Below are 61,536 nucleotides of genomic sequence, written 5' to 3'. Positions count from 1 at the left end.
TCAATGATGTCCCGACTTCAAGGGCAGACAGAAGGTACAGTCCCAAGGAGAGCAGAAGGCAGTTTTGCCCTAAACAGGTCTCCCTTCCTCCCTGTCCTCCTTGCTTCTGTAGCCACTTTGGAAGTAACAACGGGGTTGGATGGTATTGGATGGTATGAGGTGAAGGGCCCCGAATGCAGAGTCCAGTTTTGAAAGCCTAGGGCTTTAAAGGAGTCACCCCAAGGGTCAATTACAGAGAAAAAGAAATGAACCCTTTTTGAGCAGCCCTGCTTGAGGCTAAAACCTCAGTGAAGAATTCTGGGAAGGAATGCATGGACTCTATTTAAGGTGTAAGATACAATCTCTGACCTGCTAAACACTGACACTAATTGGACTGCCTCACTGATGGTCATAAGAGTTGAGGGAGCTGGGTTACCTTCCTGAGAAAGCCAGTCCACTATATGATTGGGTCATGTGGTAAAGTAGTCAGCCGCTAGCTGATGTCAGGACTCCAGAACCTGAGCAGCGCAGGCAGAGAGAAAGGAGCACAGCCTCTGAGAGGGGGGCATTCTAAGGCACCTGCCTCAGGGCAGCCTTTCTAAAGTGAAGCCTCTCTGGCTCACTGCACTTTCTTTGAACTTTTAGAATAGTTCCCCAAACTGTTCCAGGGAATGTAGGGGTTGATTTTTGTGGCCTCCAAAAGGAAGGAACCTGGAGGCTGTGGTGCCTGTGTGGAATAGTGCTGGCAAGGTCGCACGTTTATTTACGGAAGCCCTTCTCAGAGCCTTCAACATTCCAGTGTGAACTGGGAACCTTCTACCAGACACTTCTGATCTGCCCCTTGCATGAGTGTTTCATGGCAACTTGGAAAACCGGGTACTGAGTCCCACTGCCACATGGTGGAGCATGGGCACGGGGGTGGGGGTAGGAGACGTTCCAACATGTCGATATGGTTGCCTAATGCCGGTGGCCCTGAGGGAGGGTAGTCCCCAGTTTGTACATGATTCCCACAGGGTGGTTTGGCTTATGGGGTATAACCTGCTGTGGTAATGGCTTCACTGGGGCATCCTGCAGCTCACCATGGGCCGCCCCCTTCCCCAGCTCTCTCCTTAAGTTACCAGCATGTCTGAGAAAATAAGGGCTTGTTTGAGAATATGAATCAGGCCCCATAAGGCTGCTGGTCACATGCAGGCACCACATATAGAGCTGCTGAGTAAAGAGAGTGGGGTGTGATCCCAAGCAGTGGGCTAGGGTAAGGGCCAAGGTCCAGAGAGGATTTCTTCCAGCTCCACCTCTTCCACCAGGGGTGACAGGCTGTTGCTGCCTTCCTTCCTTACAGGTGTCAGGGTCATTTCTCCTTGTGCACATAGCTACTATGCCATCTCATACGTTCTGGAATGTGATGGGAGCCCTGGGCTAGGTCTGTTCCTATGCTTCCTCCCTGCAGGGACCCACTGGAGCCTGGGAAGAGCAGGGGTATGCAGGAAGTGTTTGCAGAATGGAGAGGCGGAGACAGGGAGGACATGGTACTTCTCTGACAACAGCGAGAGGTCCTGAGCTACTGGTTCTAAAGACAACAGATGTTTTTAAATTATTTAATTGTGAGGCTGTCATACGAAGTAGGCAGCCAGGGCTGACATCTTGTCCTTTGGCCGCTTGGGGTTAAATTTCCCAGTGGGCCTCCGGCCCCGGCCCCGGCCCCGGCCCTGTCTCCTCCCTGGCCCACCACGGTGCATGGGGTGGCGGGTGGCCGCATGCTTCAGCTCCACCAGCTCCTGAAAGATGGGGTCACAGAAGACACAGCCTGTGTGCTGTGTCTCATTGTCCGGGAGTGGGGACTTGGCCTTGTTGAAGTCCACATCAAGCAGGGCAGCTTCACAGATGCTGCAGGTGTCAGGGGACACTCGCACACGGTGTGCGTTCTCGAAACAGTGTGCTACCACATTGCACTTGTTGCAGGCCACCTTCCACTTGGGGCCCGAAGTGGGGTCCAGCACCAGCACCCCGCTCTCACATTCCACACACTGGCCGATGCCCAGCATGCTCAGTGAGTGCTGGCAGGTGGGGTGTGTGCACTCATTGCAGCCCATGCCTGGTGGGGAGAGGACAACACACCTGTAATGCACACCTGCCTCAACCAAACACATTGCAGCCCCCACCCCTTCAGGGCCTTACTCTCTAAGATCCCTCATGCCTTGTCCCAGCAGAAAATGCCCCTCTCAGTCTTGTTCACACTGGCCCTGGGCTCTGGAGAACCCTGCTGCCACTGTCCCCACTCTCTGCTTACCTTAAACTTCCTTACCCTGAGGGCCCCCCTGCCAAGGGATGACATTTCCCGAAGGCCTTCCTAGCAGTGTTCAGCTAAATCCACAGCGTGCTACAGGCAGCCTCATGTGGCTCTCACACTCCAGGCCACATGGGGCCATTAGCTATGCTGGAAGCTGCTAGAGGGCAGGGATGGGTCTCACAGTCTCCTGTGGCCCAGGTGCTGACTGTGCTTGTTCCATGGGTGAGGGTTGAGTCAGGATATGTGAAATGCGACTCTCCAGGGCTCCACAGACTCCCTGGTGAATGCGGGTGGATGTCTCACTCTTGCTGCACCTTGTTGCTGCCTGTAGTGTAGGGTGATGACACCCCTCAGGGGCTGAGCAGGATGTGAGGACACAACAAATGGGAGAATACTGGGCCTGGGGCCCTTCAGACTCCTGGCTCAGTGCTCTCAGCCCCACTTGGACACATCCCTTGCCAGGTGCTTACATGCCCCCCACTGCATCCTCTCACTCACCCCAGTTGAGGAGAGGGCACAGCATGCTCACTGCCCAGATCCTGAAAGAGCTGACTAATACCATTCACCCAATTAGTGACCCTGACACAGAGGGGCAGGTGGCTGACACCTAAGTACTTGGTGCCCAAGTATACCCCCTACCAGGGTCTCTTATTTCAGTGCCAGTGAGCATGGGATGGGTTAAGGGAGGGTCCAGCAAAGTGCAAGGCAAGAACTGGTACTGAATGGAGACTACCGGTTCCAGAGGTATGGGCCGGCCCAGCTCAGGAAGGAGCAGCCAAGGTCCACGGAGGTAGGACTCACCTTTTTTCATGTCTCGGAAGGGTGGGTGGTTGGAGCAATAGGGGCACAGTGGGTAGCTCTTGCCCCGAGAGCCTGAGGACCACAGGACCAGCTCGAAATCATCCAGTGGGCAGCGGAGCTCCTTGTAGAGCTTAATGGTGCCATTCTGGGGGAGGGTGTAGGTCTCGTCACAGTGGGAACAGTGCAGGCGGCATGGCTTGGCCTGTAGCAATGTGGGGAAAGAGACGTGGGACTGCTGGGGCTGCCCAATCTCCTGCCAGCCTTCATTCCTCTCATAGACAGAGCACATAACACACATAATAGGTAGTATGTACTACAGAATATGCAATGGGAATCATAACATTTAACAGATGACACATAATGTGCAATACATACACATATGTGTACGTAATTGGGAATACCTACATGCATGATTGATGCAGAATGTTGCTACATAATGGGTGGCATGTACTACTTTGATGCACTAGGTAATACATCACATGCAGCTCATTGTGGGGCAAGGACCCCTGGTCATGGATCCCAGGTCATTTGCTACTTGCACGAAGAAAGGCAATTTTAAAATCCCTGCATGTATATTAATCCCCAAGATAGCAAGTATGTGTTCTTAGGAAAATACAGACAATGTAATGTATTAAGTGATCTATCTAATAGCTTATGTGTTCCTGGGGCCATGGGGAACTATGGATGTCTGTTGATAAGGCTGCTTTAGGTCTCTTAATCAGTCTTGTGTGACAACCGGGACAAAGAGTATTATGCTATATGACTGAAAAGAGAATAAAGGCTTATGAAGGAGGCAACTCTGGCATGGCAGGCCAGAAGGGGCAGTCAGAGTCCTTCATAACCCCCACTTACCTGGATGTATTTCATGAACCGGTGGCACTTTCCACAGCGGGAGAGGGGCTTGCCTGTGGCTGCCAGGGGTGAAAAAGACACCTCCATCAATTCGTCCATGCCTGAAAGCAAGCAGTGCAGGAGAGTCACATCCCCCTAGTGTCTGGGAGCTCACCTCTTTGACAAACAGCGGTTATTGGGAGGGCTGAGGGGGAGGCCACCATGCAGTCAAGGATCTGTAGGTGAATATACCCCTGGTGCCCCCTCAGTGGGGTGTCTATGCCAGTAAAAGAAAGGCAGAACAGCGGCCCTATTTGTCGAAGAGCCACGTGCTTGGTCCTGAGTTTGGTGTGAACACACCCACTGTTTAATCCTGCCAAAGTCCCAGTGACTCCATCACTTCCCCATCCTAGAGATAGAAGTGGGGAGCCCAGAGCCCAGATCTGGTAGCTGGTCTCATGTGCCAAGTGGTGGTGGTCCTGAGCCGGGTCTTCTGGCAAAGGAGCAGAGTAGAGACCTTACCAGCAATGGAGTCCACAAAGTAGTGGAATTTCCTCTTGAAGACATCCAGGGTATGGCCTAAGACTTGGTAGTAGTCAGCCTTGCCCTGGGCGATCAGGTTCAGTTGCTTCTCAACAGCGCTTCGGATGGTGGGGAGCACCAGCTCTGCATCTGTGAGTGGGAGATGCCACTGTGAGAGCACATGCTGGAGGGGCCTTGGCAGCCCCTACCAGCTCCAGTTAGAATTGATCAGTACCACATTGGCTGTCAGGCCCCCGGGCCCTTCCTGCTCCAGTGGCTAGGGATAGCCTAACTCTAGGATAGTCACAGATATGCAACTGGCAGTCCCTGAGTCATACCTATACTCTGCCATCTCCCAGGGGCCCGTTGAGGAAACAGAGCAGATGGTGCTATAAGGGCCTTAGGTACCCATGGAAACTGGTCTGCATGGAAGAGTCACTTGCCTTTCCCTGTGGGTCCCTGTCCATTCAGCCATCAACCACAACTAAATGCCTCAGGTAGGTCGTGGAGATGACCAGTGCAGCACCCTGGGGATGGAAGTTGGGGGCTCACCACAGAGCTGAGACTTTCGGAGGAGGCACTGGGCTGATGGAGGCAGTCTTGGCCAGCCAGACTCACCAATCTTATAGTAGCCATGCACCAAGACGATGCCAAGGTTGGTGGGCTTAAGCCGTCGTCCACTCTCCACGGTGACATAGTTGCGCTGGCAGATGTTGTTGATGTGCACTGGGATGCTGGCATCTGTCCCTGAAATGCACAGCAAGACCCTGGTGTCCCTGTCTGCCCCATCAGACTTCAGGTTCCATCTTCCACTTCACCTCTCATGAGGTCCCTTGTCTCAGCCCCTGTCCCTACTCCTCCCCGTCAGCACTATGCCAGGCACCACAGGGAGTGCCTTCCTGTACTGGCTATGAACCCAAGGACCACCTCCCAGTGCCAGATTTACAGATGAGAAGAGAGGCTCAGAGGCTAAGGAACTCTGCCAAGGTCACAGAGCTCATTCTGTGTATGTCTCACATCTGGTAACATGTGGCCCATGACCTTGGCCTTTCCTGCTTTGATCCTGGGGCAGCCACCCCTTCCAGAACCAGGGCCTCAGCCTGCTAAATGTGGAGCTCACACACTGCCAAATTGTTTGGTTTCACCCACTTTTTTGTCTCCAGGTCCCTCATGATCAGTTCCCAGGGCAGGTTTCGAGTTCTGGGACAAATTTCCCCAGTGCTTTCCCCAAGTACCTGGCACTGCCAGATGCTGCCTTTACCATTTCCCTGTGCAAAAAGGCTCACTCAGAGGCCAGGGATATCACATGCTCACAGGATGAGACTGAGATTGGGCACTGAATGTCATGTGGTGGGCTCCAAGCAGTGTTATGCCTGCTGCTGCCTATGCCTGCTAGACCCCCTGTGGCTCTGCAGCGCTTGGCAGCATACTCCCTGCAGCCACAGTTCCTTTTTATACAGGTTGCTTGTGTTGACCTGTATAGTGGTCAGGTTGATCCTTGACCACTGTCTTGTTCCACTGTTAAAAATTTATTTTGGTCACAGGATCCAGGCTGCTGTATGGTACAAATGTCTCATCAAAGGAAGGGAGAGTGGATGCTGGGGGGGAAGTGTCTGTACTCCATATTAGGCTGACAACTGCTTGGCAGAACCCAAGCAGGCCCCTGGAAGATGCAAGGCCAGGTCTCCCACTGAGGACACCACTGTAACCAGGACCCAAATTCAGGTGAGATGGTCCCTGACAGTCACCTGCAGGACCGCTACAGATAAAGAGCCCAGTGCAGTGTCCTAGATTGTCTCAGGCCCTCCAGAGGAATAGGGGATGGTGCCATCCAGTGATACAGCACATCAAGAAAGGGGCAGTACCCATCAGGTGAGCATTGCCTGGGGAGAAAGACCAGCGTGAGGCTGGCCCCAGTAGCTCATGTGAGGACACCATCATGGGCACTTAGACTGGGGATTGGGTGAAATCACTTCACCTGTGAGGTGTCTTCCGTGTCCAGGTTTCTAAGCCAACAATTTGCCCATTTCACTTGGAAACTGGTTATTATATGAGGGCTTCCCGATCCTGGGTCGGATACCTCTGCTCTCCTCACAGAGAAGTAGTGCAGTGAGAACTGGGCTTCCCTATTGCCCAACTCTAGGACAAACTGTGCTGGCTGTGTGGACTCAGGAGGATTTGGATTTGACTTTTGTATTTTTCCTGTGAAGATATGATTTTGCATCCCAGACCAGCACTTAGCCTTGTGGGTGCTAATGCGCACAAGGCATTTCTCGGCTATACAAACATAGTCAGGTCTGATGTGCTTAGCAGCTGCTGCACTGCTCAGCTCAGCTGGCCATACGACGGGCCCCGGTTACCAGGTGCTGGGTGTGGAAGGGTCACTGGGCAGCTCTGGAAGTGCTGCCTCTTGGGGCCCAGGCAGATGCTTACCGATGCCATGCTTCTCCATGAGTGTGATGAGCTCTGCCTCAGTCAGGTAGTCAGGGGGGCTTGTCTGCTTCTCCAGCATCTTCACCTCACTCACTGTGAAGGTATCACCCTTCTGGCAGGTGGGCAGGCTCTCCTCTAAGGGCACACTCTGCCAGGGCATGATCTCCGTGAAGCCTAGAGAGACCAAGTGTCACCTGAGAGCCTTAGCCTCCCATCTCCAGGTCTGACAAAGAATGTTCTATCGGAGGTGAGTAGAGGAGCCAACCTGGGGGCTATGCTCCTACCTGGTGAAATGACAGTCTTCCCTGTGCAGGTGAAGCGCTCAGGCCCGATCCTGAAGGAAATGGAGCTCTGCAGGTACTTGCAGTCATAGCTGACTGTGGCAATGAAGTGTCTGGTGATGTACTCATAGAGCCGCCATGCCTCGCTCCCTGCAATAGGCACAGAAGTAAGTGGGTCACTGGCTAGGGGCTCTGGCTCTGCGGACCCTCTAGCACTCACAGGATTTCAGAATTGGCCCTGTCCAGAGCCTGAGAATGGAGGAGGGAAATGCTCAGGAAGGGAGAGCTAGTCTTTAATGCCTTGGTGCCTTTACAACCATAGCTTCCACCTCCTGCCCCTTCTTCCAGGTGGGACTGGTCTTCAGTGCCTGGCCTGACCTGTTCCTGTCCCTGGACAGGGACAAGCCACTGTCCCTTCAAACCTGGGTAGCTCCTGTCTCCACCTGCACAACTCTTCCTTCCTTGGCCTTCTCCCAGCACACAAATCACCAACACTGCCTTGCTAAGGTGAGAAGCAGGAGATGTGGCCCATGGTTCTGTCTGGGTCCCATCCTGTTTCATTTGAGGTCACCTGCCCACCCATCTCACCCACTCACCTCCTGCCTGGCCTCCTCTGTTCCAGGGCCTCCCCTAAAGCCTACATCCTTGCACTCAGGCACACCATTTCACCCCTGTCCCATTCCCATGGGCACAGATAACAACTGTCAGGTAACTCCCCTTATCACAGACAAGAGCAAATGGGGACATGCGAGGGGCCCCACATTGTCACAGGTGCCTTGTTGCTGTAACTTCTAGTCCTTCCCTCCCCAGAGCTTGAAGAGTGAGTGTGTGTTTGAATGTGTGAGTGTCTGTCTGTTGTGGGGTAGTACCCAATACCTAATTCAGCCTCTGTGGCAGACCTCATGGGGGTTATGGGTGGGTGGTCACCAGCATCATGGCCTTTCCGTGGGCGGTTGATACCTTCTGCTAACAACCTCTTCACCTGAGGGAGAGAAAATAAAGCAGAGTGTGAGTCTGGTCACAGTGTCCTCCCACCTGGAGAGAGCTGCTGCCAATCCTGGGTTTGACCAAAGTGTCCAGGCTGCATCCTGAGGCCTTGGCGACAAGTGTGTGTGGGGGCAGGGCCTGGCTTCACTCACTGTGTCGGTCCAGTAGGGGTGATTGGCCTGCAGCCGCAGAGTTCCCTTTAGATCAAAGTTCTCGGGGTAGTGGGTGGTCTCAGTCCGCGGATAGCTGATGTAGCCCTGTGTGTATAACCGCTCAGCAGTCTGCATTGCGTGCTGCGGCCCCATGCCTACGAGAGACAGAAGGCTCAGCTGGCCCACAGTGCCGAGGATGGCCAGGTAACTACCACAAACCTGGGCACTCAGGTATTCCCCAAGGTGGCAGTCTCCTGGAATGTGAGGGTTGCTCTGAGCAGGCACAGCCTGGGCATGGATGGGTGCCTATGCCCACATAACCTTATCCAAGGCCAATGCCTTAAACTTGTGAGTGTGCACACAGAGCAGCAATGCTCCAGTGTTATCCTCATGATGTTGTGGCCCAGTTGACTAAATGTGATTAGCAGAGAGCCTCTCTCTCACAATCCAGCCCCAAAGTATGACTGCACCTGGGGGTCTGGGATTTGTCCCTCTACAGCAGAATTGGCACACCCCTTTGGTCTAAGTGCTTTGGGTGTTCTTGTGTTCACAGCATTCTGGGACCACTGAAAAAGGGCCCATCTTCCTGGCCAGAGATGCTCAGCAGTCAGTAAATGGTATCACTGCCCTCCAAGGGACCCTGACAGTGTTGCCCTCAGAGGACAATGCCCATGGTTTCTTGAGACCACCGAAGGGCCACCAGTGCCTCAGGCCAACAGCTGTCAGACCAACACAACCCCCTTTTTGCTACTACAGAAACAAGACTCAGGGTTTGACTTTGGTCACACCTGTGCCCAGCAGGAGAGACAGACTCCTAGTGCAGACCTCCTGCACTTGGCCAGGGCTCTCCCCTGTACAGGGGTTGCTCTGGGGCTCTCATGTCAGAATTCCCTTTTGGGTAGCGGCAATCGCTACATCATCTAATCCTTACAACAACCCATAGAGATGGTACTATGGCTGCCTAATCTTCTCACAAGGAAATTGACACTAGAATACAAGTGAGGAAGGGGGAGAGTTGGTATGACTCTGGAGCTGGACTCCACAGCCCAGTATGTCTGAAGGGACTCTGTTGAGCCAGAGATATGTGAGGGCCCACTCAGGAGCCTCACACTTCCTCAGTCTATAGTGGCTTTTGGACATTTAGTAATATGAAACTGTCTGCATTTACCCCACATAAATTCACAGAAGCTGGTGAGTATTAACAATAATCCAATAATCTTCTCTCCTGTTTGTTTATTCTTGTTTCCATTCTGAAATTTAACAGAAGTGAAATCTGTATGAGGCTTAGATTCCCTCTAGACCTTGAATGACACTACAGTATGTGGCACACAGGAGGCCTCCTTGGGGTGCAGGGGTTAAAGTCGCAGCACTACGAAGCTATCACCAGCCACTGTGGCATGAGTTCTAACCCTGGCCAGGGAGCTACCCACATGGCGCAGACCTCTCCTGACTTGCCTGCTGCTCCCCTTGGCAGTGTATTACAGTACATCTGCCTGTTCTGCTCCCTACTCTGTCTCTGGTGAATCCTCTCACCAACACCTCTAGCCTACACCCCAGTTCTATTATGCATAAATAAATAAAAATTAATCTTAAAAAAAAAAAGAATGGGGTATGAAGTGTGGAGGGGGCACGTGTGACACAGGTGGGAGTGTTGGCATTGCCTTGCATTCCCAGGCACTTGCTGCACTGGAGCTGAACAGGGTCACCATGCATCTGCCCCAGGAAGTCTTTTGGGAGCTGTAGAGAAAAGTCTCTATATACCCAGAGAAGAGCTGGCAACACGTAGCATCTCTACAGTGTTCAGGGCCAGGGGCCTCTGCTTGGCCTTTTCTTTCTTGCTTGTGGACTCCACCTAGAAAACAGAACAAATACAGTGATTTGGCCAGAGTTAGGGGTTGGGGGTGGATACCCTACTACAATTAACATGTATGAGCAACAAGGTCTGATTTCATTATTTGGTCTCCCTTCTACTCAGATTCCCTCTTCCCAACAGCCTTGACTTGATTAAATATTCATCAGGTCCAGAAAGGAAAGATGAAATTCTTTTCTTGAGAATTTTCTAGGAAAGAAGTAACCTGAGGAATGGGGAATAATCAGGAGAAAGAGTTGCAAATTCCAAATTCTATAGGAACTGGTATCAGGCAGGCCACAGGGATGGCAGGGGGAGGGGGAGATGTCATGGAGCACATGCCCATCTCAGGGGCAGCTACTAATCCCTGGCTGGGCCTGAGTGTTGCCTTCATGGCCTGATATTATTGCTACATGTTTACATTGGCAAGAGGAGCTAGAAATCAGGAATTTTGTGTAAAATGTCATAATCTGTAACTATTTTGAAACTTTTGTAAACACTATACAGGTTAAATACAATACTGTTGAGTTACTGCTTTCAACCTCTGGACTAAAGAATTGACAGGAGATGACTCTGGCCTGGGGCAAACACAATCCAAATAACTGAACTATGATGCCTTCCTTGGCTCTGCCAATGCTGTGTAGACCTTGTCAGGGCAGTGCCTTCTGGATTTCTGACAGACAAATGTATGTGGGAAAGGGGTAGCACTGAGGCCCAATTGTATATGTGTATACCAGCAGAGGCTGGAGTCACTGGGGGTAAGAACTGGAGATGGTGGTGATGGCATCTCTCTAGGGCTGTGTTAGAAGGTAAAAGCATGGAGCAGCTATAGAAAGTCTGGAAGCCTGAGTCTACTACGTGGGTGGGCAAGAGGGCACCCAAGGAGGGCTGGAGAAGAACAAGAGAAGGTGGTTGAAGGAGGTCAAGCAAGTCCTCCCTCAATGACACTGGAAGCTCTCATAGCTGCAGGGCATTTGCTGTGCTGGCCATGGACCTACCTCCACCCCATGCAGCCAATCCCTGCAGCAAATCCCTGGTATCACCCTCTTCCTAACGGCCAAGCAGCATGTCCTTCAAATTCACAAAAACCCCAAGTAAGAAATAACAGCATTATAAAGAGCAGGAGGTTGGGATCCCAGATCCACCCTGTGCTGTGTGGCCTTCAGCAGTTTCACTGACGTGCATGGAGGTAACTGCTAGAGTTGCCAGCTTTAGATATCACAGAAAAAGGGACATCTGTGAAATGGAGTCCTGCCAAAAGGAGATAGTGCCAACTCACATGGACAGGGGAGAGTGGAAGGCACAGGTCATGGGCATGGGACAGTGCCTAATACAGAGCTGCATGCAGCAAACTCTGGTTGTACATGCATGAGTAACAATTCTTCTTTCCAAAAGACATTTATGTTTCAGAAAGAGGGAAAAAGCCAGGACCTATTCTCTCAGCCAGAAGCTTCTGAGCCTAATCCCACACAAGGCAAATGTGATAGAGATGGATGAAGCAGGCACACCTGGGCTTCCTTCTCCGACTTTGTCATGTTTAAAAACATCTGTGCAATCTCCCGGTCAAACACTCGTACTCGTTCCCAGTCCAAAAGGAGAGATCTATCTTTATCAGCATTAACCTGGACAAAGAAGGATGAAAGGAGAACACAGAAGAAAAAGCATCTAAGTGAGTTCATTGCCAGGGAAGAGAATTAGGGCAGATGAAGATGGTCCTTCATCTGGGGCTTGCTGGGAGCAAATGGTCCTAGCTCTAAAGTCTTCAAGTCTTCAGATATGCAGATACGCAGGTGCAAGGTATGCAAGCTAAGCCCTTCCTGCTAAGATCAGGCAGACAGTCTCACAAGGGGATCTAAAGCTCATGTATCCTTAAAGAGTTAGATTCTCTCTCTCTCTCACCTCATCTGCACTCACCTCCCTAAACCTGGCCAGTATTAGGTGAGGTCCCACTCAGGTGACCTCTGTCTTGTGTTGACTAAAGCAGCGCTGTATTGTGTTCGAAATCTTTGAGAAACTCCCATGGAGGTTTTTTGGAGAAGAGTTCTAAAAGTTCTTTAAAGCATTTTAAAAAGTTTGAGTCAGTGGTCTATGATCCTTACTCCAGTCCTTAGACTTGACCACTGCAGCTGGCAGCCCCTGCCAAAGCTAAGTTCACCCCATTTATCCAAATTCAATGCATCTAGGCCTAGCCTTACCCTGTGTGTCTGTGAGGGCTGGGCCTGTTCCTGGGCACCCTGCACACTACTCCCTGGCCTCTCTCCTCTGGTAACCTTCCACATTTGTGTCCTGGACCTTGGGGGATTGTAGCCTTTGATAATGATAATGGAAGACTCTCAGAATCTACACCCCAAGCCTAGATAGACCCCATGTGAATAGAGAAGGGAACTCGAACCTTAGCCTGCAGCACCCAGTAGGTCTCTGGTTTGAAGGACTGGATTTTATCATGCCTCTCCACACAGAATCCCAGGGTAGGGGTTTGACATGGCCCAAAGGAGATGAGAGAGCTGTCTAAATTGCCATATTTTCCCTGGAAGTACTTAGTTTGAAACCTGTAAGGAGGAGTGGGGGAAGAGAAAGATATTGCAGTCAAGTACTCATGCAAGACATCATCATTAACCGCCTGTGTGTGGCCTGCTCAGTGCTAGGTGGTTGGCACAGGGAGGAGGCCCAATGTGGCTGCTCCCTGCTCAGAAGACAGGGTAAGAGGACATGCTTAGCACAGGAGGCCAGGAGGATGCACATGGGTGGAGAGGAGGAATTGTGAGTGCAGGCATGACAGAAAGCTAGAAGAGCAGTGGTTCCTATCCACCCTCTCCACTCTCTCCTCAAGACCTGCAGTGTGGCCAAACACTGCTTGCCTCTGTAGTCTATTTCAGCTGAATAGACAGTTTTCTTCAGGGTTTTTAAAATGCTAACAATCGCCTGTTGCAGATCAGGCCCAGGGGATCGTTAAGGGCAGGAGCTCTGGCCAAAAGGAGTACCTGGTGAAGGCACAGCCAATGCGTAGGTCCAGCTCCTGCCGGGCGTCCACTGACATTGCTTCATTGCGGTTGGGCTCGCCTAGGCGGGCCATAGCGTTGCAGATGTCCGTGTCTGTGATGGAGCTGAATCTGGCCCGGAATACTGTCTTCTCACCACTGTGAGCCTGATTCATGACAGGCTTTACGGCATCCAGAACCTGGAGAAGGTGGCCTGCTGTAACAAACCCCCTTCCCAGGGTTCTGCCTCCAGCCCCACACCCCAACTGTGAGGCCTGGCTCCTTTACAGGGCTGAGCCTTGCTATGCTCGCTATATGTGTGAGCCCCCCAACCCCCTTCCTGGAAACCTCAGTCTCTCCACAATATTACTGCCACATGGCTTCCTCTCTTTCCACCTACAAACATGTTCAAACATCCCTCTTCTTGTGACAAACCCTGCACCCCCCTGCCCTCTTTCTTCCCATTGTCTGCTTCCACCCCCACCATGCTATTGCTGAGGATGCAAAGGGACTCCGTCCAAATCCACCCAATTTGACCCATTTCTCTTCCTTCTAGAGGAAGAAGGACTAGGAAGGGTAGGTGGGACTTTTAAGACACAAGAAAAGACAGGGAAGGAAAAAAGATTGAGGAGGAAAAGAGCACAGGTGATCCCAGCTTGTGGAATTTTGGGTGACTCCGGACTAAAGCACAGTGGGGGTCCTAAAGCTGAGACTGACTAAGTCTTAGGCCACATGGCGGGTGTGGGAATCACCTCTGGAGCCTGGCCAGGCAGCTTCTTTATAGGGAAGAAGTGGCTTCATTTCTGAGGGGAGAAAGTCCTGGGAACTGCCACCATTCTCCACCCCCATATACAAATGCCCCTTGGGAAGGTGCAGCCCTGGGAGGGAAGGCCAGGAGAGGGGAGGGCCAAGGGAGGGGTGTCTGAGAAGGAACGGCGCATGATTCAGTTTGCTGAGAATGCTCTTCTGGAGTATGGGGTGTGTAAGCTTCCTTGTCATGCCGAAAGCATTTTTGTGAGCCCTGTGATATCCCAGGCCCCAGGTGAGAAGTGGAGGTCCAGAGGCAGGAGTGCAGCAGAAGGACATGCAACCAATACAGGCAGAGGAGCTACCACCTGCTTCCTCACAGGCTGGCTCCTGGGGAGGGGTGGCAAAGATGGAGGTGGGACGGCATGTTGGGCGGGGAGAGATCAAAAGAATGATTAGAAAGGAGCATAGAAGGATCCCAGGTGTCGACTGGCACTGACTGAAGGTCTCTGTGAGGTGCCGAGTGGGCCTGGATGCTGAAAACCAACCCTCTCTTCAGGGTAGCCCCATTCAGAAACTTGTATCCATCTAGAAAATTCTGCCCTTTATGTGTTTGCTCACATAAAATACCCTTAGCAAGTGAAATCACATTCCATCACCCTTAGTAGAGCCCATGCATTTCCAAAACAAAGGAGGGAGGGAGGTCATTGTAGCTGATTCCCTACTTTGGCCCCAGGAATGGCATGACTGTGAACAGGAGCTCAGGACCAGGGTGGGAAGGCCCCAGGTGAGGCCACAGCGGGCTCCAGCCTCACCTCAAAGCAGATGTTCTCCCCTTCTTTGTCGCAGTCCAGCCACAGCACAATGTAGTCGCAGCCTTTGCCCTCCACCTGTCACACACACACACACACACACAATGACCCGTACCTGCCCCAGCCTGCCCACCCACGGCACCCCCGCCTAGCACAGAGAGTGGAGCCCGGGGCTTGAGACCTTTGCAGGAGGACGGGTACCCGGAGCAGAGGCCCAGGCTGAGTAGAGGAGCCAGCTTTTAGCTTAGTTAACCACTGAGAAAGAATTTAGTTCAGCACTGTTTTTTTGGTTAAAGAAAAAGAAAAAGAAAGGTATAAATATAAATACAATATGACCTTAACTCCAAAAACTTCATAGGAAAAGGGCTGAACTGAAATAACCCCAAATATTAACAGTGGTTGTCTTGGGTAGTAGAATTATAAATGTTTCTTCTTTCTACTTTTTAAATCTCACAATATGTATGCATTTGTCTTAAAATTAGAAAAACAACTACCACCAACTAAATGATTTTTAAAAGCAGAATTTCTGATTTCTAGGACTGAGCAACAGGATGCTCATATGGGCCAGCTGTGTTATAGGAAGAGAAGCCCTGAAAGGTGCTGTGGGGGCCAGCAGGGGGTGCTCACAGAAAGGGCTACAAGGCCTGCCCAAGCCTATTTCTCTCCTAGATGGGGTGAAGGACTCAGGTCACAGATTGTGGAGCAAGACAGTCAGAGGCCTCCTACGTGATAGGGAGCCAGGAAGAAGTCTCCCTTCCAGGGCACCCTCGCCCACCTCACACACCTGTAGGAACTTCACCATGTTCAGCTTGGGGTTAGCTTCCTTCTTCTCCGTTGGTGCTTGGCTGAATAGCTCTGCAGGATCCACCTTATCCCACTTGTTGTACTTTCCTACAAACCACAGGTACAATGGCATCTGAATCAGACATCATGGCTCATGGGGGTTGTTATAACACCAGAGCAACAACAGCAGTGGTTTTCACTTGCCAATTAGAAAGAGGCTCAGAGGAAGATTTGCCCAAGGCAACCCCGACAGCTGGCGGCAGAACCAGGCCTTCCCTCTTCCAGGCTGCTGAGTTGATACCATATCTTGGCTATCCAGGGGATTCACCACAGGGTAGGGTAGATGCTCCAACCTCATTTCTGGAATGTTCTTGGTGGTTGGAAGCATCACTTCTGGGCTGGATCACTTTGCCAGAGCACTGAGGCATACCACTCATGCTTTGTCTTCTCTTTCAGACTAGATTGCTGTAACCGTTGATACTTCCGTTCCCAGTCAAAGCACATGGCTGATGCCCAGCTGTTCTGCCAGCACATTCACCTACTTTTCTACTCTGGTCTCAGCGCTTCTATGCTCAGACTTTTGCTTCCTTGTAGACCCCGTTTCATAGAGCCAGGGAGGATGGGATCAGATAGAGCCAAGTTCACATCCCTGGGGCTCGACACTTGCTGACTGGTGGTAAAGCTCAGGGTCTGAATGCTCAGCCACAAAGCTCAGTTGATATCACTGTCATCAAGAAGCATCAAGAACTATACTGAGGCTTTGCTGTGTGCCCTGCCCTGTGCTAAGCATTCAACCTTGACCAAATCCTCAAACAATCCTGGAAGCAGATAACACTGTTGCAAGATATAACATATGTGAGGAAAAGAAACCCATGGAAGCCTAGTCTTAGCTCACGAGCCAGAGGAGTATGGGTCAGAGCCCAAGTTGGACTCTCATCAATCAGATGCCAGCCACCAAGTCTTGGTGGGTTATGAACCCTGGCCCTTCCAAGGTGATGGATAATGCTCTGAGGATGACAGCCAGCAAGAGACTGCTAGATAACAGCACACTCAGCAGCAGCACAGTCATCTCCCAACACCTGCATGGGCCAGCTCCCTGAGGGAGGTACCACTGCTTCCAGGCTGCACATCTAGGTAGGTATACACAACATGCAGTGACTAAGTCATTGGGACGAGGATATTGGGGTTACACACCCAGGGATCTCAGATGACTAGTCCACGATCTGCTGGCCTCAGGACTCATGAGTTTTGGACAAACTTTACTTTTTTAAAATTTTTTTTTTTTTTTTAAGAGGCATGTTTTTATTTATTTATTTATTTGTTTGTTTGTTTTTTGTTTATACATGCACTGGGTACAGTCAGAAGCATGGGAGGGTGAGAGAATTCACCAGAGCCAGAGCGGGGAGCAGAGCAGGCAGAAGGACCGAAACACACTGCTGAGGGGAGCAGCGGGTGGCAGGAGAGGTCTGCGCGCCATGTGGGACCCTCCTCTGGTGGCCGGGGAGCAGCCGGGGATCGAACCGGCACTGCAGAGGCCACGGGCAGCTTCGCAACCCAACGCTCAACCGCTGCGCCAGCGGGGAGGCCCCTGGACAAACTTTTCTATTTGGAAACTTCCCCTGGTTCTAATTGGACTCTGGGCAATAATGTGTAATGGGATATAAACCAGATAGGGGGCAGGTCAGCTTACCCTGGAAATCCAAAGTCATCACATGACCACAGACGGATGACATCTTGAAGCGGACTGTCTGGCCAGCGAAGGTTCCAGTGTACTCGTGCACTGAGCATGTTCCATTAAGCCCTTTGTGTGAGGACATGCTCCCTGGGGAGAAGTATAAAGCAGTGGCTGCTCCAGGGAGCTGCAGCTGCTGCGGAGGTTCCAGGTCTTAACACTGCCTCTTAGAGGGCTAGAGTCCCCTTCCCAGAGCAGTCAGTGATAACATTCCTCAGGCTACTGCAAGTAACTTGGTACCAAGAACTCTAATATATTCAGGGAATACACCATCAGTGACCACATCAGCAGCGTGCTAGCAATGCAGAGTTCCAGGTTACCAGGGGCTAGGGTAGAAACGCCTATTCTCTGCATCTCTGCTTCACTTTTTCAAACTTTACTCAACGCACTGCAGGGAACTCTTAATTATTGAATCCCACAGTGTCTTCTGTCACTCCCTAACAACGGCCCCTCAACCAACTTTTCTCAGCTTCTGAGGACCAGGCACCACTTTTTGGGTTCTCTCTCCTCTTTCAGAGACACTAACCTGTGGTGTAGGATCTCTTCTTCCCTCAGCTGCCGCACCAAGGGGAGTTGAAGGTGGGGTGTCTGTCTTTTTAACTAGCATCCAAACATTCTTCCTAACTGGAGGGAATTCAGAGATAGGAGGGGAAGTCACCCCAGTGGCCAGAGTTGGGGTGAGGAGCAGATATTCCCCTTTCCTGTGGCCTACTGTCTCAAGAGGGCCCTGTCAAACCTTGGTGTAATGTCTACTCTCAAGCGACAGGTGCATGTCCTGCAACTGCAGCAGTCAGGGGTCCAGAGGCCAGGAGGGAAGTATGTGACGGTCCCTGTGACATGGTCTTACTAGACTACATTGGGGTGGGGTCCTGGCTGTATCTGCTTTCTTCCAGTGAATTCTCATTCTGTGTAAGTCTGTTGCTTGAGACCAGTACCACTAACCAGCATGGCACTCTTGCAGTGGCCTGCTGGCACCTCCTGCCATATGCTGTGAACAGTGTCTGTACCTTTTGGGAGCCCTAGCCCTAAAAGCTGGCAATAAATGCATCCCTTGGTAACAAACACCGAGGTGATTCATTAATGCTTGCTGTCCTGAACTGAATCTACTCCAGTGGGCTGGAGGCACACTTCAGAAAAAGAAATGACCTATGAAATGGAAATGACCAAACTTACAGATCAAAGCCATAGAGAAGGCTCAGGGTTGGTGTTCCCTACCTCGAGAGAGGATTTTGGCAATGGACTGGGCCAAGGATGGCTTTTCTGCAACCATGAACACAGTCTTCATCTTGTTTGAAAGCTGTCAGAACTTCTGGTCCTTAACACTCCAGTCTCATGGCAATGGCAATGAAGAAGCTGAGAAGCTGCTCTTCCACAACTCCTCACTGTGGTCAATACCACTCTGAAAGAGAGGAAAAGACACTCAGAAAATAACACTGTTTCCAAGGACCCTATACCATTAACAAGGAAACTCACCCTAAAAAAACAAAACAAACCAATCCCAAGAAGAAAAAGAAATATTAGGGAAACTTGAAGTTTGATGCCACCCAATATACAAACTATTGCTCAGGGCAACAGAACTGGCTCAGTGACAGCCTTGGGATTTTGAGCTGAGTAGCATATGACCTCAAGTCAATTTTGATCCCAAATTCATACTATGAAGACTTTGGCCCTGGACTGATGGGCCAGATGTCTGGCCTCTTCCTGTGCTGCAATTCTGTTTACCCCCTGGGCCCAAGAATGGCACCTCCACCATGGCTAAGCATCCAGGGGTGTTTCACAAAAAGCATATGCCCAGGTTCTTCTAACCCACAACAAGGCCTGACCACTGGCCAGAGGCTGCAGACTCCAGCAGAACCCAAAAGGTCCTTCATACAAGCTCCAGCACACCTTCCTGCCTGCCTCACCCACTGCCTCTCTCACTTTGCAGGCCATGCAAATTAGACACCTCATCTCAGAAAAACACAGATTCAAGCCTGTTCCCTTTGCTTGGAATGTTCTGCCAAGTCTGGAGACTATAGTTTGACAGTTCAAAGGCTCAGCTCAAGCACTCTTCCTTAAAAAATTCCCCAATGGTCCTGGGCAGGATGAATTACTTCCTCCTGCCCTAGGTCCCTTCCAACCTACTGCACTTCATACAACAGCTCTTACTGCCTCTTCTCCCCATCAGCACATGATGGCTTGCCATCCTAATCATTGTCAGGTATTGCAACAACTACTCTGTGCCTAATCCAGGACAATTATAATATCTTCTGGCCAAGTAAAAGAAACATAGTAAAGGAAATATCTGAAATCTTCTTTTTGTTCATTATAAATGTGGCACTGAAGTTGATAAATATAACACTGTGTTAAAAAAGACATGTATTAAGACAACTGGATAAACTTCTGGGGGGGGTGTGAGGGGGAAGGGTAATAAAGTTAGACTCCTACTCTATAACTTCAAAACTGATTCCAAATTCTATAAGATTTTTTTAAAGATTTATTTATTTATGCATACAAGAGCTGGGATACAGGCCAGAGGTGTGGGGGGTGAGAGGATTCACTAGAGACAGAGTAGGGAGCAGAACAGGCAGATTGACTGAAATATACTGCTGGGGGGAGCAGGAGGCAAGACAGGAGAGGACTGCTGGGCCCTGTGGGTAGCTTCCTGCCCGGGGATTGAACTCGTGCTGCAATGGCTGCAGATAGCTTCAGTGTGCTGTGCTTAACCTCTTGTGCTACCAGGGAAGCCCCTTCTATAAGCTTTAAATTTAAAAAAAAAAAAAAAAAAGAAACCAGTAAAATAATCAAGGAGATCATGAACTTTAGTATGGAAAAAACTAAGTATCTCAAAATTCAGAAGCGTATCTCTTGAAATTTTAAAAGCATTTGGTTTCCTTTTCTGTAAACTATTTGTATTTTTTACCCATTTTCCCCAACTGATTGCTGTTTTCTTATTTTTAGAGTTGCTTATATAATGGGAATATATCAGCATTACATGATACAAAATGATATCCAACAATGCCAACCAAAACAAATTAGAGCTGGAAGGAGACTGTGCTTATCTCACCAGCAGACGGTGGGACAGGTCTGAGCATCTGCGTGGGTGAGGGTGTGGGAACAAGATAACTCAAATGCAGGTGGGAAAATTTTATTAGCGTAATCTCTATGTGGAGTAACTTGATGACATCTCTTAAATTGGAGATGCACATCTCCAGCAATCCCACTTCTAGAAATAAATTCAGTCTACTCACAGGTGTTTATTAGGCACCTACTGCATAGCCTATGCGCCACATGGGACCAAGCTGAGCAGGTAGGGGAGGCCTGGAGCAGGAGTGAGTCATGAGGCTCCTGGTGGAAGAGCAACAGGCCCAGGGCAAGACTGAGGTATAGGAAAAAGCTGAGGGGGGAAAGGATCTGGGTCCTGGGTTTGCTCTGAGGAAGCTGGAAGGTAGTACAGGAGCAGGTTGATCTGACTGCTAAAGAGAGCTCATGGCTGTGATGCAGAAGGGAGTGAGCGGGCCCCAGGTGGCAAGAGCAGAGGTGGTAGTGGCCACAGTGAGTTGGACAGATGCTGCAGGCAGAGCTGACAACAGTGGGCTGGGAGCAAGTGCGGCAAGTCAAGAAAGACTCCAACATTTTTAGCTTAGGCAAGTAAAAGGTGAGATCCTCATCTGTGGAGATGGGAAATATGGAGGAAGAAGCAGACTGGGGTGGGGAAGCAGGAGCAGCATATCAAGCACGTTAAATGTAAGTTGCCCATTAGCCAGTCCAGGAGGTCATGGCATGTGGGAGTATGTAGAGCAAGAAAGGAGCCTGGAGGTCAGGGGAAGAGGTGAGTGAGGAAAAGTGGGTCCTGAAAGTAAGAAAAAAGGCACTGCAGGGGAAGCCATCTCTGTGTTAAAGGCCACAGGCAGTCCAGGCAAAGTGACAGGTGAGACCTGATCACAGGGTCCCTGTTGCCTTTGATAGGAGTTGTTTGGTGCTGTGACTGTCGCAAGCCTGGGAAAAGGGAGGAGGATGGTGTGTTTTTCCACTGTTTTAAGATGGAAGATAAGCGAGCATGTTTGGACATGACTGAGAATTGTCCAGCAGAGAGGGAGGGTTCTCTGTGGGATAAGGAGGAGCAAGGGACACTCTTCTCTCAGAGGTAGCTGACAGTGAGGACAGGAAGTAGTGCTGGGGACAAGGCCACAGCAGGGGAGAGTGGAATTTAGGGGGAATGGGATCTGCCAGGTGAGTGTAATATGAAGGAAAGGGAGAGGGTGAGAGATGGGAGGAATAATTCTCTAAAGAAGAGGTGAGGACATGGGGCGGGTCCACAAAGACACACCCCAGTGATTGGAGGCAAAGGACTCAACCGTCAGAGGGTGAGGCACTTGATGGGCTCAGTCAGTGAAGCAGGGCCTGAAGGCAGAGGGCGAGGAGGCCACGGAAGTGATAGTGGGTGCTGGCAAGGCTGTCCACATGGACAAGTTTCAGAAAGACAGGATATGGTAGCCCCTGTGATGAACTACTCTGCTGAGGAATTCTCTGCAGAATTATCATTTATAACAAATAATGAGAAACAATCTAGTGTAAGTCAATAGGGAGTTGGTTAAATTAAAGTGTAGTATGTTCTACAATGGAACACCACAGGGCAGCTAGAAGAGAACGTATCTGTTCGGTAAGTACTATATAATATACATCAGATAGTCAAGAGAAATGAAGCAAGCTGGGTGTGACAGTGTGTACAGTGCTACCATGTCCCTACAGCCATCTGGGGGTGGGGTGGGCTTGAACCTGCTCACCCTATGTCCTTTTGCACCTTTAAATTTAGTGCTGCGGGCCCATGTGACTGGTCAAGAAGATTTCAATACAAAGAGAAAATGAAGTAAAACCAGGAAAGTAAAGAACTGGCCTCTGCAGCGCTGGTTCGATCCCCGGCTGCCAGGGAGGGTCCCACATGCGCGCAGACATCTCCTGCCGCCCGCAGACATCTCTTGCTGCCCGCTGCTCCCCTCAGCAGTCTACTTCAGTCCTTCTGCCTGTTCTGCTCCCCAAACTGGCTCTGGTGAATTCTCTCACCTCCCGCACTTCTGACTGTACCCAGTGCTTGCATAAGTAAATAAATAAATCTTTAAAAAAAAAGAAGGGTTGGAAAGGGCATCATTTGAATGATGATGACAGCGAAACCACTGTCACTGCAGGGGCTTCTGTTACTCCTCACTCTGTCCAGAAGTAGCCCAAGGTCTGTCAGGTTGTCAATCCAGTTTCTTGCTACACAGAAGACACTGTATGATCACAATGACGTCAGTAATCTTTCTGAGAAAGCGGCCCTGAATAAAACAGATTTTGTTCCTCAAAATATCTGGACATTTCTCCCAAATACACAACCATTCCAGAGAAAAAAAGTCAAGGCTGCCTGTGAACGATGGCTCCAACAGTCTGCAGATGAGCTCACCGATCAGATGACTGCTCCAACACACTGTCTCCACTCATGTCCCTCCAAACGCCACCTCTCCCCCAGTGCACCATGGCTGTTCCAGCACTCGGGCCTCCACCTCAGTCACGCTCCTCCAGAAGTCTACTTGCTCTGATCCCTGCCCTCCTCCTGAAAATTGCCTGGCATCACTGGTCTATCCCTGTGACGGCTTATGTCCGTAGTTCATTATATCTATGACACCCAGCACTGTTTGCTCAATGAATGAATGAATGAATAATCAAAGCCACTTTTGTGCAGCCTCTACTCTCTGTTCTGGGGAATTTTCAAGTTAGAGGTCCAGAAGTGAGATTTCATGAAACTAAGGGCCCTCCCATCCCCACCCAGAGTTCTTAGGGGCCAAAAGGGAAAACCAGCAGCTAAGGGACACTGCTCTTTGAGGGCTTTCAAAATTAGGGAAAGGTTTTACCCTAAAATGTTTCCTCAGATTTTCTCACTTGTATATCACAAAGTAGTCTGCAATTACAGTGTTCTAAGTATCATTACATATTGAGGGGAAAATAATTTCTTATGAGGATATGGAATCATGAAGTCCTGGGAAGGGGATTGTGGTGTTCATCTGAGACAACCATCTCAAGGAAGAAAAACAAACTAAGACTCAGAGAAACTGATCTTTCAAAGGTAATCTGGGAAGTTCATTGAGTTGGGATGAAACTTTTTTTTTTTTTAATGGTGCTGGATTCTACTCCTTAAAAGATTTCTGCAGTCCTAGATGATTAATTTTCTGTGATTCTTTTTGGAGGCTCCCTATTTTTCCATTAAGACACATCTCCAGGGCCTCCCCAGTAGTGCAGCAGTTGAGCGCTGGGTTGCGAAGCTGCTCGCAGTCTCTGCAGGGCCGGTTCGATCCCCGGCTGCTCCCCGGCTGCTCCCCGGCTTCTCCCCGGCCACTGGAGGAGGGTCCTGCATGGTGCGCAGACCTCTCCTGTCGCTGGCTGCTCCCCTCAGCAGTGTACTTCGGTCCTTCTGCCTGCTCTGCTCCCTGCTCTGGCTCGGGTGAATTCTCTCACCCTCCCACGCTTCTGACTGTACCCAGTGCTTGTATAAATAAATAAATAAATAAAATGAATGAATAAATAAATAAATCTTAAAAAAAAAAAGACACATCTCCAAGTCCAAAATGGAAGCCAAACAGAACAAAAGCTGAAAATAGTGGTTTGCCAACTTCATTTGTATACGATCTTAGCACTTTTGCCTTACCAACACTAGTCACATAAGTTTTGGCATTTTAAAGAAGCCTTTACACACACACAGGTAGAAACTAATAGCCTGTAATGAATGGCCAGAACTAGGTTCTTTCTGATAACCTACATGGTATATCAAGTTTCATCCTGTTGTCTGCCAAGCTCTGAGCACAGTATGTCCTCTTATTTCAAAGAGTATTATCAAGTGCTGAGGAGGGTTAACAGCAAAGATCCCAAATTGGGACTGTAATTTGGAGGTATGAAAGTGAAAGGGAGAAGCAGATTAGTCTGTTATTACCACGTCATCTCTCACTAGTAACACCACTAATGGTTCTGTGTCCTTTGGGAGACAATGTAAAAGCCCTTTCCTGTCAGAGTCTTAAAACAAGTGGAATTAGCTTGGGAATGGAGGCTTAGCAGTGGTCCAAGCAGCACTGAGAGCACTAGAATTTCTCACCTTATAACTTTACCAAACACCTACAAGACTTGGGAGGAAAAAAGTATCCCCTCCTCTGTACTAGGGATGCTATAGCTATAAATGCTACTTTCTTCAATCTTGCCAACAACCCTAACCCTATAAAGCCAGTTGCAATTTTGTTGAAACTGATTCAGAACAATTCAGAATAGTGTCAGGTGAACTTTGCCAGTGCTCTAGAGACCCCCAGGGCTCACTGATGTTTCTGTCTTCATTGAGTTGACTTCTCAGCTCTTGTTCCCAAAGGCGGGAGAAATTATTGTCTCGAGATTCTACCTAATTAGCTTATAAAAGTACCCTCTCTCACATACGTCAACAACGGAAACAACTCCAGGCGCAGTCTGGACGCTCCTCAAGACTGTGCCGAGGCCGGGGGCGGCGAGTGGAACCTGCCTCGCGGTTCCACCCTGGACCCGACCACCGCGCGGGTCCCTGAAGCTCAGTTTCCCTTCCTGGGACACGAGATTCGGACAACAGACTCCACCTCAAGGAACTGCTGGAGGTTTCAATGAAGAAGAGTATCAACTGTAACCTCCACGAACCCGGCTAAGCGCCAGTCCTTCATCACCTCCCTGAACCCCCATCCCATAGGTAGGGATTCCACCCCGCCATAAAGAGGCAGGGAGATGCAATGAGCCCGGCCTGGGACCTTCTCCCAAGCCGTGGGGCTGGTCCCCCTCGGTACCCGGCCTGCATTCGGGAAACACACCCGAAAAAGATCCACGATTCCCTCACCCTTAGCTGCCCGGAGCAGCTCCCGCCGCTCACCCGTAGCCCCACCGCGACTTCAGCTTCAGACAGTTCCAGCTCCCCGGGCACCGACAGGCACCTCCTACTTCCGGGTCCGGCGGCCGCTCGGAGCTTTCTTGTCGACCCTCCGGCGCCCGCACGTCTGCGTCCGCGGGTTCCGTGGCTCGCGCGTTCCGGGGGCACAGCCCCTGAGTTGGCACTTGTACGCCCGGCTCTGCAGTGGTTCCCCCAAACCCATCACCAAGAACCCTGCTTCCTGCTGTCCTCAGGGAGTGCCCAAACCTCTAACCACTACCCTGAGCTCTCCCTGCCACCGGTCGCATACCAATTCCTCCTTACGGTAATTATCAGAACGATTGTGAAAATTGGATGATAAACATGTTTTTCATGAAACACACGAAAAACACAGTTAATAATACTAAAAAATCAAATATATGTGTATAGCATGCTTATTTTAATTTAAGGAATGAATTAAACTGTAAAGTATATCTGGAAGGGGCCTCCCTGGTGGCGCAAGGGGTTAAACACCGCACTATGAAGCAATCCACAGCCTTTGCAGCATGAGTTCGATCCCCGGCAGGCCAGGGAGCAACCCACATGGCGAGGCAGACCTCTCCTGTCTCACCCGCTGCTCCTCTCAGCAGCGTATTTCAGTCAATCTGCCTGTTCTGCTCCCCACTCTATCTCTGGTGAATCCTCTCACTCCCCGCATCTCTAGCCTGTACCCCACCTCTTGTATGCATAAATAAATAAATCTTTAAAAAATATATCTGGAAGATGAATAGGAAAATACAAGTCTTTTCTTGTTTTAGAGCATTAGAAATATCGAAGCAAAAGTAATTTTCATTGCCATATTTTAAATATTTTTAAAGTAGTAGCATACACACATTTCCTCTGCTACCTGTAGATACTTTTCCTACCATGCCTTTATTGAAATATTAGCCCTTGTAGGTGCACTGGGAGAAGACAATTTCTATAGTCAAATTAAGGTTGAGAAACGCCCAAAATTAAGAGTCACAATGAGATTTCATTTTCAAAACAGAACTCCAGATTCCAAACCCATTTCGAGGCAGGTTCTTCATTGCCTAAGGGCAAGCAACTCCATTTTCCTAGTTGCTCAAACATACTGCCTTGAAGGCATTCTAGGTTCCTTTCCTTCACTCATTACCCATCTGCAAACCCTACCATCACTGGCTTCAAAATACATTCCAGGTGCAATCAATCACTCCTCTCTGCCTCTACTGGCCCCATCGTCATCCAAGCCCCATCTCCCTCCTGGTCATGTGGCCCCCACCCACCACTCTACACACAGCCCGCAGTTACAGTGGCCGCCAGTAAGGTTGGAGCTGAGTTTGGGACCAGTCCGCAGTCCCAACCAAAGTCCCTCAGTTCATTTAATTTAGCACCAGGGTTCATTCTGCAGAGCAAGAGGAAGTACCCAGGCCTGGATTCAGCAGAGGGTGCTGAGTGATCAGCTCTGGAGGCCTGGGGTTGGAGAGGGCTGTGGAGGTGAGGTCTCAGCATTCTATAACAGAGCAATTACAATTGTGCTTTGCTCTCCTCCCATTCTAGAAATTTTTTTATTATTAACACATTTAATTCTATTATAACACTAGGTATTAGAAATTATAATTTTACCCTTATTTTAAAAAATATTTATTTATGCATATAAGAACCAGGGTATAAACCAGAGGTGTGGGGGGGTGAGAGGATTCACCAGAGAAAGTGGGGAGCAGAACAGCCAGATCTACTGACATACACTGCTGAGGGGAGTAGTGGGTGAGACAGGAGAGGTCTGCTGCACCATGCGGGTAGCTCCCTGGCCTGCCAGGGATCAAACTCATGCTGCAGTGGCTGGCAGTACCTTGATAGCACAGTGTCTTTAACCCCTGCGCCACCAGGAAGGCCCAATATTACCCTTATTTTATGCAAAAGGAAATAGGTCACACAGATGTAAATGGTAAAGCCAGATTTCAAAATGAGGCAGCCTAGTTCCAGAAGTCAAGTCCTCAACCACTTGCTATGGGGCTTCTCATTTTTTTCTTATTCTCTTTATCTTTCCAGGATCTGGGGCCTGGTCTGTACTGCTTCAGCCAGCCCCTGTGTTGGAGACCCTGGAAGACATGGCCACCATATACACAAGGAAGCCGCAATAGCATTGGGGAATAAGCTACAAACTGGTACTAGTGTCTGTTGGGTCAGGTCCTGGTATTCCCCAGAGTCCTTATCTACAAGGATAACAATGAGAGGAACTGAGACCAGGAGTACTTGGGTAATGGGAAAGGCTGAAACACAGGACAGTGATTTTAAACAACATAGGAACAGAAGGAACAAAACAGCTCCCAGGAAAATAGAAGTATTTTTACTGAAATGTTACTGAGCTAGCCACCACCTGGAGTAAGATCTGGTTACAGGACAATTAGGGAACAGAAAAACAACCACCAGTAAACTTCCCGACCACCTAATCAATAGTCTGGCACATCGGACAACAGGAATAGACAGGGCTGGAATAAAATGGACAGCCTCCCTTGGATCCCTCCTGCTGTCAGGAGTTCTTTTCTTTTGCTTCAATAAATCCACACTTGCTTGTGCTCACGTTTGCTGTGGCGGCTGTTATTCTTCAACTGGTGTACACAACTGGGCCAATGAGCATCCACTCTCCTAACAACAATTGGCCCTCAAGGGTCTTGATTCAGTTTTCTGACTCCAAGTGACCATATGGTCTTCCTGTCCCTTGCTGTGTTCCAGGCTGGGAAGGAAGCTAGTTATTTTGTCATTCCTATGACACCACAAGCCTATATGGCTCAGAGCTTCATGGGATATGAGACACCATTTTCCTGGTTCCTCTAGCACACTGGTGATGTTGTCTACTGGGTAAACTTTTCTCTTGGTTGCCACCATGATGGTTTTTTAAATCACTTCTGCCAATTTTTTTTTTTTGTATTCCCATGTTATCTATGTCAGCACCATGTGCATCTCTGCTTTCATGGCTGACTATAGCACATTGATAGCAGTTTGTCTCTAGCTTTTTTTTTTTTTAAAGATTTATTTATTTATGCATACAAGAGCTGGGGTATAGGCCAGAGATGTGGGGGTGAGAGGATTCATTAGAGACAGAGTGGAGAACAGAACAGGCAGACTGACTGAAATACCCTGCTGAGGGGAGCAGCGGGAGAGACAGAAGAGGTCTGCTTTGCCATGTGGGTAGCTCTCTGGCCGGCTAGGGACTGAGCTCGTGCTGCAAAGGCTGTGGATTTCTTCATAGTGCGGTGCTTAACCCCTTGTGCACCAAGGAGGCCCCTGTCTCTAGTTTTTAATACTTGGAAGTCAGTTTGGCTGGACCTAAAATCATTGACTCACATTTTCTTCCTTTGAATATCTTAAATATGTCACTCCTTTTTATTTTGGTATAAAATGTAGCTGTCAAAAAGTCTGATAATTTGATTTTCTTTCCTTGTAAGTAATATTTTTGGACCCAAATACCTATAGTGTGTGTGTTTAAAATTTAGTAATTTTTCTAGAATACATTTTGATGTGTTGTGGTAAGTTTTCTCATGTGCATAGTTTCCCTCTGAATATTTGGTTTCAAAGTTTTCCTAATTTCAGGAAAGTGTGCTTGATTTGGACTATTTGTAGTACTGAAGCATGGTGACCTATACATTAAACCTGCTTCTTGTTAGCCCTTGTATCCAAGTTTCCTTTGTGCCATATAACAGTACTCCCTTGTTTTGGTTTTCCTTTTCAGGATCTTCTATTATATATGTGTTGTATCTTTGTTGTTGTTTTGCCTATCTTCTAAACTTGTAGTTTTTTCTCAAATCTGTTTTTGAAGCACATGTGGAGCAAGGCCCCACGCCCACCAGTGATTTGAAACTGAGGAGAGTTGGGCGGGATCCCTCAACAGGGGGAACATTGGGCACCAGGAGTGAACACAGTCCCTGCACCATTGTTGCAAGGCGGGGAGTTGCAAGACTTCTCTCTGGAACTGAGAGAGAGAGGGGGCTCTGCAAACAAAGCCAGGGACCCCACGATTCCCCTTTGTTACTGAGCAAATACAGAGGTAGGCGATCTTCAGGGACAGCGCCCATTAATATATCTATAGCATCACTGCTGTTGGGGAGTTTTGGCAGAAGAGTGCTGCACTCGGTCTGGCCACTGGTCCCCAAATCCCAGAAGGAGCGGCTCAAAGAGATACCCACCAGTACCAGCAACACAGTATTCCCATGCATAGAACAAATTAGAAAAAACAAACAGGGAGAAGAAAAAAACACAAATAACCAAGCAAGCACTCAGGGGAAGGACACACCACAAAAAGAAAATCAGCAACCAGAACTCAACAACAATGACATAGAAGAACTTCTTTGCCTGACAAATAGAGAATTTAAATCATCATGATTAAAAAACATAAAGAAGATAAAAAGGAAAAGAATGATATGAGACAAATAATTAATGAACTGAAGAATGAAATTGAGTCCCTAAAGAAGGAAATGAAAGAAACACAGGAGATTAAAAGATTAAAAGGAGGAACTAAAAAACTTTGGGAAAATCAATGAAAACAGAATCAATGAAATGGAAGAATGAATCAATACTTTTGAATATACAGAAATAAAAAGAACCAATAAAGAAAAGGAAAGAGAATGAAGAAACACTTCAAGAATTATCTGACTCCATGAGGAAAGGAAATATAAGAGTTATAGGAATCCCAGAAGGTGAGGAGAGAGACCAAGGAACCAAGAAACTATTAAAGGAGATACTTGAAGAGAACTCCCAAACATGAAGAAGGAGATAAAAATAGACATACAAGAAGCAAGAAGAACATCAAATTACCACAATGAAAGGAAAACTACAGCAAGACACATAATAGTAAAGTTTTCAAGAGTCCAAGATGAGATAAAAATAATGAAGCTGACAAGGGGGAAGAAACAGATAACCTATAAAGGAAAACCAATCAGGCTGACATCAGGTTTCTCAGATTTTCTGAAGAAATACTATAGGCAAGAAAAGAATAGAGTGACATATTTAACAAACTCCAAGAAAACAAATGCCAACCAAGAATACTATACCCTGCAAAGCTCTATTTCCTCTATGAAGAAAAAATAAGGACCTCCTCAGATAAACAGAAACTCCAGAAATTCATTACAACTAAACCCCCACTCCAAAAATCCACAAGTCCTAAAGCCAAAACCAACAGAGGAATGAATAAGAAGAACTGAATAAGGCAAGGAATAAAATCACAAAAAAGACAAACAAAATGGCAAATACAGACACCAGCATGTCAATATTAACTCTAAATGTAAAGGACCTGGAACATGTGGCAGCCAGAATATAGGCCAGGTTCCAACTTATGAAGACAACAGAAGACACAACAGGAGATACTCACCAGAGCTGCTGAGATGTGCACAGCACCAGATAATCGACACTCAAAATAGAAGCTGCAGTGGCCAAATGACCCGACAAATGGCCACACTCATGCAGCTCAGCAAGGCACCCCACTTCACCTTCCCACTCAGGCTTTAACAGCAGGAAAACTGAAAACAGTTTCAGTCTCTTGGCTACTTGCAAAGCCTCCAAACTTTTCCTCTCTGAGGTTGGCTTCTGGAAGTCTCTTCACATTTTTCAGAGGTACACAACAGCCTTTTGGAAGATCATCATGGTGGGGGGAGAAATCATTAACCTTGGAATTGCTGAAGAACCGAAAATTCAATAATCCTGAATGCTGAATGTTCAAATGCTAAATCCCAAACAAGGAATGCAGGGGGCTGCTTCTGCAGTCCCTTATATTTCTTATCAGAATCTCCACCCAAAATGTGATACTTTGTTTGCATTTTCCGTGGGGCTATCTATCCTCACCAGCACCACCCCTCCACGGGGTGCCACCTATAAGTCTTTGGCTTCAGTCACTGGTTACACAATAAATTTCGTGAGTTCAAACTTTTTTTTTCCAACTTCAAAGTCTGCCTTTTAATTTTTATTTGTTTTAATTTTTACTTTTATTTTATTTTTATTGGTCTGTTTATGAGTTTAAACTTCTTAAATTCCATAGATGAAGACACTGAGACAATAAGAGATCATACATGTCGCACCCCGCTTGCCTTACCCTGCTGTTAGGTTTGTTCCTCACCTTGAACTGTGAAGAAACTTCAACCATCTCACAAGTGACCTTCTGCAGCAGGACAGTCTTACAGTCTTGGGAAAATTTGATACAGGTTCTTCTGGAAGCAGGCAATTCCAGTATCTTGGTAAATAGCAATGCTGGCTAAGGCAAAGAGAAAGTGACTGGGCAGGAGAGGGAGGGAAGGAAGCCCCAGGTAACAGCAGCCTATGGGGATCACCGGTGCTTGACGCAGTGTTGAAAAGACACATCACCAGAAAGGACTGGCGGGAGGTAAAGAATTTCACCTCTAGTAACAACACATTAATCAGCTGTGAGTATCTGTGGGCATGGCCCCAGTCAGAGATGGGCAAATTGCATGGGCTGTTGTCTCTAGTCAAGATTTGGGGAAGCATTTGAATTTCCAGCGTAGCACAATTGTGCGCCAAGCCCCGAGTCTGTTTCTATCCTTCCACCAGCACTTTTCTGCTGCTCAGCCCAGAGGATTTGCTCCCATTCAGGTCTGTGCTCAAATGGCCAGGCAGCCAGGCAGGACAGGTTGTCACCCACATCTAACCTCTCTGCCCAAACAGATCATGCTTGAGACTGTCTCAAATAGTACCTTTAGAATCACCAGACCAAACCCCACTCCCTCAGCCTGTAATCATGCCACTCATTGAAAGTCTGTATATTCCCAGGGAGGAACTTGATGTTTGCTGTTGTTTCTAATACCCATCACCTGATAGGCTCTTGAATAAATGGATAATGTGAAAAGCAACACCACTGGTAGGTTTTAGGAGATGAGGCAAGGTTTCTGAGATGGCTCTCCACCTGTGAAGAGATCCTGGAACACAGGACTACTGCTCTTGTGTCCCAAGCAGGATCCCTCTCTTGGCACATGAGGAATCTGCTGGGTTAAAGGCAGCTGAGGATAAGGGAACAGGATGCAGCCCCTTGGCCTGGGCAGATGAAGCACAAACACACAGGTCACTCTCCACTGCAAGTGGCTTCCTTACTATCCATCTTTGGCTCCAGGGGTTGCATGGGTGGTGGCAGAATGCCTATGAAGGAACTTCAGCGAGGGACGTGCAAACGGAAAGTAACAAGCAGGTCAGCAGAATAGACTGAAGGTTCATTCCTTCCCAGCTAAGCAGGGGCTAGACTGTGTAGCCCACCATCTGCCCTATAATCTCTCCCACGGGGACCTGTGTGTCAATTCGATCCAGGTCTTTCCTCCTGTGCACCTCCTGTGCACGTCAAAGTCAATCATGAACTCCCATCTCTTCGAGTCCCCATCTGCATCAACTTAGATTACATTCTGCCCGCATGATGCTAGGGCCTGCACACCTCTGACCTCATGTCAAGACCCCAGCCTCAGCCGATTCCAGGCAAGAGCAGGAAGTTCAGCCAGAGCACCTGCCATGTCTTTTTCAGGATCCCTGTCTCTAGATCTCTTTCCAGATTCCAGGCTCAGCTCAATGTCTCCTATAATTTAGCGCCACCTCCTGTGACCAGCCTGAAGAGCTGGTTCTTGGTTCCTCTCTGACTCTGCCCTGCTGTAAGACTCCCTGAGAGGTTGTATCCCTGTTCTCAGTGGAAGCTGTCTTGGTTCTTCTGAGTACCCATCTGAGGATAGTGGCATCTGGTACCCAGCAGACACACCATGAAGGGTAACTCACTGGATGTTTCTGGATTGAGTGCCAAGTATGCGTGTGCTTTATTCCAGCTCCCAACAATGCCCTGGGCTGCTGTGTGACTCCTAGTGTACAGGGGAGGAACTGATGTTGGGGCAGTCAGCTAAGGCCCAATTTCATTCTATGCAGAAACAAAAGACAAGAGAGAGAAACAGAATGAATAGTTGAAAGAGTGAGCTGAGTAAGGAGTTCCAAGGAGGGAAGCACCTCCTGTGTCTTTTCATCCCTAGTACCTCCACTGCTACCCAAACACTAACAGTACAGCCTCTGTGTATGTACTCAATGGTCACCGGAACCAGGTCACAGGTTTAAACAGCTTTAAAGCAGAAGAGAAAAAGACACGAGGCAGTTTCCATGGAAGTTTCCTTTATGTTCCTTTCCAATAACAGGGGCCTAACAGGAAGTCTGGGGCCCCAGCTATGCCCTCTCTGACCACAGTTTTCTGGGCCTTTTGCCTGGCCCTCAGTCGAGCTGCACCAGCCTCACAGGCAAGGGTGAGGGCAGTGGGGGGCTCCATTGCATGTCAGCCCGCTGCACAGCCTGTAGCACTTTCTGTAGCTCAGCCTGTACCTGGCACAACTTCCCTTTGTTGACAGGGCCCCAGGAGAGGCCTTGCAGGTACACACAGCACTCAACAGGGATTGGGTAGAGAACTCGCTTCAGTTCCATTAGCCCTGTTGTGTGTTCCAGCAGGGTCATCAGCCCGGCCCTGGAGACAGGATTGTCGGAGAGGCCCAGGGAGCTGAGGTGGGAGCAGCGGCACAGGGCCGGCAGAATGGCACTGAGATGGCCGTCCTTCAGCCGGCAGTGGTTCAGGTCCAGGTGCTGCAGTGTCCCCGAGACCTCCTGCAAGAGGGTCTCTAAGGGCCCAGGGACCACATGGGACAGGTTGTTGCCACTCAGATCCAGCTTCTTCAGGCAAGTGGCATGAGGGCTCTGGGACAAGTAGGTGATGTCTGTGTCCAGAAGAGTACAGGAGCGGATCTCCAGGGTCTGCAGGGGTGACTGCAAGCAGCTGAGGAGAGAAGGCACACCTCTCAGGGAGGACTCAGGCACGCTGCCCGGGACCACTGTCTGCCACCAGGAGGCTAGTCCCACGGCCAGCTCCTCATTGGCTCTGTGGCTCTGTCCTCTGGCTCAAAACACCCGCCTACTAGGTCCTCTCCTAAGCCCTCCAGCTCCAAGTTTCTCTTTGTTGGAATGTAGACCCACACTATCCATGCCTGATAGGACTGCTGAAAGGAGCTCTTTGGAAAGAGCTTATTTGATGATAAGGAATTCATAGGATGAGCCTGTTATTACTTGGGTTTGGGTTTGGATTTGGGTAAGTTGGGCCCAGTGTGCACAATGCCCCCACTGAGAAATTTCTAGGGGGCGTGCAGAGATGAAAATATTCCCTCTCACAGTGTTCTGTGGAGCCCTCCTCTCTGAGGCAATACTAGCTCCAGGAAAGATCTGATATGTGTTGTCTCTGGCTCTTTACCCAGGCCCAGTCTAGCACTAGCCCTCAGCAATGGCACAAAGACTGCTGAGTAGATAAATGCAGGCATGTTTCCCCATCAGTTCTCTGGCTTCCAAAGCAGAGCCCAGCCATCAGCGCACTGAGGCACAGGTCTCCACACTGTTGCACCCATGACTCCAGGAGTGGGTAAGAATGGGCCCCACTTCCTGTCTTGCTCCCTGTTCTGATTTTTCTTAGTGGCATATGGGAATTCTTTGGATAACCCTGCCAACCAATTCACCTGAGCACTTGATGTAGATTGCCTGAGAGGTAGGAGTAGGATAGGTGGAGCTTCTGGAGGTGGGCCAACTTGCTGAGCTGGGAGAGGAAGTAGCTGGAGGACTGCTCACCATCTGGGGAGAAGGCCCAGTGGTAGTAGGCCAGCTTGAGGCTCTGCAGGTTGCACATCCTTCCCAGCTGAGTGGCAAACAGGCTCTGCTCTGATAGTGCCCGAAACCAGTCAAACACCTCCAGTTCCTGGATGAAATTCAGGTCCAGAGTTTTCAGGATTCCTATCAGGCTGTTAAAAGGCATTTCTTCGATATGCAACTTCCTACAGCAGAGATGCAGGGACCCACAGCTCCGTTCCACTCTATTCAGGAGGCCAGAAAGGAACGTATCTAATTTGAAGGGACCTCGTAAGAAAAGATCAATATGTAATTTCACTGGCTCCCATGGCTGCCTTAGGCCTTTTTTTGCGTTCTCTGTTGGCTTGGGCCTGGCTGTGGCCTGGGGGATCTCTGCCTTGACAGTCGATGGTAACCAAAAAGGGAACTTGGCCAAGGCCTCTGAGGCACCTTTCCCCTGGACTTGCTCAAAATCCAGAGTCAAATCCAACACCCTCAGTTCTGACTTCCTGTGGGGATGAAAGGAGTGTGATGAGATGCTGGAGCCTGGGAGCCCAACAGAACCTGTGATAGGAGCAGCAGCAGTAGCCCTCGGTTACTGGGGAACCTGATCCTTGGCCCGCAGTTGCAGCCCCAGCCCACTCATCATCCCCTCCCTAGCAATCTTTTCCCTTCTTGCTGGGGCATCTTTCCCTCCCCATTCCTCACCACAGCCCCGAGAAGGAAAAAGCCCTAATGCCCTTCAGTTGTATCATCAATTACTTCACCCAGAACCCAGAGATTCCCTACTCAGAGCCTCAGATGATTTTAATGCTCTCTCTCCATCCCAGCTTTCTCTCCCTCTGACTCTTCCAATGCCTTGGTCCCAGCATCCTCCTTACCTGGGACAAGTCCTATTGGCAGGGAGGGCCTCCAGCCCATCCAGCACTGCTTGCAAGCTGTCTTGGTTGGGCCACCGCACTATCAGGGAGCCCAGACGGAGAAAAGGGAAAGGCCAGGCCTGCACCAGCTCCTTCAGGGCCTTCTTGTGACCCTTGGAAAATGCAGCAGTGAGCAATGGTGGGAAGAGGTCGACAGTGAACTCTTCCAAGGCAGGCATAGCCTCCCTGCTCAGCAGGCTGTGGGCTGCAAGTTCCAAGAGCTTGGGTATGGTTGAATTGTTCATCTCCACAAACCTGGTGCAAAACAAGGTGGAAATTCTCAGAATAGCTGCTGCTCAGCATCCCACTCAGTCATCATGGAGGACCCAAGTCTTTCACATCTACCAAAGGACCAAACATTAACCAGTGAACCAAGAACTCCATCCTTCGTTCATGACCCACAGCTCACAGTTCAGGTCCTCCAAGCCTGAGTCTCAGACACCCCTCCTCTCCGGCACTGGTGACATGGGGCCCAGAAACTTGGGGTATTGAATTTATTTCTTGCTAGGCCCCATATTGCCATCACCATCAGGATCACTGGCGTACTTATTAAGGACATTGACCTGAAATCCTATATTGTTTCTGCATGTGGATTCTGATCACCACCACTTCCATTTTCCCATGCCATTAGTACCTCTTGCCTCAACTGCTGCAATGGCTGTGGAACTCATCTCCCTGCTTCTGCCTTTTACCACTACGGTCTCAATCATAACAGGTCACTCCTCTGCACAAAACAACCCAGTGACTTTGATTTTACTTTGAATAGACCATACATTATGGCAGCTCTGCTAAAGTCAAGCCTCTTGGCACCTCTGGGCCTGCCTCCTGTCATTCTCCCCAGTATTCACCCTGCACAGCAACCCACACTGGCCTCTGTGTGCTCTTCAAACCCAAGCAACCTCCTGCCTCAGAGCACTTGCGCTCACTGTTCCCTTGCCTGGAAGTGTTGTCCCAGATACCCACATAGCTAGCTCTCTCACATCATTCAATTCTCTGCTCCAATTTCACCTTGTCTGAGAGGTCTTCCAGACCACCTGGGCAGGATAACAGTCCTATCCCACAATTTTGTCTCTGTTTATCCTAATCTCCTTTACAGAATTTATACTTCTCTCATCCACACACAGGCATGGTTGCACCCTGTCTGCCTCTCCTCTGCTAAACCGTAATCTTCACGAACAAAGAGTTGTGTCTACTTTTTTCACCACTATGGTCCGAGTGACATAGAATAGGCAATTAAGCATTCAAGGCATATATTAAGTGCATTTCAAGAGCAAGTTTGCATACCACAAGTTTACTCTAATTCCACTCGTTGGGCCTAAGGTGCTGTGGGATGGAAATTTTCGTTCTCCATTCTAACAAAGCATCACGTTCATTTCAGGGCAGTAATGGATTTGGACAATGGCCAATTTCCTCCTTCCTTCTGACCCAATGAAATTCAGGAAAGTGCAGCCCTATTCCATCCCCCTACCAATCCATCTGGGCTACTGAGCAGGACTTTGTGCTGAGATGAAGATGTTTAGAACCCATGCTGTCTGCTGTAGAAGATACCAGCATATGTGGCTACTGAACACTTGAAATGCAGCTAGTGTGGTTGAGGAACTGAGTTTTAAATTTTATTTAATTTCAATTTGTTTAAATGTGTACAGCTACATGTGTCTGGATACCACATTTTTTGGATAGCACAAGTGTAGAATCTATCATCTCAAGTCAGAGATAAGAAGCATTCATTCACAATCTCACCAAGCAATGAACTCTATTCCTATAATGCTTTTATGATATGGCAATAAACATGGGGAAGGACAACATGAGAAAAAGCAATAATTAATGATCAATCTCACTTGTGAAGCTAGATGCAAAAGACCTAATTAGGGAAATGCTAGCTGATCAAATCTACAAATATCCTTCAAAAAATATGCTTAAGTATGGAACAAGGATTGCAAAACTGGTTAGGCTTATTAATTATTAATGCAATTGTGCCAAAAGATTTTGGAAAATCAAATAAGGTACAGAAGGAAAACTTTGGAACCTGATATGGTGGTGTTTTATAAAAGTTGCTTTTGAAGTAAGAAACAAAACAGAGATGGTGTAGTTGCTTTCTACGTTCTCCACACCCAATGTCCATACACACTTTTAACTCAACTAGTACAACTGACCCAGGGCTCACGCTGCTGCCCCCTCCCCGGGGAATGCCTGGCATCCTTGGAGCCAAGGCCACACCTCCCATGCATTGCTCCCTATCACTGTTGCTTTCCATTTTAAATGGGTCTCTTGTATACAAAGTATAGATGGCTAAAACTTTTTACATACTTTGTCATTCTGTGCCTCTTAATTACTTGGTGAGTTCAGGTCATGCGCATTTAGGGTGATTACTGACACATGCTACTTATTATTTTGGTTTCTGAGTGTTTTGTATTTCGGTTGTTTCTTTTTCCATCTGTTTCTCACCTTCTAGAATACCCATTGTCTCTTCTTTTTGTGGAAGGCTTTCCCTAATGATTCTATCAATTTGTTTCTTCGTCTGTGAGCCTTTATTCTGGACTTTTGTTTAATGGTTACCATAGGGGTTTTGCCTGACCTACTACGCTTTAATAAGTATTTAATGAGCTAGTGTGTTTGCTCTCCAATATACAGGTTCTGCCCATGTCTTCCTTCCCTTTTCTGTTGACTGACAATAATATTCTTGCTCATGCTTCTGGTTTTGTATTCCTATTGTCATTTGATGAAGGGTTTTCTGTTTCATTTTTTTCTTGTAGAACTTTTTTCAACATTTCTTGTAGGGCAGGTCTGATGGTTATAAATTTGATTAGCTTCTGTTTGTCTGGAAAGCCTTTATTTCACCTTCGTACCGGAAAGATAATTTTGCAGGATAACTTTCCCCTTGGTGGCCATTCTTGTCTTTTTGGATTGTGAACACTTCTCTCCACTCTTTTTGCGTGAAGAACATCTGGGGAGAAATCCAAGGAAAGCCTAATTTGATTGCCTTTGTAAATTCCTTTTTTCCTTGTTTCCTGTAGAATTTTTTTCTTTTTTTTTCTTTTAATATTTTATTTTATATAATTCTTACATCATTTTTCATCTTTGTACAATGTATGCATTTTCATTTTGGTTATATTCCCCATACAATTGCACCCCCCCCTTATTTTGACTCTAGTTCTTCCTCTCCCCGCCCTTCCTTAATCCCCCACCCGCCTCGTAGTGTGTCTCTGGTTTATAGTTGCTTGCTGATTTTTATTATTACTTTGCATTGATTAGTCTTTTTCCTGGTCTCTTATTTAGGTTTTCTAAATTCCTGCTATGAGTGAGACCATCCGGTATTTTTCTTTTTCTTTCTGACTTATGTAGCTGAGAATGATCCTTCTAGCTCCATCCATGTTGCTGCAAACTGCATGTGTTTATCTTTTTTGATTGCTGAGTAGTATTCCATGGTGTATATGTACCACATCTTCTTGATCCAGTCATCTATTTTGGGGCATTTGGGTTGTTTCCAAAGCTTAGCTATTGTAAATAGTGCTGCTATAAACATAGGGGTGCAGGTGCTCTTTGGAATTGATGTTTCTGTGTCATTTGGGTAAATACCTAGGAGTGGAATTGCTGGATCATATGGAAGCTCTATCTTTAGTAGGTCCAGAAATCTCCACACAGCTCTCCATAGTGGTTGGACCAGTTTGCACTCCCACCAACAGTGCAGGAGAGTTCCTTTTTCTCCACAACCTCGCCAACATTTGTTGTTGCTAGTTTTTTTAATATGTGCCATTCTCACTGGTGTAAGATGGTATCTCATGGTAGTTTTGATTTGCATTTCCCTGATTACAAGTGATGTTGAACATTTTTTCATATGCCTGTTGGCCATTTGCATTTCCTCTTCAGAGAAGTTTCTTTTTAGCTCTTCTGCCCATTTTTTGACTGGATTATTTTCTTTGTTTTTGCTGAGTCTCATCAGCTCTTTGTAGATTTTTGTGATCAGTCCTTTATCATTAGTGTTGTGTGCAAAAATGTTCTCCCAGTCGGTGGGGTTTCTCTTTGTTTTTGTTATTGTCTCTGAATACCCATTGTCCTTATGTTTCCTTTTCTGGATAACTCTGATATTTCTCATAGAGTTTACTTATTTTTCCTATGCCTTATTTCTCTCTTTCTAATTGGGTGATTTTTACATTTGAGTCTTTTGAAATTCTTTCTTTTGCCAGTTTAATTCTATTTAAAGCACTTTCTACATTTGTCTTCATTTCACTCAGTCTCTCTTTGTGTTCTTTTAATATTTTCAGTCTCTCTGGCTAAGCACTCTCTTTGTTCATAGAGCTCCTGTCTAAGATCTTGCAACTGCCTATCTGCCTAACTTTCCACTAGTTCATTTAACTTTTTTTTTAGATTTATTTATTTATACCTACAAGAACCAGGGGACAGGCCAGATGTACGGGAAGGTGAGAGAATTTACCAGAGACAGAATGGGGAACAGAACAGGCAGGCTGACTGAAATACACTGCTGAAGGGAGCAGCGGGTGAGACAGGAGAGGTCTGCCACACCATGTGGGTATCTCCATGGCCGGCCGGGATCGAACCCACATTGCAGAGGCTGCGGACAGCTTCACAGCACTGTGCTCAACAGCCTGTGCCAACAGAGAGGTCCTCATTTAACATTTTTAATATTGTTGTTTTGAAGTCTTTGATAGGTCCTCTACTTCTGTGTCTTTATATTTGTCCCAGTAGTTTTGTTCTCATTTTGCTTTTCTACCTTGTGTTCAGATGTTTCTTGTTTCGTAAGGATGTGTGTTGTCTTATTTGATTTTTTTTTAAAGTATTATTTGTTGTTTATCTGAATTTTTTTTTAATTTTTTTTAAAGATTTATTTATTTATTTATTATTTATTATTTTTTTTTATACAAGCACTGGGTACAGTCAGAAGCGCGGGAGGGTGAGAGAATTCACCAGAGCCAGAGCGGGGAGCAGAGCAGGCAGAAGGACCGAAGTACACTGCTGAGGGGAGCAGCGGGCGGCAGGAGAGGTCTGCGCGCCATATGGGACCCTCCTCCGGTGGTCGGGGAGCAGCCGGGGATCGAACCGGCGCTGCAGAGGCCGCGGGCAGCTTCGCAACCCAGCGCTCAACCGCTGCGCCACCGGGAAGGCCCTTATTTGATTTTTTTATGGTTGGGGTGCTTTATGTTGTTTTGTTTGTTTCTCTTCTCAGTTTATCCTGGCGTGAGGTGGAGGCAAGAGGAGAGTCTGGGATGTAAATACTCCAATGACATTTGAGGAGTAAAGTTGGTCCCCTCTGCTCCTCTCCTTTCTCGTCACAGCAAGCTCGGTCCAGTGCTTTCATTGTCTCAATCTCCTGTCCCTCCTTCCTGCCAAGGACAGTGCTATATGAAGCCTGAGTCCTGGTGAGGGGAGTGAGCTCTGGCCCACTGGATCATCAAGCAGGAGGTGCCCCAGTGGGGCACGTGTACTGTTCCCCAGTTATGGCTATAAACAGTGGCCATCCGTCACTGTAACGCCACTTTTGACTGAGGCTGCAAGCTTTGTGAGTCACTTGATACTTTCAAAGAATTATCAAATTATCTCACCAGACCTGGTCTCTGCAATTGGGCCTGCAATGGAGCCCAGCCTGGCTCAGTCTGATGTCTCTTTGATCTCTTCTGAGAGGAGGTGAGGGGAGAGCTTTCCCTGCCAGGATCAGTCACGGCATTCACAATGTCCTAGGTTGGGCCCTTGCCTGCATGTGTGTGAGCCAAGTTACTCCAGAGAAATTCACTGTGCCTCTGGAATGCCCCATCATGCCTTGGATAGCTGACCTCCAGCCTGTTCCCCCAGCCGGGGTATCTGTTCTCTGAGTCATGCTCCTCTTTGCTTCCTCCCATTCCTTGCCCTCAGTAGCTACCAACCTTAGATGGAGTTCTCCAGGGGAAACTCCCAGGACTTTATCAAGGAACTTCTGAGTCTTTCTTTGAGCAAATATAACTTTTTAAAATAGTATTTTTTTTAGTTGTTGCACACTAGAAGGTTCTCAACAATAAATCCAACAAAAATTTTTTGTGGCGTCCTTAAAAGATTTCAAAAATTTGGATCATATCAATGACACAATTAAGGCTATAACATGACAACCACTGATGCTGACTTTTATATTCCTATGATAACTAAAACAACCTTAACAAACAAATCATAAAACAATAAATGTACACTATTAGAGAAAGAATTAAAATTAAAATCTCTTCTAACCCAGTATAATCTCCACAAAATGGAGACAAGAATCAAACAATTCTATTACTGAATAAGCATTAAATGGGGCCATGTGCCTATATATCATAAGAACACACTTGAGAACACCACAACAGAAAGAAACTACATCCTTTTATATAGTCAAGCAGAGATAATCCGTTATATACACACTAGTTGTCTTTGTCCAAAGGAAAAAGAAATAAAGCATCTATATTTTTAGAGAAATAGGCACTTAAAACCTGGAGCCAAATGCTGGGACCAAACTCCCACAAAGACAGGGAGACAGAACTTCATTCTCCTCTGTGTTGAAATGATATTGGCTCCAGAAAGATATTCCCAAGATGCAAAACTGGCAAGAGTTTTATTTGACTTTTTTTTTTTAATTTTATAGAGGCATGTTTATTTATTTATTTGTTTGTTTGTTTTGTTTATACATGCACTGGGTACAGTCAGAAGCGCGGGAGGGTGAGAGAATTCATCAGAGCCAGAGCAGAGAGCAGAGCAGGCAGAAGGACCAAAGTACACTGCTGAGGGGAGCCGCGGGCGGCAGGAGAGGTCTGCGCAGATTGTGGGACCCTCCTCTGGTGGCCGGGGAGCAGCCGGGGATCGAACTGGCGCTGCAGAGGCCGCGGGCAGCTTTGCAACCCAGCGCTCAACTGCTGCGCCACCGGGGAGGCCCGAGTTTTATTTGACTTTTACAAAGATTTATATCCATGTAAAAGAGAGGGAGGATTTAGGATCGTAAATGTTCTAAAGGAAATGCTGAAAGATAATGGAGGGGAAAGAGAAGTTCTTTCTCCCTTTTGATACCAGGGATACATCAAAATTCTTGAGATTAAAGAAAGCTATATTTTAGTCAGAGGTAAATTCATAGCCAAATTCTTTCATTACTAAATAAGACTGAACAGATAAACTATAATTCACTTAATAAGAACAAAGTCAACCACAAAGAAAGTAGAAGGGCATAATTCTGAATATTTGAAGACAAAATTAATTAGAGGGCAGAAAAATTGTAGGACCAGAAATGAATCCAAAATTTGTTTTAAAGAGGAAAGGTAGAGGGCCTCCCCGGTGGCGCAGCGGTTGAGCGCTGGGTTGCGAAGCTGCCCGCAGCCTCTGCAGCGCCGGTTAGATCCCCTGCTGCTCCCCGGCCACCGGAGGAGGGTCCGGCATGGCGCGCAGACCTCTCCTGCGGCCCCGCTGCTCCCCTCAGCAGTGTACTTAGGTCCTTCTGCCTGCTCTGCTCCCTGCTATGGCTCTGGTGAATTCTCTCACCCTCCCGCACTTCTGACTGTACCCAGTGCATGTATGAATACAAACAAATAAATAAAAAAATAAATAAATAAAGAGGAAAGGTAGATAAGGCTCTGGCAGAGAGTAAAGAAAAAAACATAATTAATCAAAATAGAAGAAAGCTAATCAAAATCGAGTGATTAGAAGGTGATTATAATTATGGACACAGACTATAATATTACATGAAACTGAGTGAGAGGGGTAGGTAGGGAGAGATAGAGAGACAAAAAATACAGGAGCAGCACCATGGGTATATCTGATGATTGAATTAGGAATAAACATGTTAAAAAGAGGTAATATGTCCAGAATGGAGTCACTTGTGCTATGTGACCTGCCAGCATACCAAGATTTAATACCTAATCTAATTTGGGTTCTAGCCTTTCCCAGAAGTGTAATCTTTAATCAGGCAATCTAGAATTACCTAGAGAGCACTAGTGAGGTAATCCATCTAATAAGCCCCTCACATCCCCCAGAGGAAGGTGACTTTAACTGAAACAATCTTCTCCTTTTTCTTGACCCTCTTCTGCCTACAGAAACCTTTCACTTTGTACAGCTCCCTAGAGCTCCTTTTTACTTGCTAGACAGGCTGTCTGAATCAGGAATCATCGAATAAAGTCAATTAGACCTTTAAATTTACTCAGATGAATTTTTTTAACACATAAATAACATTGGGAAATGTGGCTAATGAAGTTAGACAAATAACAAAGGGGTTCTCTATAGCAATAAAAAGAAACAAGAAATTATGTATATAGTATAGGAAAATAATGTATTTCAGTGGAAAGCTATGCATCTTCTACACAACCTTCTGGGTTGTCAGATTCTAGCCCTGTTCACTGTCTTTGAGGTTTTGGCAACTCTTTGTAGGTTGAGGGTAATTGATAGGTACTTACATTCCATCTGGTTGGGTAGTGCTTTTCCCATAACCCCCACCTGACAAAACCAGTTTGTCTCAATTTACAACTCATCTCCAACAGCCCTTTCATGTCATATAACTGCTGCTTTCACTCTTCTATTTAATTGGCTCTAACATCTAACTAGTACTTCATGATACATGAGTAAAATGAATAATTTAATGTGTGTTCATTTTTATATTTGTATCAGAGTCATAATTTACCAATTTCTGAAAATTTTCATTTGAGAATAGAAAGCCAAAACATATAAGATAGAGAAAGCTAACAATTAATAGGAGTATTTTGACTGTTGTGATAGACAGGAGCATCAGAGTAACCAGCAATAACTAGTAATAAATGTATTATGGCAGAAAGAACTCATTCCCATGAAAGAAACATTCTCTCACCTTGTATTGATCATCAAGGGATGATATTAATGATAAATATGTGGAAACAGTATTAAGAATAGCAAAATAGTCTACGGCCATACCACCCTGAACACGCCTGATCTCGTCTGATCTCGGAAGCTAAGAATAGAAAAATATTGATGTGATGGGATAACTGATAAAAGGAAGATATCTAAGTAGATAAAAGAAGAGCAAATATTGGAAAGATATAAATTCTTTATTGTTATTATAATTAGGACATTTTTGATAACCTCGCTAGTGAAAACTTTAGAAGAAAAAGACAAAAGAGCTAGAAACCCCACCGACTGGGAGAACATTTTTGCACACAACACTAATGATAAAGGACTGATCACAAAAATCTGCAAAGAGCTGCAGAGACTTAACAAAAACAAAGAAAATAATCCAGTCAAAAAATGGGCAGAAGAGCTAAAAAGAAACTTCTCTGAAGAGGAAATGCAAATGGCCAACAGGCATATGAAAAAATGTTCAACATCACTTGTAATCAGGGTAATGCAAATCAAAACTACAATGAGATACCATCTTACACCAGTGAGAATGGCACATATTAAAAAAACTAGCAACAACAAATGTTGGCGAGGGTGTGGAGAAAAAGGAACTCTTCTGCACTGTTGGTGGGAGTGCAAACTGGTCCAACCACTATGGAGAGCTGTGTGGAGATTTCTGGACCTACTAAAGATAGAGCTTCCATATGATCCAGCAATTCCACTCCTAGGTATTTACCCAAATGACACAGAAACATCAATTCCAAAGAGCACCTGCACCCCTATGTTTATAGCAGCCCTTTACAATAGCTAAGCTTTGGAAACAACCCAAATGCCCCAAAATAGATGACTGGATCAAGAAGATGTGGTACATATACACCATGGAATATTACTCAGCATTCAAAAAAGATAAACACATGCAATTTGCCACAACATGGATGGCGCTGGAAGGGATTATGCTCAGTGAAATAAGCCAGAAAGAAAAGGAAAAATACCGGATGGTCTCACTCATAACAGGAATCTAGAAAACTTAAATAAGGGACCAGGAAAATGAATAACTATAAGAAAGTGAAAATCAAAATCAACAAAAAACTATGAACCAGAGACACTCTATGGGGAGTGGGGGGTGGGGAGGGGAGGGATTGGGGTCAAAATAAGGGGATTGCAATTGTATGGGGAATATAAAAATAAAATTTATTTAAAAAAAATAAAAGTAACAGAAAGTTCAAAAAAAAAAAAAAAAGACAAAAGAGCTAAGGGAGGAATACTGAATAGATACTAATTTTACCAGATGTTTTACATAAAGCAATATAATACTGACCCAAGAAGAGAAATCACTTAATGGAAACAAATAAAGGAAGCTCTTCCAGAAACTCATTGTATTGTTAAAGGCTCTGAAAAGCCCCCACAAGCCAGGCCCCATCTGGTCACAAGTCGGAGCCCAGAGGGCGATTTATTTTTTTTTTTATTTTTTTTTTTTAAAGATTTATTTATTTATTTATTTATTTATTTATTTTTTATTTTTTTTTTTTACTTTTATTTATTTATATTTTAAAATAAATTTTATTTTATATTCCCCATACAATCACAACCCCTTATTTTGACCCCAATCCCTCCCCTCCCACCCCACCCCCCATAGAGTATCTCTGTTCATAGTTTGTTGATTTTGATTTTCATTTTATTTTCATTTACTTTCTTATATTAATTTTCCTGGTCCCTTATTTAAGTTTTCTAGATTCCTGCTATGAGTGAGACCATCCGGTATTTTTTTTCTTTTTGCTTTTTTGGCTAACATGATCGCTTCCAGCGCGCATCCATCCAGCGCATTGCAAATTGCATGTGTTTATCTTTTTTGAATGCTGAGTAATATTCATGGTATATAGTACCTCATCTTCTTGATCAGTCATCTATTTTTGGGCATTTGGGTTGTTTTCCAAAGCTTAGCTTATAAACAGTGCTGCTATAAACATAGGGGTGCAGGTGTTCTTTGGAATTGATGTTTCTGTGTCCTTTGGGTAAATACCTAGGAGTGGAATTGCTGGATCATATGGAAGCTCTATGTTTAGTAGGTCCAGAAATCTCCATACAGCTTTCCACAGTGGTTGGACCAGTTTGCACTCCCACCAACAGTGCAGAAGAGTTCCTTTTTCTCCACACCCCCAGAGGGCGATTTAAAGCCCAGTTTGTGATCCAGCCATGGCCAGAGCAGTCTGTGGGACCACAAGACCCACCTCTGGAATTAAACAAATACAGAAGGAGGAGATTCTCTGTGACAGTGACCACTAACATATTCGTAGTACCACTGCCCTTCTGGATTTCTGGCATAACATTTTTTGACTCGATTGGACTACCAACCAGTTTCTGACATCCCAGAAAGAGCACACCAAAAAGATGCCGGCCAGTACCAGTGATACAGTATTCCAATGCACAGGACAAATTAGAAAACAAGCAGCAGGAAGAAGAAAAACTACAAGCAACCAAGAAAGTAAAAGACACACCACAAAAAGAAAATCACCCACCAACTGCAACAACAGTGAGTTGGAAGAACTTCTGAACCTTCCAAATAGAGAATTTAAAATTGCCATGATTAAAAAACTGAAAGAAGTCATTAAGGAAAACAATGATAAGGGAAAAATAATCAACAATCAGAAGAATGAAATTGAGTCCCTAAAGAGGGAAGTGAAAGAAATGCAGGAGATCAAAGGATTAACGGAGGAGCTAAAGAACTTTGGGAAAAGCAGTGAAAGCAGAATAGATGAAATGGAAGAACGAATAAGCACTCTCGAAGACACAGAAATAAAAAGAATCAAAACAGAAAAGGAAAGAGAAGCACGAAGGAAAAAGAATGAAGAAAGACTTCGGAAACTATCTGACTCCATAAGGAAAGGAATTATAAGAGTTATAGGAATCCCAGAAGGAGAGGAGAGAGACATAGGAACAGAGAAAATATTCAAGGAAATAATTGAAGAGAACTTCCCAAACATGAAGAAGGAGCTGAAAATAGACATACAAGAAGCAAGAAAGAACATCAAACTTCCATGAGGAAAGGAAAAATACAGCAAGACACATAAGAGTAAAGCTCCCAAGAATCCAAGGCAAGGAAAAAATAATGAAGCTGACAAGAGGGAAGAAACAAATAACATACAAAGGAAAACCAATCAGGCTGACATCAGACTTCTCCAAAGAAACACTATGGGAAAGGAGAGAGTGGAGGGACGTAGTCAACAAACTCCAAGACAACAAATGCCAACCAAGAATACTCTATCCCGCAAAGCTTTCCTTCCTCTATGAAGAAAGAATAAGGACCTTCCCAGACAAACAGAAACTCCGGAATTTCGTAACAACTAAACCCCCACTACAAGGAGTCCTAAAGCCAGAACCAACAGAGGGATGAATAAGAACAAAAGAAGACAAAAAAAAATTAAAATAAATAAATAAAACCAGAGAAAAGACAAACACAATGGCCAATACAGATGCTAACATATCAATATTAACTCTAAATGTAAACAGACTAAAATCTTCAATAAAAAGACACAGAGTTGCAGGCTGGATTAAGAAGCAAAACCCAAAATTTTGCTGTCTCCAGGAAACACATTTAGCTACAAAAGATAAAAATAGGCTCAAAGTTAAAGGTTGGAAAACAATCCTACAAGCAAATAGACCAAAAAGGAAGGCAGGAACAGCTATATTTATATCAGATAAAACAGATTTCAAACTCAAAAACGTAAAAAGAGACCGAGATGGTCACTACATTATGATCAAGGGGACAATACTTCAAGAAGAAATAACACTCATTAACATATACTCACCAAAATAGAGCACCAAAATATATCAGACAACTATTATCATCTCTGAAAACAGACATTAGAGAAAACACATATGTAGTAGGAGACTTCAACACACCACTATCAACAATGGATAGGTCAACGAGACAAAAAATAAGTAAGGACACTAAAGCTTTAAATAAGGATCTAGAGCAATGGGTTTAACAGACATCTACGGAACACTAAACCCCAAAAAATCTAAGTACACATTTTTCTCAAGTGCACACGGATCATTCTCCAGGATCTATCACATACTCAAGACAAACATCAACAGGTAAACCAAGAGTGAAATCATACCAACCATCTTCTCTGACCATGAAAGCATCAAACTAGAAATAAACCATAAAAAGAAGGCAAGGAACCTTCCTACCTCATAGAGATTGAAACCCACACTACTGGAAGACCACTGGACTAATGTGGAGATCAAAGAAGAAATTAAAAAATACTTTGAGTTGAATGACAAGGAGGACAACAATTTCCTAAATGTATGAGATGCAGCAAAAACAGTAATAAGAGGAAAATATATAACAATACAGGCTCACATCAAGAAACAAGAAAGAACTCAAAGAAACAACCTAATCTCATAGCTCAAAGAACTAGAAAAAGAACAACAAAAAACACTAAAGCCAGTAGAAGAAAAGGAATAATAAAAATCAAAGCATAAATGAATGAAATCAAAACTAAAAAAAAATCCAAAAGATCAATGAAACCAAAAGTTGGTTCTTTGAAAAAATAAATAAAATAGATAAACCCCTAGCCAGACTCACAAAGGAAAAACAGGAGAAAGCACAAATAAATAGAATCACAAATGAAAGAGGAGGAATCACAACAGACACAGCAGAAACCAAAAGAATAATCAGAAACTACTATGAACAGTTATATGCAAACAAGCTCAACAATCTAGAAGAGGCGGACAAATTCCTACAACTCTACAATCACCCAAAGCTAGATAAAGAAGAAATAGAACACCTAAACAGACCAATTACAAGCAGTGAAATTGAAATGGTAATCAAAACCCTCCCCAAAACAGGTCCATATGAATTCTACCAGACATTCAGAAACAAATTAGTGGGCCTCCCCGGTGGCACAGCGGTTGAGGGCTGGGTTGTGAAGCTGCCCGCAGCCTCTGCAGTGCTGGTTCGATCCCCGGCTGCTCCCCGGCCACCGGAGGAGGGTCCCGCATGGCACACAGACCTCTCCTGCCGTCCACTGCTCCCCTCAGCAATGTACTTCGGTCCTTCTGCCTGCTCTGCTCCCCGCTCTGGCTCTGGTGAATTCTCTCACACTCCAGCACTTCTGACTATACCCAGTGTTTGTATAAATACATAAATAAATCTTTAAAAAAAAAAGAAACAAATTAGTGCCTATTCATAAACTCTTTCAAAAAATTGAGAAGGAAGGGATAATACCAAATACATTCTATGAAGTCAACATTACACTAATACCAAAACCAAACAAGGACAACACACAAAAAGAAAACTACAGGTCAATCTCTCTAATAAACACTGATGCAAAAATCCTCAATAAAATTTTAGGTATTAGAATTCAACAATGTATCCATAAGATAATTCACCACGATCATGTAGGATTTATTCCAGGGACACAAGGATGGTTCAACATCTGAAAATCAATCAACGTTATCCAACACATCAACAAAAAGAAATATAAAAACCATATGATAATATCAATAGATGCTGAGAAAGCTTTCGACAAAGTACAACACCCATTTATGATAAAGGCCCTTGAAATTCTTGGGATACAAGGAACATACCTCAACATCATAAAGGCCATATATGACAAGCCCATAGCCAGTATCATTCTCAATGGTGAAAAGTTGAAAGCATTTCCATTAAGATCTGGAACAAGACAAGGATGTCCACTCTCATCACTGCTTTTCAATATAACACTGGAAGTCCTAGCCAGAGCAATAAGACAAGAGAAAGACATACAAGGAATCCAAATAGGGAAAGAAGAAGTCAAACTATCACTATTCTCAGATGATATGATAATATACATAGAGAGCCCCAAAAACTCCACAGAAAAACTAATTAAGCTAATCAATCAGTTTAGTAAAGTGGCAGGATAAAAAATCAACACACAAAAATCAGTAGCCTTCCTATACACAATCAATCTGAAGAAAAAAATCAAGAAAACCAGCCCTTTTATTATTGAAACAAAAAAAAAAATCAAATACTTGGGAATAAACCTAACAAAAGAGGTAAGGGACCTATACAAAGAAAACTATAAAACACTGTTAAAAGAAATAGAAGAAGACACAAAGAAATGGAAAGACATCCCCTGCTAATGGATTGGAAGAATTAACATTATCAAAATGGCCATCCTACCAAAAGCAATTTACAGATTCAATGCTATTCCAATAAAAATTTCAATGACATTCTTCAAAGTAATAAAACAAATATTGATGAAATTCATATGGAGCCACCAAAAACCCCGAATAGCCAAAGCTCTCCTGAAAAAAAGAGAAAGGAATGGAGGCATCACTATCCTAGATTTCAAACTATACTACAAAGCCATAATAATCAATACTGCATGGTATTGGAACAAGAACAGAGACATGGACCAATGGAATTGAATAGAAAATATGTAAATAAACCCACAGATTTACAGTCAACTAATCTTTGACAAAGGAGCAAACAATATGCAATGGAGCAAAGAAAGTTTGTTCAATAAATTGTGTTGGGAAAATTAGGTTGCTACATGCAAAAGAAAGAAGCTGACTACTACCTCAAACCATGCACAAAAACCAACTCAAAATGGATTAAAGAACTAGACATAAGACCTGAAACCATAAAATATATAGAAGGAAATTTAGGTGAAACACTACATGACATACACCTCAGCAAAATCTTTAAAGACTCATCACCCAAAGCAGTGATAGTGAAGGCAAAGATAAATAGCTGGGACTACATCAAATTAAAGAGCTTCTGTACAGCAAAAGAGACAGTAACTAAAACAAAGGGACACCCCACTAGCTGGGAGAAAATTTTTACACACAACACTAATGATAAAGGACTGATCACAAAAATCTACAAAGAGCTGATGAGACTCAGCAAAAACAAAGAAAATAATCCAGTCAAAAAATGGGCAGAAGAGCTAAAAAGAAACTTCTCCAAAGAGGAAAGGCAAATGGCCAAAGGGCATATGAAAAAATATTCAGTATCACTTGTAATCAGGGAAATGCAAATCAAAACTACAATGAGATACCATCTTACACCAGTGAGAATGGCACATAGTAAAAAAACTAGCTACAACAAATGTTGGCGAGGATGTGAAGAAAAAGGAACTCTCCTGCACTACTGGTGGGAGTGCAAACTGTCCAACCACTATGGAAAGCTGTGTGGAGATTCCTTAACCTGCTAAAGATGGAGCTTCCATATGATCCGGCAATTCCACTCCTAGGTATTTACCCAAAGGACACAGAATCATTAATTCAAAAGGGCACCTGCACCCCTATGTTTATAGCAGCACTATTTACAATAGCTAAGCTATGGAAACAACCCAAATGCCCCAAAATAGATGACTGGATCAAGAAGATGTGGTATATATATACAATGGAATATTACTCAGCAATCAAAAAAGATAAATTCATGCAATTTGCAGCAATGTGGATGGAGTTGGAAGGATCATGCTCAGCAAAATAAGCCAGAAAGAAAAAGAAAAATACCAGATGGTCTCACTCACAGCAGGAATTTAGAAAACCTAACTAAGGAATCAAGAAAAAGACTAATTATAATAAAGTCAAAATCAAAATCAACAAGCAACTATAAACCAGAGACACACTATGGGGGGGAGGGGAAGGAGGGATTAGGGTCAAAATAAGGGGGGGTCAGAATTGTATGGGGAATATAACCAAGATGAAAATGCAAACACTGTGTGAAAATGAAAAATGTTGTAAAAAATATATAAAATTAAATTAAATTAAAAAAAATAAGATCAGGAATTTAGAAATGAATGTGCAAAAGGGGGTAAAACTGGCTTCCAGGGAGAAAGGAAGTCAATTCAACAGGACAAAATTTACATGTTGGAGACAAGACTTACTTTTTTTTTTTTTTAAGATTTATTTATGCATACAAGCACTGGGGTATAGGCCAGAGGTGTGGGGGGGTGAAAGGATTCACCAGAGACAGAGTAGGGAACAGAACAGGTAGAATGACTGAAATACACTACTGAGGGGAGCAGCAGGGTGAGACAGGAGAGGTCTGCTGAGCCATATGGGTAGCTCCCTGGCCAGGGATCGAACTCATGCTGCAGTGGCTGCGGATAGCTTCACAGGTTGCGTCTTAACCCCTTACACCACCAGGGAGGCCCGACAAGACTTATTTTTATTGCTATTGTAGATCAAAAACAAAGAAGATCAAAAACAATGAAAGACTTGGCTGGAAAAGAAGATCTAAACAACGCATAGTTCCCCACTGAAGTACAGTTTTTCTGTCTGTCAAAGCACTAGATCTGTCATTCAGCCAGCTTATTCAACCACAAAAGGCCATAGTAGATTCAAGTGTGAGTTCTTACAGATCAAAATTGTCAGGACTAGTTCATTAAAAAATCCCAATCCTGAGATTCCTATTGCTGAACTTTGGCAGCAAATAACTAAGTCCTGCTGGGAACAGGACTCCTACAATCTGACTGGAAAACCATGGTCCAAGGCCACTTTTGCTGGCTACAAATCAGGTCTCTGGAACCAGAGGGGTCACACATCACTTCTTAAATTTGAAGGTGTTTATGCTCCAGATGAAACTGAATTCCATCTAGGCAAGAGATGTGCTTATGCACACAAAGCAAAGAACAACATAATGACACTAGTGGCAAACCAAATAAAAGGAGTCATTTGTGAAAGGTTGATGCAGGAGGCCTGAATGCAAAAGCCCATCAGGAAGCCCACTTGGGGGCAGGAATGCGGAAGCCCGCCTAGAAAATTCAGACAATAAGCTTCTCCCCACCCTACAAATCTTTTCACGCCCTACAAACTCCCTCTGTCCCCCCCCCATGCAAGCCCAATCCCCACCTGACCTCTCCTCACCCTATAAAATCCTGCCTCTGGCTGGCAACGTTCATGACTTCACTAACCCCCACCTTGGGTCCTTGAGTCCCACCCAAAGGCGCAATAAGTTTTCCCCCACCATTGAGAAATTTAGCCTGGTTCTTTTCTTTACCGTGCTGAGCAATTCAATCTGGGAAAGGTAACTGGTGCCCATGGAAACAGTGGCATATTCTGAGGCAAATTCCAAAGCAACCTTCCTGCTAATAGGACGTTCTGTGCCACAGGACACAGAATTCACATGATGGTGTACCCCTTGAGGATTTAAACATATAGAAAAGCCAATAAATAAAAGTGGATTTGTCCTCTAAAAAAACCCTAATCTTTTTTGCACATCCAGTCGTGAGTTTGGCAGCATCCAATCTAGCAGATAGAAAGGGCTGTACAAAGTGAGAGGGATTTTTATAGTGAGCAAGAACAAGGAAGTACTACTGGGCATTTGCTGATTGGCTAAACTGTAACAGGGTGGTCCCCAGGAAAGGGGGAGGTTCCAGGTTCCCTGCCCCACCCAAATGGAGGGTGGAGCTGAGCAGGAAGAGAAGAGGCTGCAGAGGAGACTGAGGAAGGAAGGAAACAGGATGGAGAGCCAGAAGGAGACCTGGAGGAGGCACATGGAGCCTAGAGACACGTGAAGAAACTGCGCTTGACTTTTGGTCATGGACTGGGTGACACAGATGTGGGTGAGACCCATGGGGAGGTGACAATGGCAGCTTTTATCTTTATTTTGATTTTGCTCTTTTCTTTCCAGGCTTGTCTGGTTGTTTCTGACCCTTTTCTGTTGGTCCCCACTGGAAAATGCTTTAGACTTGTGGCAGGCTTTGGGGCCTTGCTCTGGGCCAATCCCATTTGGATGGAGTTTTACCCACGAGGGGACGGGTAACTTTGGGTGCTTGATGTAGAAACTAGATTCTTTGCCTTTCCTGTATTGTTTCCTAATTGTATTAAAGTTCTTTCCCATTAAAGTCTCATGTTTTGTGTTAATGCGGTGGATGGCAGAACCCTACATAGAATAGGCAGGTTTGCGGGGTTTGGGCTGCCCCTCTCCCTGCCCTGTAACAAAAACAGGGTTACTTTCCTTATATGGAGCAAAGGGGAATCATGGAGCTAGTTTGGCAACTTGTGCTGGACAGGCAAGCACTGATTGGTTGACCTAGACCTTCCTTTTCTGGGAGAGATGAGCATAGGAAGTTAATTAAGATTTTATTTTCTGAGTCTGGGCTTAGCATGAGTGACTTGAGCTTGGGCTTCATCTGGTTACTTTAACACTGCCCTTGCAGCAATATTTACAAATGATATTGGTCTATATACATTTCCTTTTAGAGATCATGAATTGCTGAATAAAAACTTACTAGATCAATAAACTTTCTGTGGAAAATTTTCTTTTAACAGCACCAACCACACATGAAAATAATAATAGATGAAATAAAAGAAATAAAAGAACAGCCCAACATGGGCAAATATTTTAATAAAATCCATCATATTAATGAGACAAAAGATTTTTAAAAACCATACACAATCATTTCCATAAAGGAGAAAAAAATGAAAAGCAGTCACATACTCAATAATCTGAAACTTGAATAAGATGTCTTAGCAATGCAATTCATTTTAGGATAATATATAGCTTAGTGAAATTAAAAAGAACTGTCAAGAAGAGGGTTATGATGCAATATAAATGATGTTTAAAATTGACATTAATCTATTTTAAATAAAAAAGGATAATTTAGACAGGTTATGAATTTTTTAAAATATGAAAAGATTTACTATGCTGTGTGCTTGACTGTATTATGTACTTGCTCCAAATAAGCCTTAAAGGCAGCAAGACATTACTGTTGCTGGTTTCCGTCTCCTTGTCACACAGTACTATAACGGCTCTTACCAGTTCATCCTTTCAACTGGCTTGTTTATAGTTTCCTTTGGCTTTAGGGATTGGAGGGACTGAAGTGTATGTGATGCTTTTTTTTTTTCTGGTAAATTGTAAGTAGGCATACCAAACAGAAACCTTCCATACAATTGAAGAATGATATAAAAATATGAGAAAAAGAAAGAAAATCCATCCATCAGATCTCTGCCCAAGTCGTTCCCTTACATTTTAACCTATAACAGTAACTCTAAAAAATTTGTGTTTAGTATCAATTTACAACCATTATTTCATTTAATCTTCATATACACAAAATTTATAAAGTATGTGATACCTTATTCCTATTTCAAAGCTGAGGGATACTTTGCTTAAGGTCATGTATCTAGTAAATGAACTTTCAGGAATTCTTAGCATTGCATACTCTTCTCCTGTGAAAGGTACTCAGCTCATAGTTCTAAGAATTAAATGTGCTAAGTCATGTTTGTTTCCTTAGCCCACTCCCAGCCGTATAGTAAGCCGCCACAAAGTGATAGCATTAGCATTAATAAATCATTAATAAGAATATTTACTTGTGAATATCTTATGGCCCCAAGCAGAGGTTTTTCAATTATTCTGTCTAGCCAGTGTATTTCCATTTCATATGATACACAGGTGAGAATACCTTCAGTCCCATAATTCCTTAAGTCAGTAAAGGGTTAATAATAGGAAGACAGGGGCACTTACAATTCAAACAATTTTAGTTCACTAGTTAGTGAAGTTGTGGGTAAGGATGATGTGGTAATAAAGGAACCAGGTAATGGGGCCATCCTAGTTGCTGGACAATGTACTAGTCAGGAGTCCATGAGTGGCAGTATGTTGGGATGGTCTCAGCATTTGCAGCCCAAATGCCAGATCTAGTTAGTAGCACAGAATTATTCAAACTCTTGGAAATTATTAAAATGAATCAACTAACTAAATGACTAATCCTGAAATCATACTGTCCTTTATATATGCGTAATTAGAGACATGCCTCTCGTAGAGTGGGATATTCCAACTCTTACTACATTGGCAAGAACTTACTCTTGCTCCCAAGCTGTTCACTGAAAATCACTTTCTAACCACAGTTCTTCCTCCCTGAATCTCACTGACATCTATTACCTGCTTTACTTAGCATTTATCACTAAGATTACCTCATTTCAAACTTTTTGATTTTGTACCTTCTTATACAAGAATGACAGATTCTTGGCTATTTGTTCACGGCCATATCCCCAGTTTCTAGAACAGAGCTTAACACAGACAAGGAAGATGTTTGAATTAGTGAATGTAATCATGGGCTTTAAATCCAAATTAGACAAAAGTTGATTTAAGCTATTTTTCCTCAACAGAATAGTTAGGTTATAATTGTACTCTGTTTCTGAGCCAGTTTATGTTCTCATGAATTCTTTCTTTATAAACAATTAGGTTTAAGCTGAGTTACAGAGTAAGTAGTTTCACATTAATCATTCATTAAAAAGAAAGCATGAGAGATAGGGGAGGGTCAACTATGCAATAGGGTATAGAATTAATTATTTCCTTATTCTATTAACACATCTATTGCTTCAGCTCTTATGTGCCCAGTTTCTTTAGATATCAGACAAGAGGGGTTCTGTAGTCTCCTTACTCAGTAATTAAGAAATAAAAAGCATATTTTGGTAGCTTTTCTAGTCAAAGAAATATGCCCTTGAATGAAAACAGCTCCATGCAGTTGCTATGTCAAAAGAAACAATCTTTGTGAAGTTGAGCTTTTACCTTAACTTCAAAGCAGGTACTCGTGCAAGATGGTGGAAGCTCTGCCCAGGAGCAGCTAAGACAGTCTTGGGAAGCCCAGGAACACTTCACAGAGGAGGCAGTACGAACACTGAGACCCAAAGGATCGTTGGGAATAAGACTGAAGAAGGGAGGGAACATTTTTGAAGCAAACAGAACAAGCATGAAGTCCCAAAAACAAGAAAGAGTTGGGTCTGCTTGAAAAATCAAAAGAAGGTTCATCTGATATGCCCTTAGATTTGGACAAGAGATTTATTTCATGTTTCTCAGCTTAAGTCCTATTCCAATATATGGTTGGAAACACTCCCTCTGCCTACTGGTTGCTTTTTTTTTTTTTTTTTTTAGGACCTCTTAGTATATCTGGATCCTGTTGTTTATCTTCTCATCACTTAATCTTTCTTGTATTCCTCCCCTCTCAATTTTATTGTGTTCCTGTGTCTATCCTTATTATTTTTTACTAGCTCTATTTTTAGTAGTCTCCATTTTTAATTGATAGTGAATGAAAATATACTATAGGTAATGCTTTAAAAATGTAAAATAAAACTTCAGACACCCTTGCTTTAAGACGGGAAGCAAATCACCTTCAGGTGTTTTGTTTCATAGTACACAGAGTACATGTTAGATGGATGACGTTTTTGGAATAATCAGTTTGGCAGTGGAACCTCAGCTGTGCCACTTACCGATGGAATGACAGTGGACATTTTACTTAAGTTAAACTACAGTTTCTTCTACCATAAAATGATTAACAGAATCTACCCGGGGTGGGGGTGGAGAAAAGTCTTATCTATTGTTATTTAGCTCTCAGGATTAAAATTTCTAATTTAGTGGTGATTTTTAGTAACTAACTTTAACTTTCTGGCCTCAACATCCTTACCCCAGGGAGGTTTTAAAAAGGCAATAGATTATCATTGAGGTTATAAAGAAGCATTCAATGGGAGAAACTAATTTCTAATAGAATGTGGGACGGAAGCACTATTGGAGTGACCTGTCCTAACAGACCTAGGTTTGCGGAAATGGATAAAAGAGAGACCCTCAAGCAACACAATGGATATTATCTATCAGAGCAGGGAGTTCTTAGAGCCTTCACAATGAGCCTCACGCAGGGACCGGTTGGATCCACTTCCAGCCACGAGTGGGTACAGTGGGTCAGGGAAGATCCATCCGGGAACTCAGCAAGATGAGCCCAAACGGCGGCGGCCGTTGCACGCAGCGCCCGTGGGCACATCCGGTGGAGCCGGAAGTTGTCCGCTCCGTGGCTGCTGGCGGAGGTTATTCCCTTGTTCCTAGAAATTGAATGAAATGGAGGCTCTCAAGTTTCTGGTCTCAAATGAATGATTTAGCGGGCAGGACTAATTTGGTCCCGAAAGACCTAGAAGGCTCGTACTGCAGGGTAAAAAAACCTCTTCTATAAAATGAATTTTTTTTTAAAAATTAAAAAATAAAAACATTTAAAAAAGAAGGAGAGGGAGAGGGAAGAGGGGAGAAGGAAGAGGGGAGAGGGGGCGGGGGGAGAGGGAGAGGTTAAATAAAACATTCACGGCTACCCAGGTAAAGAGATGATCTAGAATTTTATGAAACAAATATTTGCTGGGTAGTGTTCTAGATGCTTTATATAATCTCCTAAATAAACTTTTGAAGAGGGTGTTAAAAAAAGCCTCTTTTCCTCTTTCTAGGTTCAAGGACTAGAAGTAGACAATTTCAGTAAAGCCCTTTACTTTTTGAAATTGTGGTTAAAGGGAAGGAAATTGTTAAAGAAAATCTAAGATGTATATGAAGCCACCATTTTCACTGTGGCACTGATTTCAGCCTCTCATGAGATCTAATTGCTTAGGAGAGTTATAGCAGTACAAACTGTGATCTGAAGTTACACAGATTTGGGCTTAAACCCTGGCTATGACTTGCTTCTGCTGTGATTTTAGTAAGTTATGTCAGTTCTCTAAACTTCATATTTTTATCTCTGAAATGTGGGAATTGGGCCTCCCCAGTGGTGCAGCGGGTTGCGCGCAGCGCTGCGAAGCTGCCCGCAGACTCTGCAACGCCGGTTCAATCCCCAGCCACCGGCGAGGGTCCCACATGGCGTGCAGACCTCTCCTGCCGCCCGCTGCTCTCTCAGTGGTGTACTTCCGTCAGTCTGCCTGTACTGTTCCCTGCTCTGGCTCTGGTGAGTTCTCTCACCTTCCTGCGCTTCTGACTGTACCCAGTGTATGTATAAATAAATAAATAAAATATTTAAAAAAGAAAAAATAAATCTTTAAAAAAATTTTTTAATTGCACTTGATTTAGAGTTACTATATAAATTATATACATCATATAAGACTGAGTCTTGTGCATAAGAGTTCAATTTACACTTGCCTTTTGACATTATGTGAATTAATGAAAACTCCTGCCTATTTTGCTTCATCTTGTCCTAGTGGCCTGTGTCACTCTCTTGGCAAAGCAACTAGGCCAAAATAAAGATTTATTGCAGTTTTAAAACTCTTTATTTTAGGACAGTTTAAGGTAGCTCACATTGCCTGCTTAAAGGTAGATTTTCACCATAGTTAGGGTCTTTAGTTTCATGAAAGGATTCCTAAAGGAAGATGAGAAGAGAGAACCGATATTCAAGCAGGTGAGAAAACCTTGCAGTGAGGTGGAGCTTGGCAGGTGAGGAGAACTAAAGTTAGCTTTGTTTGAACTGAGATAGTGATGAGGGGATGGAGACAAGTATAACCAAAGAAGAAAGCAGGACAAGATCTTATACAATTGTGTAAGGCCTGTTAAAGTGTTGTCATTCAAATTATCCCTCCCAATCATGTATTTATAATGTATAAATGAAATTAATATTAGGATATGTGCAAAATGGATTGGTGAATTACAGCTATCCTATATAACAGGGGTTATCCTTTCTGTAGACTATCAAATAAAGTGACATCTCTCTTCCTCACATGATGTGACATGAATGAATGAATGAATGTTTTTCTTTATGTGGTTGATTATGGATCATTAGGGAATCCACTTAGAGAAGACCAAGGAGGTATACCTGAATAAAAGCCCAGTCTAGAGGTGCTATTGTTAGGGGGAAAGGATGTCCTGAGTTAATTCCATACAGGCTTTGTGGACCCCACCCCCACTCCAGACCAAAGTCATCAAGACATTGGGAAAGACAAATCCCATCACCACCAAAGGGAAGGTGGCTGGGACCTGAGGGTGGAGTTAAGCAGCCAGGTTTGGTATAAAAACCAGACACGTGGGCCTTGGAGTCTCTCTTGCTTGCCTCCTGGCTTCACGGCTGGTGGCTCGCGGCCAGCTCTTAGAGCGCCATTTGGGATTCCAGATCGGCGGATCGGGTAGGACACATTTAAAATTTTATCTCCCCCTTTTCTCCCTGAGTGGTACATTTCCTCATTTGCCCTTCCCTTGTAAATAAACCTTTTATTAACCTTTTGTGTGTGCCTGGAGTAGAGTATTGATAAGTCCCTTTAAGCGTGTGGGTGAGGACCCCCAGTCAGGCACCCCGTTTTGTATGGGGGCTGCCCTGTAACACTATCACCAATTCATCTTCATTCAGAATGGTCTCAAGGACAGATTCCTAATGCTCCCCCGGAGAAAGAGGAGAGGTAAAGGGAAATCTGTTCTTTCTTCTCCAGAGAAACATTTCATTGTTTTACTTCAGGCATTGGCAGCAAGTTCTAAACAACTGTGATTGCCTAAGAATGTGAGCCAAAAAAACCCAAAACATTGCTGAATAAAAACAGTCCAGGAGTGGGGTTTCTACATAGAGTCCTACAACCTGGGGTGAAATCTCAATTCCCAATTAAATTATTTGACTATATCACCTTAACTCCATAAAATTCATAGTATCTGGATTGTGAAGTTGTTGGGAAGAATAAATAAAATGTATCGTAGAGAGCTCTGCCCTCACTGCATGGCATGTGTAAGACCACAGTAAGTCTGCTATGTTTACTAGTATTTTGTATCTTTTACTCTTGTGCATTTTTGTAAGCATGCCATCCTTTGTATTTTGCAACTTTGCTAAAGTGAGTGTTATAGAATCAGAAAGTTGTGCTTAGTAAATTTGCCTGGCATTCACTTCAGTTCTCTGTTCATTCATCTCTTAAAGGTTGTACTTCATCTATAGGATTGCCATACATAACATACCACAGGTTAGGTGACTTAAACAACATAAATTAATTTTCACACAGTTTTAAATGCTAGAAGTCTAAGATCAAAGGATAAATAGAGTTAGTGTCTTCTGAGATCTTTCTCCTTGATTTGCAGATAGCTGCCTTATTACTATGTTTTTACATGGGCTTCCTTTATGTGTAAATGTCTGTGTCCTAATTTCTTAGAAGACACCAGTCATGTTGGATTCGGGCCCATCCATAAGACCTCACTTTACCTTAACTACCTTTTTAAAGACCCTGTCTCCAAATATAGTCACATTCTGAGGGTTAGGACTTCAACATAAGAATTTTGGATGGGGGGTGGGGCATGGGGGCGTGGTGGTTATTTTTCAGCCCATAGCAACATTACTTTTTTAAAGCCTATCTTTATGGAAAACCAAAAATAGTAAAAAAAAAAATCATACAATAGATCCCATATACTCATCATTTAGCTTCATTAATGAGCAATTCT

General features: G+C 45.1%; 2 protein-coding genes and 1 pseudogene across 7 annotated transcripts; 1 reads left to right on the top strand and 2 right to left on the bottom strand.

Annotated features, from left to right (window-relative positions):
• Positions 1-1,377: 1,377 nt before the first annotated feature.
• On the bottom strand, positions 1,378-25,132 carry TOP3B (DNA topoisomerase III beta). Of its 2 annotated transcripts, none has more exons than XM_037495827.2 (18): positions 25,060-25,132; positions 18,390-18,573; positions 17,133-17,264; positions 15,444-15,550; positions 14,663-14,737; positions 13,104-13,300; positions 12,515-12,671; positions 11,631-11,744; positions 10,035-10,125; positions 8,274-8,428; positions 8,011-8,116; positions 7,138-7,284; positions 6,854-7,027; positions 5,039-5,167; positions 4,421-4,570; positions 3,920-4,020; positions 3,068-3,269; positions 1,378-2,071 (listed from the first exon to the last, which is right to left on the bottom strand). In XM_037495827.2, exons 2-18 carry the CDS (start codon positions 18,457-18,459, stop codon positions 1,590-1,592), a joined length of 2,589 nt encoding a protein of 862 aa, XP_037351724.1. In that variant the 5' UTR covers positions 18,460-18,573; positions 25,060-25,132; the 3' UTR covers positions 1,378-1,589. The 2 variants fall into 2 exon arrangements, with proteins under 2 accessions (XP_037351724.1, XP_037351725.1); XM_037495828.2 differs by having other exon boundaries at positions 25,027-25,066.
• An 8,050-nt stretch (positions 25,133-33,182) lies between these two features.
• Positions 33,183-58,144, bottom strand: PRAME (PRAME nuclear receptor transcriptional regulator). 5 transcript variants are annotated; one of them, XM_037497297.2, is made up of 5 exons: positions 58,010-58,144; positions 56,905-57,043; positions 35,556-35,849; positions 34,569-35,183; positions 33,183-33,841 (listed from the first exon to the last, which is right to left on the bottom strand). In XM_037497297.2, the coding sequence occupies exons 3-5, from the start codon at positions 35,837-35,839 to the stop codon at positions 33,289-33,291; spliced, it is 1,452 nt and encodes a 483-aa protein (XP_037353194.1). In that variant the 5' UTR covers positions 35,840-35,849; positions 56,905-57,043; positions 58,010-58,144; the 3' UTR covers positions 33,183-33,288. The 5 variants fall into 5 exon arrangements, with proteins under 5 accessions (XP_037353194.1, XP_037353193.1, XP_037353196.1 ...); XM_037497296.2 differs by having other exon boundaries at positions 58,022-58,144; XM_037497299.2 differs by having other exon boundaries at positions 34,569-34,919; positions 58,022-58,144.
• LOC119234671 (60S ribosomal protein L35a-like) lies at positions 46,788-53,547 on the top strand (annotated as a pseudogene).
• Positions 58,145-61,536: the final 3,392 nt, after the last annotated feature.

This window comes from Talpa occidentalis, unplaced genomic scaffold, assembly GCF_014898055.3.
Source record: "Talpa occidentalis isolate TD23 unplaced genomic scaffold, MPIMG_talOcc4v2.1 talOcc4.8, whole genome shotgun sequence".
Taxonomy (NCBI): domain Eukaryota; kingdom Metazoa; phylum Chordata; class Mammalia; order Eulipotyphla; family Talpidae; genus Talpa; species Talpa occidentalis.
Note: the sequence above shows the minus strand (reverse complement) of the source record. Positions and strands in the feature narration are given on the sequence as shown.

Excerpts from the sequence above, each read along its gene's own strand:
- TOP3B (XM_037495827.2), bottom strand. The coding sequence starts at position 18,459 with ATGAAGACTGTGTTCATGGTTGCAGAAAAGCCATCCTTGGCCCAGTCC. Across the intron at positions 15,551-17,132 it reads GATGACTTTGGATTTCCAGG|GAAAGTACAACAAGTGGGAT; the intron begins GTAAGCTGACCT and ends TGTGGTTTGTAG. Across the intron at positions 4,021-4,420 it reads CTTTGTGGACTCCATTGCTG|GCATGGACGAATTGATGGAG; the intron begins GTAAGGTCTCTA and ends GCTTGCTTTCAG.
- PRAME (XM_037497297.2), bottom strand. The coding sequence starts at position 35,839 with ATGAACAATTCAACCATACCCAAGCTCTTGGAACTTGCAGCCCACAGC. Across the intron at positions 35,184-35,555 it reads GCCAATAGGACTTGTCCCAG|GAAGTCAGAACTGAGGGTGT; the intron begins GTAAGGAGGATG and ends TCATCCCCACAG. Across the intron at positions 33,842-34,568 it reads AATCTACATCAAGTGCTCAG|CTGCTTGCAGTCACCCCTGC; the intron begins GTGAATTGGTTG and ends TTCTCTCCTCAG.